We start from the raw sequence: 62,378 nt of genomic DNA, 5'->3' as shown, positions 1-62,378 counted from the left end.
GAGGGATATCTCTGCCTTATGTGACTGCATTGGCAACTCAAAACTCAGTGACAGGCAGGAGCTGGTACCCTGCAAAAGTGCAACATGATGTGATTTTTATATAAGATAGTGGCCTCTTTAACAGTACAGTGTGGAGTGCTTCCCTTTTCCAAGGACTGGTTATGCACCTCTGTATCCCTGTGAACTATGACCATCCTAATCCTTTTTTCCGTGCCTCCATCATTTCCCTTGTTCACAAACCACAGTGTATCATGTCCTTGGCAGGAGATTGCCTGGATGGTTAGGGAACCAGAATCTTCCCACAGGTGCCCTGTACTTTGCAGCAACAGGCTAAAAGAAAAGCTGATCAAGTCTTTAATAGAAGCTGCTCCACATGGAAGGAAAATACTTCCACGTAGAAAGAAGATACAGAGCGATATTCTGAATTAGTACTTTGGTATTCCCAGCTCCTGCTGAGTGAGAAGAGAAAGAAAGCTGAAATCACCAGTGACTCACACCTTCATGGGATATTCTCACCCCTGGTAGGTATAGCATACAGCAGTCAGTCAACCCTCCCGGTAGGGTTTACATAAGAGAATGGCTGACAACAAGGGAATGGGCTTCCAATTCTGCAAGGGTTTTTGCCTCAATGCTTGTTTCCATCAAACAATCACAAAAACAGCAATCAACAAGAAACCAATCACTAATTTCTAAGATTCTCAGCAGTAAAGAGAAAAAAAACAAAACAAAACAAAACAAAAAACACCAATGAAAACAAAACAAAACAAACAAACAAACAAAAAACCAAACAAAAACAAAACAAAAAAAACAAAAACAAAAACAAAAAAACACACCAAAAAAAAACCAAAAAAAAACCAACCATAAAATGATCTTTGAGGTCCTCTATAACCCATTTTATTTCCCAGGATATTCCTACCAGTTATGCAGTGAGATCTGTTAACCATCTGTAAGCTTTATTGTGACTTTCTAGTCTCACTTTGTGAGGGATGGCTATTTGAAACCAAGAAATCCCACAAGATGGGTTTGCAGCATGCTTCAGTTTCTAATATAATTGCTGTTGTTGAACAGATCATATACTTTTTTGCTCACCAATAGACATTTGTTATATTTATTTCATTTCATGGAGAAGCTAAAAAGGTTATCTGTACTAGTTCAAAGAAAATTACAAAGAAATCTTCTCACTGTGATAATATAATTTAATATACAAAGCACAACAAAACACTGAAAAATCAAATCTTCCTCATATTCCAGAAGGCACCCACCAATCCATTCTGGTCTTTAAGACATCTATCCAGTATTGACAGATGAAGGATGCAGAATCTATAATTCCAGTTTACCTAAAATATTGAGATACTATTGAGATAATTTTAAATGACATTTAAATATTTTTTTTTTTCCCCATTGGGTGTTAATCAGGATAGAGTTCATTTACAACGTCTTTCAAGTTCTTCTCTATAAGCTGAGAGGTTATAAATTTCCCTTGAAATAATAATACAAAAAATAATGCTGAGTGGTCCACAAGAAAACTTTTATCCTCAAGCCACGGAACTTCAGGAAGAAAATACCAAGTAGAACAAGATTTATTTTTTTTAATCATTTCCTATGATTTACGCATTAGAGGTATTGATGCACATGTTAAAACAGAAGATAGATATACCTATTTCTCCTCATTTTTTGATCCTTTCTGGGATGAACTGGTGCATAATAAATGCAAATAAAATAACAATCTTCAATTGAAATTCTTCACAGTTAATGGATTTCTCCACTCTGATTTTGGTAGGCTTTGAGTTGGACCTCAGAATACAACTGTAGTTTAACAAAGCACTACAAAGAACATGTATCAAAATATTAGCTCTTATTCTGGCCACAGAATTAAATTTGTGATCTAGTCTTTTTTTTTCCTCTTCTTTTTTTTTTTTGCAAAAGAATAAAGAACTTTTTGCAGGATTTCACCTTCTTTAGCATATCAGATTTGACATTTCCCATTAATATGTTTTGAATTTCCATGTTATGAAAATCAAACTAATTTTAAGTTTTAATAGCACTTTGTGTTCCAAAAATTTATATCAAAATCTTTTACTTAGGTGAACTGAATTATGTTATCAGTGCGTAAGGGTGCTATAATTCTACATTTAAAGGACTCCTTTGAAACTTCAGTTCCAATATTTTTATGGAGATTTGTGTAGTATAGCTGCCAAGTAAAGGATATACAGGTAATACAGAAGTGAAGTACAAACTCTTAACTGATTTGCCATATATTTTAGCAAGTCATAAAAAATTATGACAAATACATGAAGAGACAAAATGTATTATTCAACAACTGTTGTCATTTACACTTTTATCGACACTGAGGTTTAGAAAATAAGAGTTCTGTGTTTAAATCCTGTCCAGAAAAGGAGAGGATTTTGTATTTTTTTATTATTTTAAAAATAACTTGAATAATTAATAATTTATTCTCTGAAGCTAGTGAAAAGAGTAACTGAGATCTTTTGCAAGAATGACCATCCCTAGTTTCCTGAAATAAGTTTCAAAGGTAATGGATCAGTTTCCTACATTTTGAGAAGAGTTCCACTGAGAATATAAAACATTAAAATTCAAAGCCATCCAGCTCTCAGAGAAGCTAGATTTAAGGTACACTCCTATTCCTATTGTTTCCTTAGTAAGTAGCTGAAACAGCTTATGCTCGGCATTCATTATTGTGTTTTCCACTCTGATTCACAGCGCTTTCTCCATGTAGTGCCTAAAGAGTTTTAAAAAGACTTCAGGTCTGTAATTTAACTTATAAAATATTATTCTAGTTCTACATGAAAACATTTATGCAGCTTGAGTAGAAACACAAAACAGAACTTTTTGGTATTTTTTGGGCCATGAAAACTACATTCTTTTTTTTTCTTCCAGCAAGACCTCAGCCCCTTTCTTTGCCATGGTATTTCATGTTTTCTCTTTCCAAGGGTGATGAAATCCACAAGCAATAATTCATTAGAAGCACACATGTGAATCTAAGTATTTGAATTTACCAGCAGTATCAGAACTAAGGGTCCAATGGATCTTTATCACTTTCTAGTAATCTAACAAATCTCTCAACAATATGAATATGGAGCAGTTTTAGCATGAGAGTGCCAGATACCTGAACAACTGAAAATCTGTGTATGGAAATGAGTTGAAATATGGACATCATCTTAAAACAGGGAAAGTCTTCTTGTCTCAGCTCTTTGAGAATCTATTACAATAATTCCCACTGACTTCAGAGATGCCTACCTGATTAAAGAAGAGCTGATGAGTTGAAGGCTTCCCAGCTGCTAAGCTCAGCCACAAAGTCACTGACGACTTCAACAGATGGTCCTGCTTTTAGACCATTGAGAACTTTATGAGCCATTTATCCTCCTTCAGGCAACTCATCATATGAAATAAGGAACAGAATGATGTACTAATGTGTTTTGTAACAAAATGCTCTGGGACATGTCTTTCCTGAGTGGCATCCAAATACCCTCAACTTGAACACAATTGCTACTGACAAAAAAATAGCAGAGTTAAATTAAAAAAAAAAAAATCAGTGAAAGAGTTTGAACAGTATTACAGATACAGTGAGAGTAATTGTGTTGTCATCTGAAGTAAAACTAGGTTTGGCTAGGTTTTACGAAAGGGACTCTCTAGAGGTTGTGATGGAGCCAGCTCTCTTCTTCCACTCCCTTTTGGTTTAATTTCATAGCCACAATAAGACTATTCAATAAACACCATCTTACTTCAAAAGCAGTTCCTGGGTTTGAGCATAACTAAAGCTGTTCTTGCCTAGAGTCAAGAGATCAGACAGCATCTTGACAAAACCTTCCCATGCAGTTTTTCATAGCATGGGGTTTTTTGCTGACATAAGACAAAGTTAATGAGATAAAGAATAAACTCTTAAATAGTGTGTACAGCAATAAATGCCCTTTGTGAAGAATTTGCTTTCTTTCTCAAAGAAAGCAATTAAATTCACTGTATCTTTAGTCCAATAATATTTGAATATAAATTCATAGAAGTGTCATATGAGCATAGTATGTTTTCTAGAAAAATCTGTTGGATCACATCTAGTCTCAGTTCTACCATAGAGTTCAGTGGGGTTCCCCAGACAGGACATTTCAACCAATGACTTATTTTTTCCAAAATGTATCTTAGTGTTTATGAGTGATAACTCTCTTCAGTGCACAGAAAGGAGATCTCCAAGTGTTCTGGGACTATAATTATTAGGGAGGTGTGTCTAAATTAACACTTCTAAAGAGAACTGAAAGAAGGTGGGAAAAATCTTATTTTTAATTAATTGATTCATTATCTGCCACTGTGTTGTGCCCAATCACAGTATGAAATAGGAGTAAGGGATGTAATCAGTTTGTCCTTACATGAGCACTCTTGCCATGTTAGCTACTTGAGCAAATGGACAATAAAAGATATTTTACATTCCAAAAAAGGTACTAATTTCATTATCTCTTTTAGATCAGGTCTTAATCCTCCCTGGTTGTAAAAAAGTTACTCACCTAAGAAGACGTTGCAAGCTCAGAGAGTAGTACCACAGAATTTAACTTCTTTTTTTGTGCATTTTTTATTTTCCAGGCGTTTAAAATGCATTATTATGATTATTTTAGTTTAGGATGACTGTCCTGTAATCCTATTGCAAAAACATGTGTGGTAAATGTCCAGTTCTATATTGTCATTTATTTTGTTGTGCTTATTATTATGGCCTCCACTGAACCCGTCACAGTAGCTAAGGGTTGATATAGAGGCATCAACAACTCTCAGTAGCACAACTCTGTGACTTTCACTGAAACCGCAAAGAACTTGTTAGTTGTGGGTGGAAAAATTGCTGATTTTTAATGTTATATTGAAGTTGCAGGTCAGCATTTCAAGCCTGTATTTTCATAAATAATTCATTTCCTATTATTGAGCATTTATGAAAAAAAGAAAGAAAAATGAAATCAACAGGGATGGCAACGTGCTCTGGTCTTGGATGAAAAAAACCCAAATATTATTCTCTGTCTCTAGAGTATGTTTGTAATAGTGTAACCCTAATCAGACTTGCTATGGGGTTTCTGACAAGCTATTTATTGCTTAATTTTTTTTCTTTTCTGCACCAATAAAATTTTTATTCTAAATATTTATTATTGAATAATAGAAGCCTGCTGTGAGATCATTCCCACTGATTGAAGGCTGATTATTTTCATATAGCAGCTGTCACTAGATATTCCACATTCTTAAGCTCTATCATTAGAGAGGAATCACAGATCCATTTGTGACTGTAGATCATGGCAATCTGGTGACTGTGAGCCTGCTGATCTAATTTTCTACAGAAAGGAAGTGGGAGCTCAGCTTAACAAATAAAACTTGTTCAAGTTCTAACAGTATTTAAGTTAATAGATGAAGGTTATACTTCCAATCATTGTAGCCATGTTGCAATCCAGACATCTTTGTGGGATCAAACTCTTGGAAAGAGAGGGATAGAGCTATCAAGTCATGATTTCGATGAAATCCCAATGTCATTCTATTTAGTTCATTCTATTTAGTTCATTTTATATTTTATTCATTTATAAAAACTCATTTTATAAATTTAAACCAACATTTAGTAGGTCTTGCATTTTCTACTTACACTTTCTTGTCTTGGTATTAAAATTATCACTAATAATGACCTACTAATGAAATTTAAAAATTATTTCTAACCACTGTACATGAATATGTTAATATATATCTTAACAGGCTACAAGGTGTGTCAGCAAATTACAGGTTTTTATAACTCCTACAGTAAAGAATTTCTGGTTCAGTGTAAGTATACACCTTATAAATCCTCCTGTAGGTGGTAAAAAAAGGTTCTGTTAAATTATTCTGTTTCAGTTTTGTAGAAAACTGTCAATACGCCTCTTTGAAGTACTAATCGCTTCACACAGTGATTTAATGACGATAAATAAGTGTATACGCACTAGGGAAAAAAAATCTGAGTATAAACTTTAAAATTCATACTAGGTTGTTTCTAAGCAGAAAGTTTAACTGGCCATAGGTCTACATTAATTTAATCTTTTCAGTTGCAATTACATGTTTAAAACTTATGGTACTGAAATCCTTTCACAGAGAAAGTTACCTCTAATCCTTAAAGGAAGAAGCAAAGAAATACATACTTTATAAAAAGATTAGTTCAATTTATCTTGTTAAGGTCAGTGAAGTTTAGATAATACAGCTAGTGCCTCAGATTTTGCCCAGAAATTTTGACTCTGTGAGGCTGGTAACAACACAGACATAGTCACCCACAAGAAGCCTCCATGTATTCTGCTTTAATCAATACCCTCAACGCAATACCCTCTACATCCTCTTCTCCATCTTCTTTTCCACTTTCACCTCATCCCCGCAAAAACTGGATAAAAACCAGGAATCGAAATAGCACAAGGAGGTGTCCACCCTAGACAGCTCCTGATAGTACAGTGGACCCCCTGATCCCTGGTCATGGCAATCCCAGGCACAAATACAGGTTGGGCAGAGAACGGATTAAGAGCAGCCCTGAGGAGAAGGACTTGGGGGTGTTCGTGGACGACAAGCTCAACGTGACCCAGCAACTTGCACTGGCAGTCAAGAAAGACAACTGTGTCCTGGGGTGCATCTCCAGCAGTGTGGCTAGCAGGTTGAAGGAGGTGATTCTACTCCTCTATTCCATTCTCATGAGACCCCACCCGGGGTACTGCATCCAGCTCTGGAGTCTTCAGCACAGGAAGGACATGGACCTGTTGAAACAGGTCCAGAGGAGGACCACGAAGATGACCGGAAGGCTGGAGCACCTCTCCTATGAGAACAGGTTGAGAGAGCTGGGGTTGTTCAGCATGGAGAAGAAAAGGCTCCAGGGATACCTTAGACCAGCCTTCTAGTACCAAAAGGGGGCCTATGGGAAAGATGGGGAGGGACTCCTTATGAGGGAGTGTAGCAAAAGGACAACGGGGAACAGGTTTAAACTGAAAGAGGGGAGATTTAGATTAGATATTACGAAGAAATTCTTTACTGTGAGGGTGGTGAAACAGGTTGCCCAGAGAAATTATGGATGCCACATCCCTGGAGATGTTCAAGACCACTGTGGATGGGGCTTTGAGCAACCTGGTCTAGTGGGAGGTGTCCCTGCCCATGGCAGGGGTAATGGAACTCAATGATCTTTAAGGTCGCTTCCAACCCGAACCATTCTATGATTCTATGATTTGAATCTGTATTTTCAGATTCATAAACTCAGAGTTGGAAATGAAACATCAAGGGAGCTGCAATGGAAAAGTATTAGATGTTAGTGAGAAAATGTTCTAATCTTGGGGTAACCTTTGTCCCCAATTCCACTTTGACAAGTTCTGCAACTTGGTCCTGTGTATTGGTATTCCCATGTTGTGAACGATGGTATTAAAACACACAGGAGCACCAAGTTCTCCAAGAAAGGTATTAGATAAAAGAAATTATTTAATTCTGTTGGCAAAATCCACTGTTTGTAGAACAGAAGAATCCAACCCTATTGCATGCAGCTCTGGTCTGTAGTTATGTGGCTGTATCTGACATGTGATATGTATGTACAGGCACAACAATGGATACTTGTCATTGGAGGACAAGGTATGATGCAGATCCATTTTGTGATCCAATAACATAACTCTCCTTCTAGTGATGAATGTGTTCACAATTGCTGGGGCTCTGCTTAATGTCAAAATATTGAAAGAGGGAAAAGACTTTGTCTGCTATGTTTAGCTTCAAGAAAAAAACATCAGGGTCGTGCCAAGAGTATAAAATGGTAGCCTGAAGCCTTAAAGTTTCAGAAAGTTATGAACAACTGAGTAGACAAAGGTGTAATGGAAGTGTCTATAGACTATAAGTATAGCTCTTGCCAGGTCTCCACCTGCAATGCTTATGTGGAACAATGTGATTTGTATTTCTTCCTTTTCAAAAGTTATCGCAGATACTAAGAAGGCATAGAAAAGTAACAGATTTAAAAATCTACAGAGAAAACCAAAACAAGTTCAGAACCACAGCATGAAAATAAGAACAAACTTGAATGATAAATAGAGCTATGTAATCATCAATAGTATACTTGCAATTTATACTTCTATGTAATAACGTTAATAGGAAATTAATTTTATATCAGGTTACTATTGAATTACTGTTTATTCAGAAAAAGCTGGAAGGCTGGAAGGCCCCTACCCACCTCATCATAAATCCCATCCTGAAAATCTCTCTGGGAAACCAGGAGTAAAGTCATGGAGTTTAGTAAGATTCTCTTCCCACATTTCTATCTTTCTTTCTCTGAGAAAAAAAAAAAAAAAATGTTATGGTTGGCATTTATTTCACTTGGACCTCACTGATCAGTGTATGATAATGAGTTTTACTTTCTTTAGAGTCAAAAGCAAAGCAGACCTCAAAGGGGTCTTATGCTATCTTAAAGTACATTTCTAAGATAAACTTGCCACAATTTTCTATTGCTTAAGACGGAAGACTGGCTGACTAATTTCAACTAGACAGATGAGTCAAATCTTTCTAAGTGTTAGGTGTGTTGATGGATGAAACCATAGTAAGTGTAAAGATCAATACAATGGCATCAAGTAAACCCAAGGTAAACAAAATTGAGCAGTCGTGCTCATAAGAAATAACAATGTAATTTAACTAATCCAGAACCATCAGCTTGAGTCCTCCAGACCTATTTCAGCTCCTTGTGAAGTAACCACTACCTCCAAGAAGTCCTCCAGCTTCACAAACTTAACTAACCACTCTCGGTAGATTTCATGAGAGCTTAGTCCCTTGGAATGCATGAAGACGTCAAAATGGACTCTGAGGAGGATCCCTTACTCTGTATTGAAAATCAGAACTGGAATAATATATCACACTAGGCCTAAACAGCTTACAATTCTACTGAAAGAGCTTAAAATGAAAGACTACAATAAAAATATTTGCTGGTTTTTGAATTGCAAACTTCAAAACCTTTCCAGGGAAGGTGCAAATGCTTTATAGGAAATCTGACATTCTAGGAAACAGACTTGCCATATACCTGTCCTTCATGTTTAATATTGTCCTTTTTTCCCAAATACCTATAGGTTACATGTTGAAAACCACTGAACTGCTAAATTTGACACTGTTTTTTCCCCTGTTAAAGCTGATAGCCTGTGACCAGTGGCTTTCAGTCATTTCTTTGTGCCTTTTTTTCCTTTGAATTCTAAAAAATAAGCTTGTCAAGACAGGTTTTGCTTCTCCTAGTTTTTATACAGTCTAGACAATGGAATCCTTTGAGGCTATGACACTTTAATATTATTTCCTCACCACCACCAATGTCTCCTAATTGGAATCAAAACTAAAGAAAAAAACATAGGACAGATCTGGACTTGATATATTTAAATGTTTTGTCAACACAGCATATTCCAGAATGCACTGAAAAGCTGCACCAAATGAAACAATTAGGTTTGCAACACAATAACTCTTCTGTAGAGAATTTCTTAAATCAATCAGATGATTTCCAGACTATTAAAGACTTATTCATTTATAGCATATGTAACATTGCTTTGGCTCTGTCTAGGATGGTCTTCCTGAGCACTAAAAAAAAACTCCAAAAACCAAAAAAATCCACCATCAAACCATGCACACAAGAAAACAAAGGCCTAGAAAGTGAGAAAAGGTAAGTTTCTTGGCCATTCGGAAGAGACTTGAGTTTTGTGAACTGTGTATGTTAGCCAGATAGAGAATAACATGGAAAGCAAAAGAGTTTTAGAAAGTGAAGGGTGATACTTGGCCACGGGATGGAAAAGGAGATGTTTTCTCTATGTGAGTGCCTCTACTAGAGCCAATGTGAGACAAAGATAAAAATGTAGGACTATGACCTACTTCCTTGTACAGAAAATAGGAGAATTTCATAGCCACTTTTTGATCATCATTTTTTTTGTGGTATATAAAAATTATTATTGCAGTGAGGTAGGCAAGGATGCAGTGGGACTCCCCTTAAGAATGCTACATTGTGAATATTCAACCTTCTTTTACTGTCTCAAAATAAAAACCAGGGGAGAAAAAATCAGACTACTCTTGGAGGAGTGGTTAATTAAGGGAATAGAGGGCCACTGAGAAATAATCCAATGTATTTTCTTTCTAGTGAAAGGTTATTTGACTATGACTAAATAGAATGTATCTGGACCATTGATCATTTTTATAGGGAAGTCAAGCATTTGACTGGGAAACTTCTGGAAACTCTAATTCACTGTTTTCTCTGAAGATTTATTTATACTGTGCAATTCAACTCACAGTTAGACACAACATCAAACACTTCAATTAAGCTGCATTAAAGCAGGAAAATAATACTACTTTACTTAGCCAATGTCTAAGCCAGTGCACTGAGAACATTTGTATGACTTTCCTGAGGTCTTCGTTGAGTCTGCAAGAAGCCTAGCTGAGAAGAAGATCAAAGAAAGAACATCTCGGCCACAACACTGGGCTTGTGGCTGTTTATTTGTTCAGAAAATAACAGTGGAATTGTTGAGAGCTCATACAATATCAGCACAGTGTCTATCTTGATACAAGGGACACATTCGTTTACCCTTTATTCCAAACAGTTATGTAGCTTTCAGAGTTCTTTATTTACAAACATTAAAACCATTCAAAAACATCCTCTAGTGAAACTCTTTTTGTGTTTGTTCATCCATCCAAGTAGAGAGGATGGCATTAGGCCAAACACATTATCCATAATGTGTTAGTTTAATGCCAGGCACAATTTAAGCCATTTTACAGTTTGGTTCCATTTGAATTTAACACAAACACAGCTACTTTTTGCCATTCCAATGATTTGCTTGGCTGCTACGCAGAGGAACTTTATAGCTCCATGACTGTTAAAACCAAAAATGTTAATCTTAATATAGTTAATTAAGAAAGAAAATATATCTCTCTACGCCCTTTGCAACTTTGAGACTCACCTCAGCCCTTAAGAAGAAAAATTATGATGTTTGTTTCAAGTAGAAAGCCAGAATGAGCTTTTTGTTATTGGTGGGTCTTTTTAGCCTTGCAATATAAAATAGTGGGACACTATTAAAATCACTAAAAATTTAGGAATAATTTGTAATAATGTAATAATTATAATTTGTAATAATTAATAATTATTACTTAATTAATAATAATTATTAATTGTAATAATTAATTTGTAATAATATGTAAGTTAGAATGGGGTTTTGAACAATGCTGACTTTTCCTTTTCTGTATATTCCTTTTGTACACTGCTAGTTTTTATTTTTACAAATAATTCTTAGTATTGGCATGGATGAATAAATCAGATCATTGCATGAACACCTGCCTGAGCATATAAATAAGAGTCTCTGATCTTGCAGTAAAGTCTGACAATCAGATTATACAGCCTTCCAGAAATCCCTCTAAAGGTCACCCTAGTACCAATTTTGTTTCTCTCTAGAGAACACTGAACTGTTTTTTCAGATTGCTCTCACGTCTTTTGTTGCAGTGTAATAATTACAAGTAAAGGGATGATTTTTTTTTTGGAGGGGAGGTGATGGTAAGTTAGGCCCATAAGTAAAGTCGAGACATACAATCCAGATTTAGTTACAGAAATCCATCTTGGTTATCACCTTCTTTAATAAGTTTCTTGCATATCTAATTGCTGCTACAATAAAGCCATTATGAACCTACTGTTTTTAATGAACCTATATAAGCTCAGCAAATTCAAATTTCATTATTTTATTACTGACATCTTTTTTGTGCAAAAACAGTGGTAAAATTAACAGAAATTTCCAACACTAATAACTTTTCTGTGTCATTTTTGAGAATAATTTCTCCAGCCAAATTACAGTTTAATTACATCTCCTGTAATCTTCTCTGGAACTAGGGGGAGGAAGGTCCTTCTTGGGTCACTGAATGTCACTTCCCATCAAAGGCATCCCATACTGGATACGGCTTCTCCTGTTTCTTCAGCCTGTTGCCTTTTATTTTGTTTATCACAACTAAACATGTTGTTATGTCTATCCCACTGAAAGAAAAAGCCCAAGGAAATCAAAGTCTCTATTTCAGTCATTAGTGCAATCTCACTTCGCCTCTATAAGGAAGCTAGTTAAGCATAACCTTGTAAATCTACATGACTCTTCTATAGAAAGGGAATCTAGATAAAGAGGGTCCCTAAAGGGGATCCAGATCACACATTCATTAAAGGGAGTAGAAAAATCTTTAATAAGGTCCTTCACAGTCTTCTTCAACAACTTTGATCAAAATATATTTCAATCTGAATACATCCATTGCAATGAAATATTTAACACTTTTCACAGAATTTTCTTCTTGGTTGGAAGGGACCTTTGAGATCATCAAGTCCGACCACAAAAAAAACCCAAAAACAAACAAACAAGAACAATGAAACACCAACAACAAAACAAAAACAAAAACCATGCAAAACAAACAGCCATAACCACACACCATACCCACCCACAGACACAAACTAACTATGTTGGGCACTAGAGCATGCCCTGAAGTGCCATGTCTACACGTTCCTTAAATACCTCCAGGGATGGCGACTCCACCACCTCCCTGGGCAGGCTGTTCCAGTGCCTGACCACTCTCTCAGGAAAGTAATTCTTCCTAATATCTAATCTAAACCTCCTCTGCCGCAACTTCACACCATTTCCTCTGGTCCTGTCATTATTCACTTGGGAGAAATATTATTAATCTTGTATCTTCATCTTAAGATGCAAATTCTCACTCTATATTATTCTACAATCATTCTATAATATTCCTGTATTGTATTTATTATATCTTTTCTAAAAATAATTGCTATGATTCCTGTTTTTCTGCTGAATTAACAATTTTGTGGTTTGGTCATCTTTATGAAGGATTCATGTAGCCATGATGACATTCAAATGTCATTTTTATTTTTTCATCCATCTCTTCAGTCAGAATCCCTCTCTAAATGGAGCTACTTTCCTAGGTTATTAATTTGTGCGGTGAAAAAATTTGAATTGTTCTTAAAAACAATGATGGCTTGCAATATCATCCTTTTATTGTTTTTCTAAGAGTCTTTTTTAATGCTGTCCCTAATTACCTTTCAAATATATCATTCTGGAAAATAAATGTAGCATCTTTGTTGAATGTGATCAATAGGTATTTTGTAAGGTCAGGAAAATGTGGTTTTCTATTTGATTAAAATATCAAGTGCTATTTCTCATACTGAATGGCACCCAGCATGTCTGTTACCTGTCTAGCAAATGAGAAAGAAGATTCATTCAAGATGCAAAATCAAAAATATTTTGTCCGAGTTTTCTGATGCATTATGTAGACAACTACCCGAACTATTCTGTCAGGTGTTGATGACCAGGTTATAGATGAACTCCTTCTCTGAGCAGGGAGTAAAGAATGAATGGATTTATAAAAAGAACTTAATTTTGAAACTGGCATTGGCTTAGTATCCTGTGATTACTGGGAACACTTCAAATGTACAGAGACTCCTATAAATTCAGGCAGAAAGCCAGCAGAGGAAGTTGAGAAATTTGTAAGTTAATTTTAATATTGTGCTTGTGTTTAAGTGATAATGAGCTACAGAGAGTGAGTGTATTAGGATTATGGATACTTTCTCTTTTAAAGTTCATAAAAATAGGAGGTTTCCTACCTTTTTGTCTCTAACAACCAACAACTTTCAGGCTCACAGTTGCCTCATACACTATTCTTCCTAGGGATTCATCCTGATGATACTAAGGAATAGCAGTGTTCATAAATCTGTGGTAAACTTCAATGATGCTGACTTTTAATAAATGAGGGCTAATAAGATTTTGATTTTCCAGACAGAAAGACCAAGAAAAAACATTGTTTATGTTGCTTATTTTGATTTGCAATGCGCTTTCTTTATTCAGCTCATGTTATCAAATCTATAACTGTGTTAATCAAGAACATCTGCATTTTCCTCCTTGTACAAGCTTTTGTATATTGTAAAAAAATCAAAAAACATTGATGCAGCAATTTGAGAACCCAATGTTTTGTCAAAAGTAACAGTATAACCCCATGTAAATAATGTTTCTTTCTGCCAATGTCTGGATAGCATACACTATATTGCTAAAGTGCAACACCTGAGAAAAGAAACAGAGGTCCTTCATTTTGAACTCTAAAGTGTAGAACGCTCCTGACAATCCAAAAACACCTCCTGAGAAGTTTGCAGTTATGTTTTCATAAACCCATCTGGTATAGCTCTGCTGGCTTCTTTTCATCTGCTTCATGATACAGTGCTAGAAATGTACGTGTATCACTGCTCTGTTATATGGAGGAAAGTTGCGTAACAATTTCTTGTTGACTTCAATCTTGCATCCCCTGAGGCTCCAAGTCCTGTTTCATCTCTAAGTTGCAAGGCTGAACAGAGGGACACCGTAACATCTCTTGGTTAAGCCACAGGACTTCAAATAGTCAAGAGCCTATGTTCATGAATCCCTGAAAATTTTGCAGAATAATTTATGTCTCTTCTTTGCCCTTAAGGAGAAGATAAGAGAACAGTTAGGGTTCTTAACCACAACAGCAAAACAATCTTGAGTTCAAAGACATAAATAAATAGCACTGTTCCAGCCCTGAACTTTGGAAGAGATCTCTGTTACGCACAGGAAACATACTCATCAGAAGAGTGGTCTATAAAGGATAGGGTTGTAATCACTAAAAACTTGAGCTTGCCCAAAAATTCTCTACTCCTCTTTTTGCTACATACAGGACAACAGATACTTTAATTTGAATGCTTTTAATTTGAATGCTGTTGCCTTCCCTTCTAGATCATAGTGTACTAATATGGAAAAATGTTCTTGGAAAAGCCCTGAAAACCAAGTAGTTCCTTGAAACCTGTTCACATCTGTGGGCTGGGGTTAATCAATCTCACTTTAAGCATGTTAAAGTTGCAGAATCTATTTTTTAATTCTAGTGACAAAGACATTCAGAAAATATAACTTCTGCTTCACAAGAAAAGCAACATTTTAAAACAGTTGTCATTTGAAACATTCCAAACTTTCAAATCTTTGCAGATTGAATCATTAAGACAACTAAATAGAAAAGTAATTTTATTCAGAAGCATTGAAACAATTGTCAAAATGACAAAGTGTATTTCCTACTAACATTGCTACACAAATACAATATTGAAAATGTTGTGAAAGTGTTGTGAAAATGTTGTGGAAAATGTAAATTAATCAAAACAATGAGCTGGAGTTAAACACCAATAGTTCCTCAAACAGATGATTCTCATCTTGGCAAATAAAATAGTTTCAACATTATTTAAAAAAAAAAACCAAAACAAAAATCAGGTTTTTACTTCTGGAAATGTCAGTAGGATAGATTATGCTTCCCAAAAATGGTTTCTTTTTTTTTTCTTTTTTCCACCTGACAGAATTTTATCTCTATTTGTTTGGCCTAGCTCCATACACAGATTCTGTTGTAATTCAGCTTTCAAGAAAAACCCTTTTAGGGGGGTCCTGTCTCCCACTCTGTCACACAGGTAAGTGCTACGTAGAGATCTTTTCCCTTCTCTGGTCTTACTCAGAGCTGTTTAGCAAATCTCTGAATATAAACCACATCCAAAGCATTGCAGAAGATGTGGACCATGCATTACAGAACCTCCTCTGGCACATGTGCTGGACTTGTTCCCTGTCACTTGTATTACTGCATTGTCCCATGTATCAGAGAAGATACTTAATCTTCATCATCATAATGACACTCTAGTCTGTGACTTCTAGTTCTTACTGGTGAAGTCATGTAGTTGTGTGATACCTAGGTAAGCAAGAACCATGTTATAAATTTTCTTAAAGAAAATTTCCTGGTAGCAGAAAGTACATCCTCTTCATCTAGCACCTGCGTCTTTACATCACTGAAAGTGTTTGCTCGCAAAAGCTGTATATCTTTTTCCCCTAAACACCTACTTCCTTAGAATCATAGAATCATTTAGGTTGGAAAAGACCTCTAAGATTATTGAGTGCAACCATTAACCTAACACTGCCAAGTCCACCACCGAACCATCTCCCTCAGCACCTCGTCTACCCATCTTTTAAATACCTCCAGGGATGGTGATTCTATCACTTCCCTGTGCAGCTTGTTCCAATGCTTGATAACCCTTTCGGTGAAGAATTTTTTCCTAATATCTTTCCTAAATCTCCCCTGGTACAACATGAGGGTGTTTCCCCTTGTCTTATTGCCTGTTACCTGGGAGAAGAGACTGACCCCCCGCCTCACTCCACCCTCCTTCCAGGTAGTTGTAGAGAGCGATAAGGTCTCACCTCAGCCTCCTTTTCTCCTGGCTGAACAACCCCAGTTCACTCAACTGCTGCTCTAGATCCTTCACCTTCTGCCATTTATTAAACTAGCTGACTGCGTGGTCTGACTGAGCATGGCTTTTCCTATGTATGTTCAAGAAATGAACCCAGGTAGCAGCATACCTGCCCAGCCAGGCAAGATGCCAGATCAGATGCTGTAGTGGACTGGCTGCAACAGGCAGAAGTTAACTGCCCCATACACAGTCTGACATCTACATGGCTGCTTTAGAAGGAGCTACCTTCCACAAAGTTTCCTTGGGTTTAGAACAATTCCTGTATCCTGATGCAATCAGGAATTAGGACGTCAGGCTAATCCATGTGGTTCCAGAAAAGGCTGTGCAAGATACTGTTTTTAGATGCTTTTAATTGCAGGGGAGGAGAAAATAACAAGTATGAAGCACAATTAGGGTAATATAGCACAAAGATTATAGGAGAATATGTTAGTTTTCAGCTCAGACAGCAGATACCGATTGAGATAATGTATATTTATTTCATTTAAATTTATTGGGTAGAATAAAAGTGACATGAATGTGATATACTATATCATAATTCTCTCATTCATTCACTGTTATAGGCTAGTTTTAACATTTAACAAAAAAGTATAAAGAAAAAAAAAAAGAAAATTAGTATTATATAGGCCTAAATTACTTGCTGCAAGTTTCTTAATTGCATTGTCTTTGTTCCTGTTTTGTATCAATGTTATGGTTCATATTTCAGAGTAGATTCATATCAAGCATTGTCTGCTTTATATAGGTACCACATATTGCAGATTTAGGCAAAGGGCAAATTTAGTTAAGTGTGTGTGGATGAATGATATTTTGCAGTGCCATGTATATATAACGAAGATATCAGCAAGGGGGTTCTAGGACAGGCATTATTGTTGTATCAGGTTTTAATCACAATAATTGATGTTGGCTGACAGTATAATCTTTTTGCAGATATTTCTTATCTCAGGGTATCATAACTCTCTTGTATTTCTATGTTACAAATTACCATTGAGAGGGCAAAAAATGCCAAGCAAGCACAAGTTCCATCCTCATCACTTTCACAGCAATTCTTAGTGATACTCACCTACGTATGGCTTGCAAGTATCCTATCATCGAGCTTTACAATCACTCTGAGAAGTATATAGCATTGACACCTTCTTCCCACTGAGAGCAGATTGACCCACCATGCTTTATGAAAACAGTCAGTTATTGTCAGAATAAACAGATACATGCACACTGCTCATGTATGTACTTTGGGGTTAAGTTCTCACCATTTCTTTGTGCTCTTTGTTGTGAGGATTCTGCACACACCCAGATGTAACCAAGAATAAAATACTAGGATACTTGAGCTCAATACTGACTTGTCACTTGTTAATTGACACTAAGACAACTATAAAAACCCCTTCATGCTACCACTAACTGTAGAATATCAGGTATTATATTTTATAAGGTAGAAAGACCATATTGTTGCTTTTTTTTAATTCTGGTTTCTAAAGACAACAGTGACAAACTTCAATATAATCTGATTTTGCTCTCTGTTCTGAACAGAATACTCTAAGAAATGTCTGATTTTGGTGGGGTTTTTTTTGGGTTTTGGTTATTTTGTTGGGTTTTTTTTTTGGTTTGTTTGTTTGGGTTTTTTTTGTTTATTTGATTTTTAAATTTTTTTTATTTGTGTGAATTGAACTATTTTCTTAGCCCACAGCATCTTCAGATTGTATTACTTTTCTGCATGGAAACATTTATCTTCTTTTAATTGTTATCAATTATGATTAGTTTAAAAGAAGGGGGTAATAAAATCTTGTATCACATACTTAGGCGCTTTTCTGAGCTCTTGAAGAGCTAGCCATGTCCAAGAAAAGGTATCAGTAAAAGCATGTGAGGATGAGGTTACCTAGGTAACTTTATCAGAAATTCCAAATTTAGCTATGGATGTAGCAAAACTGGGACTACTGAAAATGGGCGTAGAGGGAGTAACAGAGGTAGATTGTCTATTTGGATGAAGACTTAGTCAAAGAAAAGGACATACCAGGACAGCAAAAATGAGGGTTGACAAACAGGAAAAAGAATAATAAATGTATGCAGGTATTTATTCACAAATCCTGGAGAACTGTAATAAACCAAATCTTTTGTTCTGACCATACCCCAGGTCAAAACTCCCCTCTTTGGTCCTCCTGACGATGAATTAAAGCAAAGTGCTTTCCCTGGATATTAGAGGAACACGCCTGAGACAAAAAGAGCTTGCTGGTATCATATCAGTCCAGAATTGACAACATCAGCCTTGCTCCAAGCACTTCCTAACAGCAAAGCCTTGGCAAACCTTCAGGCAATTTTTGTACATACAAAGAAATGCTATACTTATCCCTTGCAGCCCTTGTCCAAATTCAAGACCAATCACACAAATGCCCATTAACTGCTATGAATCAAAGCAAGCTAAAAATAAGGTTATATTGCTTTCATTGAGGGAATAAGGGGGAAAACAACCAACACAAAAGTGTATCAGAGGCCAGCTAAACCAGAGGCCTGGTTTTCTCTTGTTCTGAAGAAGTGTCAGACTTCTACCCCGTTGCCTCTGCCAACAACACTTTACTCATGCACTTTATTCACACTGATTTACTTATCTCTACCTTTTACTGCTGTTTAATATCACTTCTGATTTTAGCCTGGGATAATTTTCTATTGTTATATGCCTATTTGTGATTCACAGTTATTTTCTTCTCTGTATACATCCATTGCGGCATACAGCTCTGAGGGATTTATCTCAAGAAAATGCAGTCCCCAGAGTAGCATTACAGCCCTGGAGAACAGTGAAAATAATAATTCATAACAAAAGTTAGTAGCTTCTATTGATGTTGTTAAGCTTTATCCCATGATACTGAAAGGAAAATTGAGGCTAGAAAACTGTTTATTTACCCCACAAATCAATGTACACAGGCACCTAAGATGCAGCCATACAGAGGTTTCCCTGTCTATCTATTAGTGTCCAAGTAAAAACTTTCATTCACACAATCCTAAAGGCAATCTCATTTGGAGAGTATTACTGAAATGTAATCAATATTGCTAGTGATACTGTGAAATACTCCTTACTTGTTTCCATAAAGCCAGTTGTGTTCTCAGAGCCATGTAAAATATTTACAGCTTCTGTCAGAGAAAATTCATGGTTATCCCTGTGATTGTCTTCAAGACTAAATTAAATCTTGAAGTCACCATACAGAACACTTGACTGGTTAGAAAAAAGAACTGTACCAGCAGTGATATTGTTTTCAAATGATGTTTCTTCTCTAGTGATTTTAAAAGGAAATAATCTTAACATTCTTCTTCATGCATTTTGACCTTCTGCATCTTGAATTTTGTGGATTTTTCTGTGTTCTACTTTTTTACAACCAGAGCCTTTCATAACACTTTCAGTATTTCTTACATGGAGGAAAGACAGGGATCTTTTTGCAACATTAACTTATATTGCAAACACTTTATTCTAATTTATATTTGCCGATTAACTCATAATCCAGAACACTATAACTCAGAACTGCTACCCATGACTGCTACCTCAGCCCTATGTGCAACCACAGCCCTAGAGAAACTGCTTGCAATAACACGGCACTGACCTGTCATCCAGTGGGACCTTAAATTCTTTCAGGTTTCACTTAATCCCAAACTCAATGCCACATTGTCCACTTAGAAAAATACAAAATCATGTGCCTTTTTATAGCTCAGTAACCTAAAAAAAATCACTTGAAAGACTGCCCGAAGAGGAAGAATAATATTCAATAATGAATGAAACCTGCTTCATCAGGACAAGAGGAAGCTGAGCATTTTCCAGTCAGGCTCAACCTGTTCTTTAATGACTTAACAGCATTTTGCTGTCAGAAAGGTTCATAAAGAGACATCTCACTGGATCTGCAGGGTGAGTGACATCCTGCTCTCTAAAGAGAACCAGGTTAACGGTTCCATAAACTCTACAATACCTGGGAGTTCCATGGATGGGGCTGCTGCAACTTCATGCACAGTGAGGGCTGGCAGTGGTGCATGCTAGCACCTGGCCAGATTTACAGACTTCTGAGACAGGAGGCGGATAGGCCGCGGGGCCAGGAAGCCTCACCTCAGAGCAATGCCACTTCAGCGTGGCAGTGGAGGAACTCCCCTGCAGGGAGTCCTCAGGGCACCCTGTGGCCTGGTGACTGCGAACAGAGGTGCCGCCATCAGCGGCACAGTTCAAATAGGTGGGTGGCTGCCAACAGCTGGTGGTCTCTGATCATGCAGCAGTAGTTCTGGGCTCTGCTCCCAATACTATAAGTTGCCTTTGGGTTTGGTCTGGTGGGGAAGTTTGGTACCTTACAGAGGAGTGTCAAGCAGCAGAAGGGGACACGGGAGTCACAGCAGCAATTAGCATAGTACCATGTGTTGAGGCCCAGCCCTTCTCCGCAGAACTGGGTAGGGCTGCTGGGAGGTCATGCAGCAGTAGCAACAGTACACCAGAGAATCCTTTGCAACACCAAGTGGTGTTATGTAGCTTGGTCTAGATCTGCCCAGACAGAGCTGGAGAGGGGTCCAGCGCTTGTTATAGGGTGGTTGTTACAGTAGGGAAAACTGGAAATTTATGACTTCTGGCAACAGCCACAAGAGCAGGTGCAACTTCAGAACAAGTACCTTGCCCTGACCACTGATCACTGAGAAGAACAAACAGGGGTTTATCAGAATCAGCTGATCAAACCTTGTTCTTCACAAAGGTGAAAATGAGTGTAATAGGTCTGGTGCTTGCCATGAAGCCAGGATTGACCCAGAATGTTGCCAAGGCTTGTTCAGCCCTCAGACTATTACAGCTCTTCCATGTGGCCACCAACAGTATTGCTGGGTAAGGGGACAGCAAAGCTCTAGATAGGACTTTATGAATGAAGGTAATTGCTTAGGAGTCATCAGCAGAGCACAGCAAATAAGTACCAGTAACTGCCATGAGATACTTCATGAGGACCTCATGAAGCAGAGAGCACAGGTAGAAGGTAGTAACTTACACGGGACATATTTGAATGTTGTTTGAGGAAAAAGAAATATTGCTCACAATCATCTGTGGTTAGGTGTTATTACTGTGTGCACAGCATGTTGCTATTTGTGGTGTTGTATAAATACAAGGGACTTACAGAATAGCGTTACACCTCAGGAATCGCATCTCCTGCAAACAGGAGGACACCTGTAAAGGCTTCTGTGAGGTTCTCACAAGATCTGTCTTTTGCAACAATTTAAGATACAAATAGCAATCAGGGCAGTAGCCTTGAGGCTTTCCCTGAGGCTCAACTGCATTGTAGTTGGAAAACCTACAGACATTCTGGATCTTCGTCCTGAAGATGAAGGTCTGAAATGTAACATGTGTGAATCACCATTGTTTGAGGAGAACTGTACAATGTAGGGAAAAAAAAAGAAGTGACTGCACAGGATGGAAAAGAGCAGTCTTTCACACTTGGTATCAGTCTCAGGGACACATTTGCCAGGGAGAATATACCAATTTATAGCCATGGAAGAGGTTCTATGTCATGTATTTGTCTAGTTGATCCTGTCATAGTTTTTATACATTGATTTCTGTGACAAGGATCAGGGATCCCTTTCAGGTAATCAGTTGTTGGCTCACAATGGGAGTCATTAAATGGAAATGTGTATCTCAGCTGGAACTGCCTTCTTCCTTCCCTAGCTTTAGGTTCTCTGCTGCTAAGATACTCTAATAACCTCAGAAACCACATCAGCAAAGTTTGTGTATAACATTTGGAGGAATACTTTCTCTACCTTAACTGCCAGACTCACCTGACAAACTGGTGCCTGACATGACTTCCTTGCATCAAAGAAAGTAAGAGTGATACAGCGTGATTGTCCAAGGGAAAATTTTTGCTCTTCGAAAACAAATGGAATGTCACCAGGATTCCAATAGTAATGTGACTTGCGTATTACTTCTTCCCCCTAATATGCTAGAATACATTCTTGTTTACTTCTTTATATCAGTCCCTGTAGGGCATATGTAGGGATCAGATTTTCTGCCATGGACCATGTCTCAGTTCTAGCCTGAGCATACAGTACAATTCAAGACAAATATAAGTATGCAGCAAGAAGCTACAAATAAAGAACATGTAGTATGCCCAGGCAGTATTTGGCAGAAAAAGTGTAGTCCACCTCTGTAAGAAGAGGAAGACTATTCAAGGCAAAAGTTTTTTGATAAAATTATGAGAGAATATACCACAAATGCAAACAATAGCAGAAATCTCTGGAAAAGATACATTGGTGGGATAATTGTTTTGGGATGGGATGAACGAAAGCAGCAGTTTATTCTTGTCTTACACACATGGCACAACATACAGAACCAGCACAAATAACTTACAAAATCTCATACACCATGCTTCCTCTCAAATAACTTCTATTAAGTTACAACACCATAACGAATCAGGTATTTAGTTACGACAGATCTCCAGACGTGGATAGTCTCCCATTCAAGGAGTTACTATTTTTGTAAGCTACTTAGACAAACATATTTTACATGTTTAGTACAGTACAGTATCCTTAACAGAGTTCAAGATATTCACAATGAGAATTGAATACTTTATAAAACAGCAGAATTTCTCATCTTGGTACAGGTCTACATTCGCTTCTGCCTTGCCTGGTTTACAGATGTGTTATAAGTCGTCTTTACTCGACTTTCCAAGCTGAACATCGCTTTAAATGAAAAACAAAATTCTATCTACAGGGTGGTTTTAGATTTAATAAAAGTGCCTTTTCTTCTCTTTTCCATTCCTACCTCCTATCCCCAACAACAATAGCAATTTAGCTGGTAGAAATATTAACACTCAAGCTGTTATAGAAACTTGAAAAAAAAAAGTGATGACGACTTTTTAGATGCAAAATGAAAGATGGTCATAGCCCATCAGTAATTCAAAAAGGCAGATTCTCTTCTCCTAATGTCAGAATTTTTGTCCATTGGAGACAGATGACTCCTATCATCTCATTTATAAAGCTAATGTACTACTTACGGGCCAATACACAAAACCTCATTTTCTTTTAATTACAAACTGTCCCACTCTCTTTCATGCAATCACTTTCAGTGTAAAGTTCTTTCCTTACTAGAAATTGTAACAACTCTGGCTGTGTAGTAATGACTTTAACTCTCCTAGCTTCCACCAGATCAGACTGTGTCTCCCCTTATCCATGGTCCCATTGATACTGCTGGGTTGACTCACAAGAAGAGTTTTGCTCTGTGATTACACTTCAAACCCCACTGAAGTCTGTGGGCATCCTTCCTTCAATGTGGTGGCTTTGGATTAGCTTTGCTTGAGTGTGGCTGGCAATCTCTAGCCCTTAAGCAGTTAATCAGCTCTCTAAAGAAATAAGAAAAAAAAAATTCCTCTCCTTTATACATACAATACGCAGGTTTTTTACATTGAGCATTATCATAAAAAGCATGTTTATGTTATTTTGAAAATGTATTTATACAGAACTTTATAAACACTGTTATATCAAACACATTCTCAAAAACTGGAGAAAATACTGACACAAAACCTGGAAGAGTCTCAATAGAATACTTCCAGTACTATTTGTCTACTTGCATATTTCATATTTCAGTGTCCTTTACCGCAAACATAATTTAGCCTATGAGAACAGGTAAAGTCGACAACAAATCCCCAATAGTTTTGAATAAGACCTGGATCTGTTACTTAATGAAAGTAGTTTGACATCCAAATGAAAGTAATTTGACATCCAATGTATGGTGATTATTTTACCTGGCATGCCCATTCTGTTACCGTTATTCACATTGAGCAGTACCGTAATTCTGAAATAGTCTCATTCCCTTCAGTGGAATTACATATGACAAAACGATGTATGCAAAAATACTGAAAATAGTTTTCTACTTTTTAAATCCTTATGTCAACAACTAACATCATTATGTTATTCTTTATATGTATTGTAATTGAAAATGAAGTAAAACTAATATTTGCAAAAAATTCTGCATCAGAAATCAGTGTACAAACTTCAGGAAATACGCTGCTTATAGTTGTGCTATAGTTCTGACAGCCTAAAAATCTATCTGGTGTGACTAAATTTCACAGGTCTAAATGTTTTATTTATATATTTGTTTACGTTACACTTGATACTGCCCCAGCCTGGCACAGTTTAAACATACATATGTTACACTAACATGAAATCAAGATGTTATTTTCCCTTACCACCACCAATTTTTAGCACAATCAGTAATGGACATTAATGCATATAATCTAAGTGAAATGCACTTTTCAAGTAGTTTGCCTAACATAATATTGGACAAATTATAATATGACCTATCCTGCAAAAGTTTAAAATGCATTAAACTTTTTATGTTGGGAGTAGTCTTACTGGTTGTAATGGCACTACTCACAATTTAGGAAGTTAAACAACCGAATAAGGTCTTGTTCTCTATTTCATTATTTTATTTGTTCTTTAATGAAATAAAAGAAGAGACAACTATAATTGGTGAAAGGTCTTTGACTGTTATGTCACGTATGTTACTTCCATCTTGATAGAAATGCCTTCCCATGGCTTGAAATGCTTAAAGTGTAATCCTTGTTATAGGAATAACACACAAGCCATATCTAATCCCAAATTCTAGCTATACTGTAACATGTGCAGTAACCTGTAAAGGAGCCCTTTTAACAAAAGAATGTATGGTAACTTGCTCAACGATTTGTAGAATGTATCTATTTTGGTCACTGTAGTAAAACAATCCATATATACACATATTAAAAAATCCAAGTGTAAATAATTATACCGTATTTCCACACATAAAACAACTAGTTACACATGATGTGACATGTGAAGCAAATTGCTGAAAATCTCTTCAGTCTTTGGGATGATCAAAGTATAAGTAACCAAAACTTGAAATAATGATTGAATTTTCATAAAGAAGGTTTTTGATGGAGGGGCAGAAGGATTTCCCCTGCTACTCATCCTTCTTCCCTGTGGCTTTTACAGACTCAGTCCCTATCCCCAGTAAACCACAGGTGGTTTTTTTAGATCTAGTAATATATTCTAATGAGGTTATCTTCTTCTGTATAACAGTACTAATAAGGTTTCCACTGACTTTTTCATAAAACATAGTCTATTTTTATTGAAGTTTATACTCCTTCAGAAGTTTCAGGCTATTTAAACTCCAGAAGAATTTGAATCTCATCCAATTGTGTTAAAGTCTAATGAAATAGAAATTCCTTTATTTACTGTGAAAATTTAGTTACCTTCAGTACTGATAATTCAATCCAGTTTTTATTCACCACCACCCCCCCCCCCCAAAAAAAAAAAAAAAAAAAAGTCCTGTAGTTACAAGCCTGTAATTATACATAGCATAGAAAGAAAACTGCTCCTTGCCTATGGAAATACATATAGTTTTTCAAGTTCTGACCCCTCTCTAAGCTGCTAACCATCACACAACATATGCCATTTGGCAATTTGTCTCCTAGGATATTCACAAATTTCTTTCCAGTGCTCTCCACCTGTTCCTTCTGCTGAAGATCCCAAGGTTAACCGGCCAATGACCTCATTCCTTGACCCCCTATCTGAATCTAAAACCAAAAATTCAATGCTGATATCATCAAGGCCCTCACAAGGAATGTCAAAGACAAATAATTCATTGAACACTGCATTGGGGGTGCATTTCTTCACATGGGTTTTCTTTTTAGAAATTCTCTTCTTAGCATGGTACAGGTTCACTTTGACATAAGGGTCTGCAATGAAAAGAGAGAGCACAGATTATGTTTGAATAGCGTGATTTAGAATTTCCTTGATCTCTTTAATGGTAAATTTTATAACTTATCAACATAATTACATCACAATGCGGAGATGTTTCAAGTTATTAGAGATGATTCATCTCATCCAATGTTTAAATCTGAAGTAGTCCCTTTAAGCTCTGCTTATGATCATCAAAGATGTAATCAAGGTAGATGGTGAAGTTTAGGGCATGATTCATCTGACCAAATGCAGGTGTCTTCTTCATGAGATAAATCCTGCCTTATGGTCCATTAAGCTTAATATGATACAAAATTCTAATGGACTTTGACAAATATGTATCATTACATATTTATGTATAATGGAAATCTGCTTTTCACATGTTCTACCAGTAGGCGATAATCATTACTGGTAATAAGACTTGTGCAAAGAGAAGCCTCAGAAAGGAAAGAGTAAGCTCTTGCTGAGAAAATTGATGAATGGATATGATTCCTTTCTGTTGTGGTTTTACCAAAGTCAATTGGCTTCATTAAATCCTCCTACTAATAATTAATGATCAAATGTAATGTTAAACTTTAAATGTAAGGGTACGTGTGTTGTTAAGATATGTAGTTGACTTTATGTCTGTACTGTACTACTATTGAAGAAGGGAAGGGAAAATGTCCATATTTTTAGCTGTTAACCAACTTTGAGTGTTTGTGTTCCTCATAATCCTTTCTACTGAACTCAGTCAAACAAGATAGTCTATGTAAAAGTCAGCTAATAAACATCAGGAATAGTTAAATACTTTTTTAAAAAGTAAAATTAAAACAGAACCATATTTAGAAATGTTATGCCAAACATCAGACTGAAATGGTCAGATGTGACAAGGTTTTAATTTCCTTCAACTGACACTAGTTCAGGAGAACTAAGGTATGATAGAAAACATCTTCACCTCACATTTGAACACAATAATAAACATTTTTAAAATAAGGTTTAATGTTATTAAAATGTTGATTTGCTTTGGAATGACTGTATGTCACACAAGCATTAAAAATATCAGGATCAATATCCGTCAGTGGGTTCACACTCTTGCTCATTTCTGTTTAAAGGACATTTTCTCATTGGCTCCTGGTCATCTAGTAGATAAGGCTAGAATGTTCCTCTTGATTATATTAGGGCTATTAGGAGACCTCAACACCAATGATAAGGAAACTAAGGAGTTTGAGGGAATGGAACAGCTTCTGAATAATAAAGTTCCCATCTTCCTAAGGAGATTGAGTTATGCAATTGTTTAGTTGATCCCATAGAAACACCATTTCACCCTCCTTCTTGTCCAAGATTTATGCTGGGCTGAGGGGAAAGTCACAGAGGAAATAAGGAATGTCGTGAGTGCAGTATGTAACTGACACCCAAATTTCTATTGAACCTGGCCTTGCTGACAAACCACAAATAATGAAGAACTATCTAAATTAACTGGGTGTCCAGCATGGCTGCCGGTATCTCTTACATTCCTCTTATAGTTAGAAAGGTTGTACTGAGGGAATTGGAAAGAACAAACAATTTACATTTTTACTCATAAGAGAAACAGTAAATGAATGTGTGGTTTAGATGTGCTATAGGATCCAGGTGGCTGCTGAGACTAGGAAGGCTTTTGTCTTCAGGTTATTTTCCCACCTGGGTGAACCTCAGGCAGATTTAGTTTGTTGAGATCAGCTTACTGTCATGATGTCTTTATGAAACCTCTACTCTCTGCTCTGAATTTAGGGTTGTTTATTCAAAGTACCTATGCTGTCTTACAATGGAGTAAACTATTGGGCCCCATTTATATCCTCTCTCCTTATATGAGAATAAAATTGAGATCAGAAGAAGGATTTCAACAGAACTCCACCCTGTAAATGGGAGTTATCTACAGCTTTGTTGTGTTGGATCCTGGATGGGTTAACTTTCTGTGTGTTGCAGTATTTCTTGTATGAGAAGTAGAAAGACTGTATTATTGGCTGTCGTAATTATGATTCAATGGTTCCCAAAACTACTTCCTCTTCTGCTTCTTTTAAAAAATCCTGTGAAATGAAAGGATATCAGTTCTATAATCAACAGCAGATGTGCAACTGTTTGTATAGACCTTTGTTATGTACTGTTCTTTTTCTGTGGTTGTCTTATCCTTTGTACATTGTACTTTACATTTTATTCTGTTATGCTACCTAGCATTAATGTGCATCAAAGTGCACTTCTAATGTTGGTTTCAAAGGAGGTTCAAAGGAGGAATGCAAAATAGCACAGGAGAAAGGACTACAAAACCTGTACCTTCTTAGTGCACCCCAAGTATAGCTCATGACTAAGCACGAGTGTTATGTTGCAACCTGCTTCCAGCACTGGCATAGTTCACCTTTTCACCTTGCCAAATAGATACTAATGCTCAGTGGGCCAAATTCAGCACAGACGTAACTGGTTGCTTTTCTTGGTGCTCAGCTGAAATAAACTGTATAATGATCTCACTCAATACTGATCTTCTATAAATTAACTGATTTTTGTCATAAATAAAAGCTTTTATTATCTGCAAACAACATTCCATGCTTATGGCAGATGGGTTCTGTTCAAGACAATGACAGAAGTCATTGGTTTCCACTACTAACAGATGTCATTGTTTTTTAACATGTGATAGAAAAACAAATTTGTAAAATACATACCCTAGAAAATAAATCTATTGACCTAGATATGAATAAAATTAGTAGGATGAAAATAAGAGAGACACTATTTCTTCATTTATAGACTATTTTTAGTCTTTGAAATGCCACATTTCAGTTGTCTTCTTCTGTTTGTTTTATATTCTTAGGGTATACGCATTAGTAAAACCATTACCTGATAATCCTGACACATCAGATTTAGGTAGATGCCTGGCTTTTAAAACAACCACAGTGAGCGTGTTTGTTGTAGACTGATAACAGAGAGAGATCAGTAATTCTCCACGTCCAGACGATTTCTGAGAAAATGAAAGACAAAAGCAATAAGATTACTTAGAAGCAATTATATTGACCAAGCTCTAAACCAGAATCAAGAAGCTTTATAAAATGCCACATAACTATATGTTCTGATATTGCATAAAAGGACACAACTTATGGAGCTATACTGCTTTACATAGCAAATACAATTTCCCTTTACTCTAGTTATACATCTCTTCTTATGGTTGGTTATTAGACTGGACAAAAATAAATAATAAATAAGTGAAAATATATGTTGATATGACATCATTAGCTTCAGAGATTAGAAATTAAATCCTACATCCTAAAGAAAAAAAGTCTCAGTGAAAGAAGAATATCTCAAGAAAGACAAAAATTCTGTAAAGATATATTGAAAAAAAAAATTGACTAAAGGTAAATTTTAAAAAAATCTTCAGTAAAATGTTTTTAAACAGGAAGAATTCAGTTAGTGAAATCTCATCTCTGACACTTTCTAAAGTAGTATAATATACAGGAAAGAAAAATGAGATCAAAGATTTTCTCTACGATTATTAGATTTGAATCTGCAGGAGTAGTTTATTTCACAGAAAGGAGGAGGGCGAGGGAAACAAGCAAAAATAATACCTCATATACCAGAAAACCCAATAAGTTATCAACAGAATACCAGCGACATAGTTTAGTTGTTGTAATATAGCAATAGAATTGCAAAATAACAGTATTAGTTATAGGTATGTTGTCTGGTAGACATTTATTTGATTTGGCAGAATGCTTGCTCTTTGAAAACAATCAAATTGAAAGTCAATACACGTTCCACTTCCTTAGTAGAGATTAAGAGACGTTATGTGTGATGTATGTGCGTTTCTGTGTTTCAGCTGTGATGGTTGTAAATGATGTCTACTTTCTGAAATGAGACAAAATGGTATGAAATATTTTTAGCCCAGTGAAGTCAGTATGTTTTGCTATTGACTTCAGATATGCTTTGGTTTCTCCCTCATGTCATACTATCCTTGGTAGGGCTGCAGCCGAAGTCACAGTTCTTGAGAAAGAAGATAGTGGCAGCACTGAAGTGCGAGAACATACCACTACATCAACAATACTGTCTCTAACAGGTTCCAATTCCTTAACTAAAGACTACACTGCATGCTTTAAGAATCTGCTATAAAAACCATGTGGCTGAAGTAAAAGATTTACGTTGACTTTAATAAGCTTTAAGAAAGAATGATTTCAAACAGAAAAGGAGGGAGGGGAGATGGGAAATAATATATTAATATATTTCCTTTTAAAGCAAATTAATGTGGACTGAGGCCACCTGACCTAATGTAAATGGGTCCACTCAAACCTGCTGGACCAGCTGAGTAAGCAAATGGAGTTTGCCACATTAGAAATTTCTTGCAACACGCTCATTGTAATGTTCTTTTATTACATTTGTGTAATTGCATCCTCATGTTGCCATTATGAAAGCACCTCAATGACTTGCATGATGAACTTGTTCCCTTTTCTTTACAAGATGCTAGCAGCATTACACAAGAATCATAGCTAACACTAGCACTCCACTTTTAAATCTTAAATAAAAAATATGTTACCCTAACATTTCTTTTGATGATCTCTCTGTCCATTAGCAGTCTTCCTTCTGACAATTCAATTCCTGCGAGGGGAATGAGGACTTCTCCAATGACATCATCTCTGGAAAACCTGTCAAAGCTCAGGATCATAAAGTGCAGTGTTAAGTCTTGAATTTGGCTATAGGGGATTCCATAAAACGTGAAGGTCTCATCGAAAGCTGGATCTAAGGTTTTTCTCAGCACTCTGGTTTTCACCTTGTGCTTTTTCTCCGGCAGGATTGTCATTTTGATGTAGGGATCAGAAGTCATTGACTGTTCATCCATTGCTGGCAGCCCACGTGCTTCTTTGATGTTCACTACAAATGCCTTTTTCTCAAAGTTGTACTCTAAGGAGAAAAAGAGAGTTCCTAGCTTGTCTTGTTTATCTTCAGATGACAGGGAAGTGATGGATTTTAAACTATCAGGAGACACTGAGTCTTTCTTCCTTTCTGCAAAGTGCTTAGGAGACAAATTTTCAAGGTCTGGAGAGCTCTGGATTTTAGGGGCTGTTTTGGGAAAGTTGCCATTTAGATCTCTCTTCTCCAGGTCAAGATGGAGAGAATTCTTTGGCGTTGCTGATTTGTTCTTTGCTTCGTTTTTATCATCTGCTCCAAACTTCTTCTTACTGTTGAGATTCTCAGGGTAAATATCAACCCCCTTCAGAACATGGACAAACTTATATGGAGGGGTCTTATTCGATTTGGAAGATTTACGTTGACAGCAGATCCAAGCAAAAAGGGAGACAGAGAAGACAAGGCCAAATGCACTAAAGATCCCAACCACTGTAGGAATTTCATCTGCAAATCAAATAAATAGCAACAAGGACATAAGCAGCAATGCCTTGGTCTCTGTGTGACATTTAATAAAGTAATAATTTAGTGAAACAAACTGATACGAGATGGTAACAGCAGCAGAATCGACTGCTTTGCATTGTACATATTGCTCGCCACCTGCAGGCATGAGTGTGTAATCCCATACTAAGGTGTGCTTGTTATGTTAGTATTTTTCCGTACACTGAGTGTTTGGGAGGAAAACACTATTCCCATCCTAAGAGTAATAACAATTAGTAATTGTTTGGCTATCTCATCCCTCTGTGTGTAGTTTCTGAGTTTATATATCTGCCAGTAATACCAGCTCTCAGAAGGTTTCAGCTTTGAGTTTATGGAGCTTTGTTGGCTAGATAAAAGAAATTCTGAAATATGCGTTACTTATAGATATGTCGTCTGCTTTTCACACTGCTTCCTAGAATACTTTGTACACTCAATTAACTCATGTTTTATGGTCTGATCCCATAATTGCCTGGAGGTATCTCTTGAAAGAACTGAGTTTAATTGGAGGTTATAACACTCAAGAGTTTCAATGGGATTTTCAATACTTTGCAGGAGGAAGCCTATCAAGAAAATTTAGAATAATTATATACCAAGTGTCTTTTCCAGATGGATGTGACATTGGACAGTCACATACGAATACAAAGCTGAAAAATTATTAAGTGTATTATTGATAACCACTAAGCTTTGCATTTAAAACACTATGAATCAAAGCTACTGGGAGTTTACAGGAAAGGTCACTACTTTTGAGAAGTATATAAGAAAAAAACATTAAAATATAATTCTCTTCTACTTTAATATGAATCCTAGACTCAAACTGAATAAAGAGAAAACTGAGCAAGTGTTACAACCTGAATTGTCTTGTGGATACATTAGTTACCTATAGAGTATCATTAGCCCTTCAAAGCATGCATCGAAGGGGCAAATGAGCACAACTAATTGGAAATCCAATTTTGCCCATAAGTAACATTACTAAGTGAGTTTAAACCTCCCACAATGTAGCAATCAGAGCTTAATCTTTATTCCCTGCAACAGTGGAAACCAATAGAATATTAATGGAATGACATTGTTTATGCATAAAGGCAATTGTGTAACAGTTCTGGTTCTCTCTCAAATGATGAGCAGATCCTTCTGGACAAGAAAAGCAACACTATCCCCCTCTATGTATTACTAAATCAGTTTCATCCTGGTAAAAGGTGGACGGATAGCCCCTATACCTTTGCTTTTTAGTAAGGTGATTAAAAAAAATCTACAATACTATCAGAATAAAGTAGGACATAATGTTCCAGCCCAGAAAGGATTGGGCCTGCTATTAATTTCTTCTGATAATATTCATGTCACTTTTGCTTTGCCTACAAGCTGTATCCATCTCCATACTTAATTGTAAGAACTTAATGAAATGAAATGAAACAACTTAATGAAATGACTGAAAATTATATACATAACCAAAAAGTATTTTTTCAAAATTAAGCACGTGCTTCTAAGTTTCAAGAATTCTCTAGGCTGCAGAAATTTAAATATATGTAGTATAAAGGTACAAAGCAAGGAGTAATTGAAAACTAATCAGAATACTTTATTAGCTTTTGAGAATGATTTGCACATTTACAATAGTTTTTCATGAAATAACAGACTTTTATAATAATGGAAATTATGGTATATTTTAATTCTAGAGCTGCTGAGAGCAGTGGTAGAATCAATTTGGTGTTTAAAATATTAATTATCTTCCTTAAGTAATTAGATAAGCATGATGTCACAAGTGGGGTTAGAAACATCAAGTGGGTGGGGTAGGAAAGAAGATAAAATGGTAACAAAAATGTTTTTTTTATTTACAACTTATTATGTTTCAACCTGAATTTCTTGCTGTCGTCATAATGTAAATCAATTGGTTAACATTCAATGCAGTGCATTAATAGGAGAAACATTACCTATTGATTCTGGGTGAAGCTATTATTTCAGTTATGTGATATAAATCTGGAGTCACTTCACTTAAGTAGTGGAATGATCCTTGAATTAAACCACTGCTAAAGCAAATATAATCTAGGCTAGAGTCAATATTTGTAAAGCAGAGTTCAGAAATATTTCTACTTACTGCTTTTCTAAGTAAAGCTATTTATGTACCTATTTTATAAGTGCACACATATGACTGTTTCTGAAACTTCTGGTATCACAGTTATTCACTCTATATCCAGTGCATAGAAATGACACAAATGAGAAGTTCATTGTTATCATTGTTATTCTCAATAAACCCAGATTGATCAAGACGCAGCTGTTTAGCTACAAGCACTGGGATCCTGTATTTTCATCTTCCTAGTAATGTCCTTTACAAGACCACCTTTCACTTTAACTAATGGTTGACAAGTCTTGTTCTACAACAAGAAAAAAAGAATTAGAATTTTTCTAACAATGACTTCAACAAAGATTTTCTGTGTGGCATAGGATGCATTTACATCATTTAACTCTGAAGCTACGCTACTTTAACCAAGACAGAGAGAACGACCCCAAACCCTATCTCGTCTGAAAATGCACCTACACAAGCCTCTTCATCTCTCCTGGTGCTTTACTGAGGGGGAGCGGGTAGGGAGGAAGGACGAAAGAGACAGAGAGGGGAAAGAAAGCAAATTCACAGAACTTCTAAGATCGAAGAGAACTGGGGGGAAATCAGGTTCCTCCCAACAAGCTGCGTGCTGGGAGGCGCAGGGTGGCTCAGCAGAGGCTGCCTGCGTGCAGTTCGCTAGGGGAGGGGATCAGCCCCCCAGCCACGCGGGCGGGGAGTTGGGGCCGGGACGCGCTTACCGAACTGCTGCCGGCTGACCGCGATCGGAGCCATGTTGGCGCTGTCCGCTGTCGCGGTGCTGGAGCCGCTGTCCGCGGTCCTGGAGCCGCTGTCCGCTGTGCTAGAGTCGGCGTCCGGGAAGCAGGAGCCGCCTCTCCCGGGTACCGAGAGACCTGACTGGGGCCCCGAACGCTCTGCGCTTCTCTTCCCTCCGGCTCTCCGCTCTCACAGCGCCCGGGCACTTGTCTGTTCGAGCGTGGTTTTTAAAAAAAAAACCTAACCAAAAACCGACCCGGAGACCCGAGCAGTGGGGAAGGTGGAAGAGGAGGCTGTGAGGGGGCTGGAGGAGAGGGGGGAGGGGAAGCTTCGGTCCTCCCCTTTGCACACTGATTTGCAACCCCCTTCCTGTTTTGGCTCTTCTGAGTAGCTCCGCTCTGAGACTGAAGACGTGGTTGAAACCCAAATTGACGCAATCCTGACGCTACAGGGCTGAAATCAGCACCTTTCCCACCTCCCATCCCCCTTCCCCAATCACCACACCCTCCCTCTCTCTCTCTCTCTTCCTCTTCTCCCCCCTCCCAACTCCCCAGTTCCTCCCCCCCCCCCCCCCCCCCGGCCCCCCTCCAATCCTCTTTCTGGGGAGTGAACACGCACTCATTGATTATTTTAACTGCCCTGCTGCAGGAATATGAACTCCCACCCTCCATCGGACACAGACAGTGAAATGCTAATGTCTATGATTCAGTGCACCTTGTGTAATACATGGGTGTGTCTGTTTGGCTAGGGTAAGGTTTACTTATGTGCTTATTTATCTGTCAGCTGGACAGGCTACAACAACATGAAGAAGATGCCAACTCAGATGATCCAGACACCTTGGCTCCAACTGCAAGGCACTCATTTCTCCTATGACTAATGTGATACACTTACTGGATTTGAATCATGAAAACTCCTGATGTACCTTCTCCCTGTCCCTCCTCCCTGCTTCTTCCCACCATCCACCCCCACAGAAACACTCAGCCCCCACTCTGGAAATCCTCTTGACCTTCCTGTAGGACTAGGAAAGATCTGGATCTACCTAGATACTTCTGGATTTTACCAGGTTCAGATGTCTGTTTCCCAGTCTGGACTGAGAACACGAGGGGAGGCAGGGGGAGGCTGTCACGCAGAAGGAATGGGGGGAAACAGAACAAGAAAGGAAGGCTGCCTGTAACTAGAACTGATACAGCATATAATAACCTGAGATAAATCCCACGCAACAGAGCTGCAAAAGCCAGCACCTGGCATCTGACTCCTACTGGATTCAGAAAGAATCAGAAGCCAAGTTTGGAGCCCAACTACTAATTCTGCTGCATACATGGGAAACAGGTGTTGTTGCTCTTCTATATAACAAAATGCAGATGCAGGCATAGTCTGGCATGCCCCTTCTCCATGATGGGCCACTTGGAAGCTAGTATGTCTTGGCCCATTTTAAACCATCTTCTTGCTTCACAGTGAAGCCATTGAAGATCCTTGGATTTTAGAAAAATTAAAATAGGATGGCCAAGGAATCATGGCAAGCAAGTGTCAAAACACATCTCAATTAAATGCCTTTCTTATCCTGAAAGTTGAAAAGCTATTGGCTAATATTGGTTTTGCTTATCTGCTTCTGTTACACCTTCAGCAACTTAGCCTTGGTATGCACCTGCACAACTCTTCAGGAACAGCCATATCCACTACCCCAATCTTCATTACATCCCATCCCATTTAATAAAACACAGAAAATAACTTGCCACCACTGTTCCTTTTACAAACACCTGGACGACAATGATCTCAATTATTAGAAGACTGCAGAAACTTTTGTTTAGCTCTTGTTTGTGTTTTGGCAGCACAGTTTGATTTGGGATATTTGGGTTCACATGTTGGCACCAATCCAAGCCAACCTGGCTCAACTTCTCTCTTCTTTCTGGCAGCCCTCCTTGCCCCCAGCCCTGGTGTCCACTTCCCTTTCTCTGTCCAAAAGTCAACCTTGCTCAAAATGTGCGTCCATTGAAAGTAATTACATTTGATCTTAGACCACATTTCAGGTATGTAAGCCTCCAGACATGACTGAATTAAGAAAGATCCTTAAACAGACTCAGAGTTAACATGTTTAACTGGGATGTTAAACTATTGTAAGCTGTTACTGTGACTGAACTTCAAAAACAATGGACCAAGAATCAATATATGGTATGTCTTGGTGGTGTGTTTATACTATTTCAGTTGGGATATGCTGAGTATACATATTATATTGACACTTGAATTATTTTCAATAATTTTTGAAGCTTTTTATTTTTATTTTTGAATTAAATCCAAGATATCCTTTGTTGATATATTAAAAATTTATGGAGAACATGGAAATATAACAATGATTGATTCAGGTTTTTTTCCCTTTAGTTTTTCAAATGTCCCAAGGTTATATAAAAATCTTTTAAACAATTTATATGTCTTCACACAGTGCACAGGAATCATTTCTTTTAGCATTCAGGGTTTGGTTTTTTTTTTCTTTTAATTTTCTTTGACAATACTGATGAAATGGGGAAGATCCATGTCCTTCTTTTTTTCTTTTTTTTTTTTTTTCTTTTTTTTTTCTTCTTTCTCTTCCTCATCTTTTCCAAAATTCTTGGTAGTTCATGCTAGATTTCAGACACTAGTTAAGGCTTGTATGGTGCTGAACACTGTATAAACATATACTAAAGAGCCTTTCCTTTCATCTCAGTTCTGTGCATGTCTAGGTCTTTAAAGCAGTATAAAAAAGGTTTCATGATACCAGCTCTCTGTCTTTAGAAACTTGGAGCTGCCAAGACTGTGTATATACATAAGCATGTGTGAACATGTAAACAGATATGCAAATTAATGCTTTTATCAATTCATTACATTGGTCAGTGAAATAGAAAATAATTATTTTTTTACATCACTCATGAACCTTTTATATTTAATTACATGACTCCACTTAATGGAACAGAGCGTGCATCACAAAATACTCGGGGAGGAGGTAGAGCATTGAGATGCTGACACATCTTGAGACAGACGCACTTTTTGCTCCTTGTGTTGTGCAAGCACCATCTAGTGTACGTCTCAGAACCTTCAGCACCAGATGACTAGCGTACACCCATGTAGGTAGTACAAACACAAATATACTTAACCAACTCACTGCTGCTTCATTACACTTCTGACTAGCAGCCAGAGGGAAAAAGTCATCATGTGAACTTGTGTGTGTTTCTTAACCAGTAAGTGGCTATCTTTCAGTTCAGTCTCATGCACCAGTAATGACTCTCTGTTTTTGTAGCTATATGTTCTTCACATTTCCCTCTGCTGTCAGAAAACATCCTGGATACTTTAGCAAGACTTCACACAGTTTGCAACTGACTTCAGTAAAAACCTGGACTAGGAACTCACTGCCCAGGTAATATTCCCTTAGATTTTCCAGCAAAAAAAAAAAAAACGATACAATGATCTCAAATATTTCCAGCTCAGAAACTGAATATTAAGAGGAGCTGGTTCAGATTTTGCCTATGCTGAGTTGAAATGAACTGATTGTCTGCAAAATATCTCTGTGTGTGATCTGGCTGACTACCACAACAAGGCCTTCTGTGGTCTGAAAACCAGATTACTGGTGCACATGCATGCGCAGAGCGTCTTCCTGATACTCTAAGAGGGAGGGTGGTTGCTAAGCGACAGAGTCCATACACTTCCCAAAGCAGATAGTCTTCAAATCAGCCTATGGGGCTGGAAAAGGTGGTATCCCACCTGCAAATGAACTGTCACTGTTCTGCAGATCCCAAAGCTTGTGTACGAATAAAAGCTAATCCTCTCCCTTTAAAAAAGAAAAAAAACAAAGTTATTCCAAACAAGCTCCTGCCCCCCACCCAGCCCCAAAAGTCAACCAACACTTAAAAATAAAACTCAGTGATTTATATGTGTGAGGTGAAGCTGGTGAACCAGCCCCTTTCCATGTCTGTGAAATGTTTCCCTGGAGCTTAAAGACAAAGAGTTTCACATTTTCAAAAATAGCATCTAATTTTGAGTTCTGCACTTGCCAGGTGCCAAACTACAAGCATTAATTAATACTACTCAACACCTATGAAAATCAAGCCCCCCAGCCATGCTTACAAAATAGAACCTCAACGAGAGAGAATACGGGTGTAAGTCCCTGATTTTGGGAAGCATAGAATATTCAACACTTCTGAACATCAAACAACTTCAAAGGGATCTACAAAAGGATTTAGGTAGTTACATTCTGCTTAATTTCCACTTCAGTTAGCTCTGCAATTAGCCAGTGGACAGGGGCTAGCATCTGACCCTCTCTTATCTTCGGCCTTTGACACTCCTTAAATGCCTAAAAGCATGTTTTTGGATGACACACACACACACAAGCCTGGACTGAAGACTCAGTTTGCTGCCTATTTGGCCTTACAGACTTACTGTTCCTCCCTAGGTTGTGACTGAATTCAGCTTCACATGTTTTAATGTCCAGTGCCACATGAAATACTTCAGCATGGCCTCCAGTTTCTGCTACAGAATGGTGTACATTTTCTGGACTGTATTTACCAGTCCCATGCGGATACATCAGATACCACAGAGTTCCTGACAAGGCACAAGATATACAGATTTAGGTAAATTAATCATCCTCTAGCTCATACACCACATCTCAGCATCTAATTTCAGGCCTACAAGTCTAGAGGATAATTCCTCTCTCTCTGGGGCTTGTTTGAATTGCCTCTGAACATGTGTCTAGAGTCACTGAAAAGCCCTAAGCATCCATACAGAACTAGTGGATACAAGACAGGATGAACAGAAGACCTGGAGCTGCAACTGAAGGTGAGATAGAGGTGCCTGCTAGAATGTTTGGGCTAGGTAAACTGCCTCAAATGTCATTATACAAATTCATTCGTGCAACGGAATAAACTCCCTAGCTCGCCTACAGATGTGTAGAAATCTAAATTAATGTTTCAAACATGAATTTGAGTGATGGCCCAGGGATCAGCTATAGGCTGAGCAGAACCTTTGTCTTGACTCCACTGGGTTTATTAACCAGACGCTCGTTTTCTATAGTGGGAATTTAGAACACCTGTTGCACATATTGACACGAAGTGTGGTATGCTAGTTTAAAGGGTTGACCTCCATTCGTAGGGTTAGGTGAAGTGTCTAAAGTTACTGTTGCATTTACTCATTAAAAAAAATATATATAAAAATTAAAAGCAATGATTTTTTTTCTTCTCTATAGTGTCACTGTGTAGAACAGTGTCTTGAAGATACTGTAAGATTGGGTGAAGGATACAATTTCAGTAGCTTAGTGGTGATGTTTATATTAAGGAAGCACCACTGCTTGCTTGACTGATGACAAAGTTCTTCTAAGAATGAGAAATATCACTGTCCCTTCAGAACTTTGGGCAGCTTGCACAATGTTTTGCTAAGTACACAATGACAGGTATTTTGTTTTCCTTTTTTTCATTGTATGATCTCTCTGCAATTTCACATGGTGAATGAAGAGAGGGAAAAAGAAAAACCCTCATTGTTGCAATTAAATTTTTGCAACAAGGTCTCCAGAGTGATTTCAGTCCACGTGTACTAGCATGCACGGTCTTTCCAAAGTGTTTGTAGATCAGCTCTCTGGGGGCTACAGGCACATTTATGAAATAAGGTATCAAAACCCAGACTTTGATTTTAGAGGCAGCAGTTACTAATAATTCCTATTACATCTCTTACCTTTTTCTATTTATTTTTTAGATAATTTTTTCAGGCAATATATTGTTTCAGGAGACAGTTTAATTTCAATAACAGCTAGATTCTACTGTTTTTAATGTGCTAAAGTTCACACATGGTAAAGTGTGATCTGGTAAAATTACTGTGTCTGTATATGTTTTACAGGCTTTGCAATCCAGGTGAGTCAGAACAACTCATACTTTCAGCAAAGGCTATAGATACCTTAGGAGATGGAATACTCTTTCATCTTGGTAGCCTCTGCCTGTTGAAGAAAAGATAATTTTATTTCCTCTTCAAGTATAGGTTTTGATAGCAACCATGCTGAAAATAGGAAAAAGAATCAGAATCTTATTTATGTCAGGAATCTTTTTTGCCTTTTACTTAGCATTAGCAGTTGAAGTATAACTCAAATAAAGAAAAAAGGTACCATTAGGGAATTAGTCTAAGATTTTTGAGCAGTATTATGGTATTAGAAGGCTCCAATTAATTTGAATTTCTTACTTAATTCATTCAGACTTCTCTAGAAATCTCAGCTTTAATTAACAGACAGGGCTTTTACTGTTTTTATTTAATTAATAAATACCAGGACTGAGGACTATGACAAACCAGGGATTTAGGTGCTTAAGCCACACCTAACTCCAGTTTTATGAGCTTTAATCTAAAATTCAAACCCTGAAATCCTTGTTGAACTTATATTTAAGACTGGAAACATATTAAGAAACCTTAGAGCAATAAGAAGATTTTCAAGACCCGCCTTGATGCAGTCCTGAGTAATGTGCTCTAGGCAATCCTGCTTCAGCAGGGGAGTTGGACTAGATGATCTCTAGAGGTCCCTTCCAACTCTGACAATTCTGTGATTCCGTGAAGAACCACTTCCTGTAAAATGTTTTCTTTTCTGGCCATACTCACAAAAACTTGCCTGATATGTGAAGAAGTCAAAGACCTAGTTCATTTCTTCACCTTGCTCGCCCGCTTTGTATCCATTCTCCAGACATGCCTGATGAAGCAGACACCAGACAGAAGTGTCTAGAAAGTCTTCTTTCTTTCTAGGACACCAGAGATTAGGGCATTCCATCAGAAAGTTCACAACTAGGTTCAAGTCTTCCCTGTGCTCTTATTTCTTGAAAGAATATCCTAAGAATTATTCTTCAAGGGAAGAAATGAACCTATTGACATTTTTGCAACCTAATTATGTACTGAGTCAGAAAATAAATATGCAACCTGAGTGCAGCACTTAGAGTAATCCACTAAGAATGGAGGCGTCCTTTTTCATATTCCTTCCAAGCAGTGTTTTAGTATAGGATCTTTGGCAGCTGAAAACTACATGTACAAGGACTTCATTCCAGTGGGAAGTTCAATATTTTGAGGCTCAAACAGTGGAGAAATTCTCTAAAGCTCAGACTAAAGACTGCACTATAAAGGGACTTACCAAGGGCAACTCATGTGTTACATACCACATTCTTTCTTAAGGCTGCTTTTTGGACTTTAAAGATTGCATGATAAATTAAGCAAAGGCATTACTGTTAACATTTGTATAGTTGTAGAAATGATGCAACATTCACTGTTATGCAAGCAAACACTGGGACACACATAAGACTTATGAAATTGGAGTCACAGTAAATAAGAGAGGAAGGGAAGGAGAGAGATTCTGAAGAGGATTTATGTTAAGGAAAAAGAAACCAAAACCTGTAAATATCCAGATCTAGAGATTTCCACTTGATCTCAAGTATTTTGCAATTAAAGATTGTCTTCATCACATGTGAAAGCTCTGACTGAAGTTCTTAAGGCTAACATGCCTCAATTTAAGCCTGAAAGTTAGTATTACAATGTGTGGAGCTTAGTTTTTAAAGATCAAGTACTCCCAAAACTCATTGAAAATCTGATATTGTACTGTTACATATTGTGCTCTATTCTGAGTGATATTTCCCCAACACAGCAAGTGCTCTTTGTGGAAGAGAAATACACCGAGTAAGAAATTGAAATACAGAGTCAGTAAAATCTAAATTTTTTAAGGTAGGGTGGAGCTTCTGGAGCCACCAGAGAAGTAAATGGAAACTATAGATGAGAAACAAACACTTCATCCAGATAAAAGCATTTATGAGAAGTGCTCTCATTTAACTAAATATAGCATTAGGAATTCTGAGCCAAATTATTTCTACATCAGTGCTACGAGGAGTAAAGTAGACGCCTTTAAGAGAGCAGTCTGAAGTCCTTTTTTTTTTTTTTAATTCCGTATGAATCTGCCAAATGGTGAAGACTTCTATTCTTCAGTCCTGTCATAATCTGGGTAGTTCCCCCCCTTATTTCTATGCCTATTTCTTCCCACTATAATGAACTTCCTGTACATTGATGCATCCAAATGATTCACTTATTAACCAGCAATAGGTGGAAATGAAGATTTACTCCTCATTACATCTGTAAAATTTTCTGAGACGTGGTTTGGATAAAATCTGAAGCCTGAATTTGGACAAATTTTATTGCAACGTAATTCCAAAGCAGAACATAAGGAGGGAGAATGAAAGAAGGGAGGAAAAGAGATTTCTCTGCTCTATAGGACAGCAAGGATGAAAAAATTAATAATGTAGTGATGCAAACAGTGTATGACATGCCAAAAAGGGAAACTGTGACTACAATTCTGCTCCACTGAATTTCTGCTTAGTATGGTATGCATCACTTCTCAGAAGCTGGTTTTGTTAGAGATTCTTAGCATATGAAGAATACTTGCTACAGCTTTTGCTTCGTGCAGATAAGTTTAAAGCAGCCAACTGCTGTAATATTTAGGAAAAAAAAAAAAAAAAAGAAAAAAGAAAGTACAGACATGGTGTAGTCAAGTATTTGAGTTGCTGAAAAGGATAAACATAGTCTTTCTGTGTTCTCTCACAAGATTTTTAAGGAAGAAGGTAATAATCTCAGATGCAGAGACATATTGTTAGAAAAGAGGAAAAATAAATTTTATTTAATTCAATAAGAAATAGCAGAAAATATTTTTTTTCTGTTTTCCATTTTCAGACACACTATATTTTCCACTCCATTATCAAACGATGCCCAACACCTGAGTTTGTCATCTACATTACATCTCTGACACTTACTAACCTCCTGTATAGGGAGACTTGAGTTTACAGTCTTAAAGATATCAGTCCAAATAATATTTTTGAATTGTGTCATTAGATTGTAAGAATTGGAAATATTCATTAGTTTACCCAGGTTCCCCACGTAATTTCCAACCAGATTCTTAGAATAAGATTCTATGCTTATTGAATCTTATTGTGGTTTGAGGAACTCACAACAATTTATTGTCATTTAGACAATTATTCTGTCAGCTGATTTCCCTTCACTACCTGGGAAGGAGAACAGGGAACAAAACAAGGAAACCCAAGGGTTGAAATAGGAACAGATTTGATAGAATAAGAGTAAATAATTAATAGCAGTAATACTAAAGAACCAACTAATATAATATAATATACTCAGCTAATTATATCAGTAGGAAGCTGTGCACGCCCAGCAATGGACAGCAAATGTTGGACATTGCAAGCTCTATGACTTTGGGAGGAAGGGAAGGCCTCAGGGCTCCAGCACCTGAGAAGTTCTCAGGATTGCAGCCATCACCGAAAACTGTTCAGAATCAGAGAAAAACTCTTCAGCAGATTTTCTTATTTATATAGAATGTGATGTTCATGGATGAAATAATCCTATTGGCCAGCCTGGGTCAAGTGCCCAGGTCTTGCTCCTCCTCATCCCTGCACCTGGCAAGGCTCAAAAATACTGAGACCTTGAAACCTGCATATCACACCTGGCTATAAAGTAAATATTTTCACAAATTCAGACAACAGAGTCTTCTAAAGTACAGTTTTCCCAAGCATTAGAAGAGACCTTACTGAAAAATAAAATTCTGAAAGAGAAATTAATCCTGTGTTGCTCAAACCAGGACAAAGCTAATGAGAAAGGCTCTTATTCCCATTCTGGAATTTAAACAACAACTAGACAAAAGACTCCTAGCAAATCTTGCACACTCAGCACTCAGTGTTCAGACATACTAGAGCTTAGGTTATCTGTGTATCTGAATTTACTTGTCTTATGAATCTTTATACACCTTACATCACTATATAAAATTTCATCAAACCACAGGACCTTTGGCTCACTTAGAATGGGAACTTCTCATTTAATGAGCAGTAGTTCTTGGTTAATGCTCATTGGTCCATGTTTAGCCCCAGGTCTGCCTTACTGGATGCTAATCAAACCTTATTCTGGAAACAAAATTATTAATGTTCTTGGAAATTTTTCTCAGGTGCTTATTGTTACAGTACCCTGTTACTTCTTTGACGTTAATTATTTTCTCAATACTCTTGTGTGATAGATTGCTTTGGCTTTTCAGGTGCCAAGGAGAGGCATAGAGGGACTTAGAAAAAGGACTTATATGTGAAGATGCTCTGTGCTATGATACTCAAGATTTCATTTGGTTCATCACAGATGCAATGATGAACCAAAATCAGTCAATACCAAAAAGGGCCAAGATTTCAGAATATCACATACTTAGGTGCTAATCATACCTTTCTGAAAACAGAATCCAGATCTGATTTTAAACATCTGAATCATTAGTTTTTAATCTGATGGCATGACTGAGTCAAGACCTTCTGGTCAAACTAAAGGGCAAGAAGGAAATGCACAGGCAGTGGAGGGAGGGTCAGGTGTCCTGGGAATAATATAGGAATGTTGCCTGGCTGTGTATGGATGGGGTTAGGAAGGCCAAGGTGCCGCTGGAGCTGAACTCGGCAAGGGACACAAAGAATGAGTATAAGGGCTTTTGCAGGTACGTCAGCCAGAAATGGAAGGTCAAAGACAGTGTTACACCCCACCCCCCCACGCCCCCCGATGAACATAACTGGAAAAGAGACAAGGAGGAGGCTGAGGTACTCCACAATGATCTGGACAGGCTGGATGGATGGGCCGAGGCCAATGGGATGAGGTTCAACAAGGCCAAATGCCGGGTCCTGCACTTGGGTCACAACAACCCCACGCAGCGCTACAGGCTTGGGGCAGAGTGGCTGAAGAGCTGCCTGGCAGAAAAGGACCTGGGGGTGTTGGTCAACTGTTGGCTGAACATGAGCCAGCAGCGTGCCCAGGTGGCCAAGAAGGTCAACAGCATCTTGGCCTGTATCAGGAACAAGATGGTGAATAGGACTCAGGAGGTGATCATCCCCCTGTACTCGGCACTTGTGAGGCCCCACCTTGAGTATTGTGTCCAGTTGTGGGCTTTTTACCACAAAAAAAAGACATTGAGGTGCTGCAGCAGGTCCAGAGAAGGGCAATGAAGCTGGTGAGGGGTCTGGAGAGTAAGCCTTATGAGGAAAGACTGAGGGAGCTGGGATTGTTTAGCCTAGAGAAAACGAGGCTGAGGGGAGACCTTATCGCTCTCTACAACTACCTGAAAGGAGGTTGCAGAGAAGTGGGGATTGGTCTCTTCTCCCAAGTCACTGGCAATAGGACAAGAGGAAACGGCCCCAAGTTGCGCCAGGGGAGGTTCAGATTAGATATTAGGAAAAATTTTTACACTGAAAGGGTTATTAAGCACTAGAATGGGCTTCCCAGGGAAGTGGTTGAGGCACCATTCTTGGAGATTTTCAAAAGATGGGTTGACATAGTGCTTAGAGACATAGTTTAGTAATGTGGGGTGGGTTTTTTTGTATGGTTTTCTTTGGTTATTTTATCAGAGTTAGGTTGATGGTTGGATGAGATGATCTTGAAGGTCCCTTCCAACCTAGATGACTTTATGATTCTAACTTTTCTGCCTCAGTCTTCACTGACAGCCTCTATTCCCACACCTCTTGAATGGATGGCCTGCAAGGCAGGGACTGGAGGAGGAAAGACCCTCCCACTGTAACAGAAGATCAGGTTCAAGACCACCTGAGGAACCTGAATATATATAAGTCTCTGGGACCTGACAAGGTGCATCCCAGAGTCCTGAGGGAATTGGCTGACATAGTTGCCACTACATGTAGTTGCCTCTCTCCATGATATTTGAAAAGTCACAGCAGCCAGGTGCAGTCCCTAGTGACTGGAAAAAAGGAAACATTGCACCCATTTTTGAAAAGGGTAGAAAGGACGACCCTGGGAACTACCAACCTGTCAGCCTCGCCTCTGTGCCTGGGAAGATCATGGAACAAGTCCTCCTCGAATTTATGCTAAGGCACATGGAGGAAAGAGAACGATTTGAGATAGCCGGCATGGCTTCACAAGCACAAGTCTTGTCTGACGAACCTAGTAGCCCTCTATGTTGCAGTGACCACATCAGTGGACAAAGGAAGAGCTACAGATGTCATCTGTCTGGACTTCTGTAAGGCCTTTGACACAGTTCCCCTCAATATCCTTCTAACTAAATCGGAGAGATAGAGATTTGATGGGCAGACTGTTTGGTGGATGAGGAATTGGTCAAACGATCAGGTCCAGAGAGCAGTGGTCAGAGGCTCAACGTCCAGATGGAGTACAGTGACATGTCCCTCAGGGATCTGTATTGGGAACAATACTGTTTAATATCTTCGTCAGTGACAGAGACAGTGGATCAAGTGCACCCTCAGCAAGTTTGACAATGACACTAAGCTGAGCAGTGCAGTTGACAGCTGAGGGATGGGATGCCATTCAGAAGGATCTGGACAGGCTTGAGAAGTGGGTCTGTGTGAACCTCATGAGGCTCAACAAGCCAAATGCAAAGTCCTGCACATGGATCAGGGCAACCCCAATGTCAATACAGGTTGGGGGATGAAGGGATTGAGAGTAGCTCTGCAGAGAAGGACTTGGGAGTACTGGTGGATGAAAAGCTAGACATGACCTGGTTATGTTATACACTTGCAGCCCAGAAAGTGAACTGTATCCTGGGCTGCATCAAAAGAAGCGTGGCCAGCAGGTCAAGGGATGTGACTCTGCCCCTCTACTCCACTCTTGCGAGACCCCACCTGTAATGCCGCATCCAGCTCTGGGGCCCTCAGCACAGGAAAGACATGGACCTGTTGGAGCAGGTCCAGAGAAGGGCCACAAAAATTTTAAGAGGAATGTAACACTTCTCCTGTGAGGACAGGCTGAGAGACTTGAGGTTGTTCAGCCTGGAGAAGAAGAAGGGTCTGAGGAGACCTTATTGTGGCCTTTCAGTACTTAAATGGGGCATATGGGGACAAACATGGAAAGATGGAGACAAACTTCAGCAAGGCCTTTTGCAGTGGGACAAGGGGTAATGGTTTTAAACTGATAGTGGGTAGATTTAAATTAAATATTGTGAAGAAATTGTTTACGATGAGGGTGGTGAGACACTGGCACAGGTTGCTCAGAGTGGTGGTAGATGCCCCATCCCTGGAAAAATTTAAGGTCAGGTTGGATGGGTCTCCGAGAAACCTGATCTAGCTGAAGATGTCCCTGCTCATTTCAGGGGAAGTTGTACTAGATGACCTTTAAAGGTCCCTTCCACCCCAAATTATTCTCTAATTCTATGATTCTGTGTTTCAATGCTCTAAAAAGGTAAGCCTGTTTTGCTTAACAACAATTTCCAGCATTATCTGATGGATATTGCAGTGTCCTACAAACCTACTCTTAAAGAGTAGTACCACAGTAGAATGACTTATTTGAGTAAGCAGAACAGAAATTTTTATTACAGGCATGAAATATAATGATAAATACCACAGTCATCAAAAGCTGTAGTAAGCATGTTACACATGTATTGATGATTATGCATCAGTACAGATCTGCCTTGGCCTTCCATTTACATGCCTGTTTCATGGAAGGTTTCATTCTCAAATTAAAGTAATGTAAGTATGGTGTCTGCCTAATTGACCATATTTACATATGGCATGTTTTTCTTAAGGAAATCCAATAAAAACTGTATCAACTCTATATTTCTGGAAAACAAGGTGGCCCAAAACATGTATTTTTTTGCTGATAATAATGTATGTCTTTCCCTCAGCCATCTCCTCTTCTCTTTCCAATGGCAATCAAGAAAAGTTAAATGAAAAAACACAGCATGAATATAGTAAGACTCTCAGTACATATGATTGTCTAATGTACATTTTGCTTTAGAAGAGGGATAAGACAACAGCATGTACTATGCGGGCATATAAAGGAAACTTGTAAAAAGAAGTATTCTTAGAATAATTTCAGTGAAATCATGTGCCCAGGGATTATTACCCCTAGTTAGCTGATCAGTAGTAATAGCACAGAATGAACTCCATGTAGCTCATGGGAATGAAAAGTATGACAGGAGCATGTAGAGGACAGAGGACTGGGACTGTGATTCTAATTTGATCAGCTATAGGCTGTGGCAAGAACTGGGAAGATATAATAATGAGTTTTTAGACCAGCAGATAGCAACAGCCTCGTGCTGCTGCTGTTGTGGCTGACCTTGACACTAATGCCACCAGTTCCAGTCCCACCATCAAACTATGCTGGAGGGCCCTTGGTCAAGGGAATGATTTCATTCAAGGACTGATTGTGTATTTTGCCTTGAGAAATCACTGGAAATTGAAAAGAAAAAAAAAAATATGGTTATCTTATTCTTAATATCAAACTCTTAATATCTTAATAAAGACTCCAGTTTCACTCAGGTACCAAGCAGTAAAACATAAGTTTTTCAGAACTGTTTTCCTAAACTTCAGCTTCTAAATTTCACCCAAATGGCACTTCAGGAACCCAAACGTTTTCTTAAATGCCTGCCAGAAAAATTCAGGCCATGCGTCTGCCCTAATTCAGTCTCCCACACCAGTCCCACAGGACCTGTGTTTTCAGAGTTCTTAGCATTATATAGTAGTTTATGGGTTTTTTTAAAGCACAACCCCTAGTTACTGCAGCTCTAGTTGCTGTAGATCAGCTCCACTGCATTTCATATTTGAAGTCATACTTAGATGATTGAAGTGATGTGCCCACCATCATGTACAAAAGCTGTGGCAGATTCAGTGAGGAAATTCTCCAGGGCAGTGATCAAATTTCTTAATACTGAAAGCGTCCCACATATTAGTGTGATTTCCTAAGGGGACAAACCTGATGTGGTGGCATCACTTTTATATCTATGACTGAGTTTTTCTGTCAGCCCTCTTTCTCACAATAACTTTTAATCCCTTTGGCTAATATCAGCCAAACTGGACAGGGAAATAGAAGTCTTAAAGATATTAAATTACTCACAACTGAGCTGTACAAAAATGCAGCCTAAGGGTTACATGTGGCTGCTAAAAAGTAACATGTTCTGCCTGGCCAATTCAGCTGTTGAGAGGCAGATGACCAGTCACCACATTCACAGCACTACCTGTGGTACCTCTAGCCTAACAGGCAAGCCAAAAAGAAATGAGAATATGGAAAATTGTAGGGAAGGTTGTGGGGAGGAAGTAGATGATCTTTGGCAGTTAGGAAACATGGGACAGAAAGGAGGAAGGTCTTGTGGGGATGGTGCTGAGGTGAAAGTGTGGCCTTGCCTTGATAAGGAGAATTTTTTAGCAGCTGGTCGTACTTTTTACCTCCTAAGAACGTAATTCTAGAATGAGTAGCCAGACAGAGATAATATGGTGGATGGAAGATCTCAGTGAGGAAACAAGCTGGATGGTAAACTTGTCTCCTTTCAGACATTACAAAATTTATCTGCCTGCTACCACTATGGATGTCCTAAATACAGGAGGAAGAAGGGGACAGATTTTGTGCTCCATTACACATCAAGGAATTTATACCTCAAACAGGATTTGTCTCCAAGATCTTTTTGTTTACCACATCCAATATGCTTGAAATCTGTTGATTGAAGCCTTCATGGTATCTCTTCCTTCTGTGATTTTTTTGGAGGTCTACAAAAGTGTGAGCTCACTTTCCAACCTTCAGTTAATTCTGTTTACAAATTCATTAGTCATCAATCCACTGAAAACCGGACTTCATTATGTTCTCAGATTATATTTTTCCTCTTTCCTGTCTCCACCTTTGTTTACTATTCACCTTTCAACTTTTAAGATGGACACCTACAAACTGCAGTCTGCATTATTCCATGAGCCTGATACCTGGGATGCATCAGTATTCTGAAACAGATAGGGAACCAATGATAAATAATCCTGTCATTAAGTAATTCCCAGGGAGGGACTGAATCCAGGTGACTCAGGCAGTTTGGTAAGGCCAGATCCTTGTCAAATGCATAGTCTGTATTAGAAAACACAGCTGTGAAAAGAAAATGCTTGCATTTTTATGGTTTAATTATAAGGTTTCTGCAAATAAAACAGAATATCTGTTTCTCTAGCTTGCTTACTATAGGGGGTATTTGAGCTGTTTTGGCCAGGATGCTTCAACAATATTTTAGTATGGTCTGGTTATGTTGTATAGTCCATGCACAATGCACTACATGTACACAACATTTTTCAGTCCACAGAGTTATGGGCTTGTAAAGTTGTGAGCAGCTGTAAACAAAGTCTTAAAATGAGTAATGTCAGTTGAAGTTTATAGCAGGTAACTAAGCCGTTCTGACCAATAATACCAGCTTGACAGAAAATCTGGGAATTTAGCCGGAGGGGGCGGGGAGCTGTTTGGTTTTTGTTTTAGTTTTTCTTTTTTTTTTTTTTTGTATTGCAGAGCTGCTGCAATGTAATAGAGTGCAACACTGGGTTTGTCATTAGGAAACATTGCAGCACTTAATATATCTTAGACTAAAGACAATATACAGTGCTTTAATTTTGTAACTTTAAAGCCATTCTGAGAGCTCCTTTTGACTGTGTCAGGATTTTAGCCATATTTAAGCATATTTTCCTTGTTCCTCCTCTGAAAGGGCCTAACAAAAGTGTTTAACTACAATACAAAAAGGCATAACAGCTAATTGAAGATTTCTAGTTTTATTAACTATGTCTTGACACATGCTACACTTTGGGCACATTATTATTCCAAATATTTCATGAACATTAATGCTTATGGGACTCTACAAGCAACAGATAAAATAGAAGTGACATGTGCCAATGAGTCAGCTTGTTTAAACGTAAATGTCATTTGCAACACTCTAGAAAGTATGAGACATTCAGTTGGGCTTGTCATTATGACACTGGACCTTGTAGAGACCTATACCCTTTAGGAGTGAAGTTGGAGGCAGGTACATAAAACCTTAGTGCATCTGAAATGACAAATGACATTAGACAATAATGTTTAAGTACCCATATCATGTTAAGCCATAAAGTTAAATTATCTCATATCCTCAGCAGCAACAGCTCCTTTCAGAAGGTAGTTAACTGTAGAAACAACTGCTCATTTGCATTGGTCGTCTTACGTTCTGAGCTCAACTTTCAGAGGATGGGATTTTCTCTTCTGATAACAAAACCTTTGGAAGACAGCCAAATGACTGGGAGTGTAAGTTAGGGAAGAGAACTTTAGACTATATAATTTTTATAAAGATTTTTTGCCAATGTCTTGGAATGAAAGTCACCTACTGATTTCCACCCCACAGTGTACAATGGTGAAGCCTCTATAAAATCAGGAACTGTTTTGCAAAAAGGATGAATCCTTTCAAAGTCTGACTGAAATCATTGTCTTTTGGTAACCTTTGACATAGAATCATAGAATCTATGGCATAGAATTGTTCGAGTTGGAAGGGACCAGAAAGATCATCTAGTTCCAACACCCCTGCCATGGGCAGCGACACCTCCCAATAGACCAGGTTGCTCAAAGCCCCAACCAGCCTCGCCTTTAACACTTCCAGGGATGGGGCATCCACAACTTCTCTGGGCAGCCTGTTTGTGTGCCTCACCACCCTCACAGTAAAGAATTTCATCCTGATATCTAATCTAATTTGTCAGGTATGACTTGCCCTTTGTGAAGCCATGTTGGCTGTCACAAATCACCTCCTTATTTTCCATGAGCCTTAGCAGTGATTCCAGGAGGATCTGACAGACTCTCTAATCACCTTACTTTTACATTCTCAGAATTGTTCAGTGGCAGTTTCTCAAAGGAAACAAAGGGATTTAATACACTTTGAATAGGACTCACTTTTAGCTGCAGATTGCAAAAAAGAATTTGTCTTGGATAGTAATTTGTACCTCCATTCCACCATAGCCAAGGGGGATGTGAGTGGTTAGAATCTTTCTCATATTGAGCAGAAGTCACAGAAAGCAACTCATGGGATTCTGGAAACAGAGGACAACAATCCCAACGGTCTGGGACAAACAAATTAAGAATGTCCAAATAACGTCCTCAGAATTCAGATAATCTGTACTTTGCAAACCTGGTAATAGGGATCACGTTGCACTGACCTCTCTGGCTGTAGAGGAAAGAGTGAATCAGCAGAGATGGCTCATCATCGTACCTCTGTTTGAAAGTCTGCCAAACTTTTGTGCAGGACAGTAGTATGACTAATAGCAATCATCATAAGAAAAGTATGTCATCAAATTGTACAGCCTGCCAAAGGGTAAACACAGGCAGTTTCAAAGAGTGTAAATTTTTTTCTCCAGACATACTGCAGACTGTATTCTATTAAAGAGAGTGAGAATCACCTTGGGGAAATAGTTTTGGAAAAGATCATGCCTGTCACAGACTGATTAACAAGTGCAAACTTCACTTGTATTCAAACTTGACTTTTCAAGTGAATGTCACACAAACTTGGGTATATCACATTGTCAGTATTTGTTGTTTTCCAAATGGATGGAAATCATTTTGTGTTTTCTTCAAGTCAACTGGGAAATGCCATCTCTTTGCACAGTGTGCAACATAATGTAACATATATAAATAAATATAAGCTGCTTCCTGATAGTCATCTGAAATTAAAATGTTCCTTCTATTTACCAGGAATCTTCTTATTTGTTCTGGGTATCCGTTGATATTTATGGAATCAATATGTAATTTAGTATCAGTATATTTAATCATAATCAGCCTGAGTGCAGTGTTTAGCTGAACATATAAAATGTACTATAATGACTTTAAAATGTTTAATTTAAGAATCTCTGCCTCTGTGCATATGAATCAGAGACCTGTGTTTAATTATTGATAGCAATTAGAGCACAGAAGCAGACAAACAGCATCTGGTGGCAGGAATAATTTCGTAGCCTAGCCCTTATTCAGAGTCTCCTTTGGAACCAAAGCAATGTTTCACTGATTGATTCCTTGCAATGTATGAATTTAGATTTTGGTTTCTAAACAACCCTTTGTAAGCTGTCTGTCATTTTATAAGTCCTGCTAGGTTTATACATCTGTGTGTGGAACAGATGCTGCACAGGAGTATGGCTGGTCAGCTGTTTTCTTAATGTAATCAGAACGAGAAAATTATTCCTAAGTATTTCTCTGTTTCCATGTATACTCTGTCTTGTGAATGCTAAAATTTGAATTATATATTGGTATTCAAGTCTTGAAGTCAGGGAATTAAAGCAGAAAGTTGTCTGGTAAATGCCAAATATGAACTTTTAAGTGAAACTTGCCAAATACTACAAAATAAGGCTTACAAATATTTTTGAGACAAGGGTTTGAATCTGTATTTTCTGAAACTGAAAAGAACCTCTCAAATGAAGCACTTGCATCATAGTTAAATTTCCTATGATTCACAAGGTTACATTGCTTCTTACTAGTGAATAACCTGAAAAAAAAGCCTCTTTCTTTTTAAAATGTCATGAAACCAGAAAGTTTCAAATCACTAAATACAAATACAATTCATCTATATTGGCTAGAAATGAATACATTAAAGAAATGGCTATCAACTTTTTGTGAGGGTTTGTTGATCCTCAAAATATTCTTAGGGAAGCACAGACAACTTAGCAGTGAATAACTTCTCGACAAGAAGTTGACCGTTCTTGCTATACTTTGAGCAGCTCTTAGAAGTAGAAATCAGCGGTTTGTGGACCACAGGTCAAAAAAACACATTAGAACCAAGATAATAAATGATACATTTTTCTACAAATGTTAAGAAGTACTTTATAAAAATCTGCTATGTCTTTCAAGGGCAGTCTAGCTTCCAACCATAATGACTCTGCATTATAGAAAAATACACAACATACAAGAATTTTCATCACAAAAGAATTATCCTGAGAGTCTAGACAAGGGTTGGAAGTGGGTGTTAAAACTAGACAAAACCCAGGGACAAGGCTTAGACATTGGCATTTCTTCTTTCTCATACACACTGAGACATACTGCCACCTATGCTGGTTTTGCTAACTGTCCTTATTCTCCCTTAACACTGGTCAGAGATTGGTCTTTGAGAAACTTCTATTATATATTACTTTGCTTTGTAGGCAAGCGGGTAGGAAGGAAAAGCAAAGACTGAGCAGAAACTTATTATTACTTTGGGTAGGAGTGCAGAGAAAGCAAGGAGCAGCATACGATTATTTCCACCAGTAAACAAGATGGAAACAGGTAAAGAATCGTGACTCTCAGACTGGCACTGACTTGCAGTCAGAGCTAAAAAAAAATATTAGTCTGACTCGAAATGTGTACTGCTCCTGCTGGAACCAAAGTTCTTGGGTTTTATTGTTGTTCTGCTTTTCCAAGAGAAATATAAATGAAAGAACTATTCTTAGTCTGAGCATGCTGTTTTCCACTCCCATGGGGTAATGAAGAGAGAAGATGAACTGACATTGCTCAGATGGGGTATCACACACTCTAAAGGGCTCATCTATGTGATGGCATCCTCATCAGCAGTGGGGTTCTTCTCCCTGTTGGAGGGAGACAATTCTCAACATCATTGTGCACTGAGTGGCCACTACAAAACTGAGGTCTCCTGAGCCTCTGTATAGGTTATAAACCAGAACAAGATTTCTCTCATATTTTAATGACAGGAAAATGAGAGAAAGGAAAAGACCACACTTTAGTCAAGATAGAGAGATGTGGCTCTGTTGATTTTGGTGGTAAAACAGTGCTGTGACAGATGCAGATGTTGTCCAGGAAAATTGGTGAGTGTCTAAAGGACTTTAAAGATTCATAGACTTTGGAAAGAGTTAAAGAAATTATGGCAGACAGATGTATGTCTGAGAAAACATACTGTTCTTCAGTATTTAGTAACAAAAAAATGCATACCCTAAACTCTTAACACACACCAAACAATACTACTTCTCTTAAGACAGCCTTCTAACTGAGCAATCCTGTGCTTCACACTGCTCTCTGTTGTATAAATGTGTGAGGGCTTGAGGGAGCAAAGAAGGGTTATTTCATACAAATTGCTAACAGATGGATGTATGGACAAAAGAGCTGATATTTCTGGGTTGAGAGGAGAGAAAGAAAAAAGTTAGGCCTGACCACACATGAAAGATGGAGAAATGCACACTGGGAAATGTGGTTTGTGTGACTTTTCTTTTGTATTAAAGGTGTTGGACAACTGAGTTTCCCATATTCTGTACATTTTATGGCTTATGCCATTTTAAAAGAAATGTCTCAAACAATATCTACCACATTAAAAAAAAAAACAAAAACAAACAAACAAACAAAAAAAACCCAAAACCCCAACAACCCTATTAGTCAACAAGTTAATAGAACTTTAGATTCTCTCCTGCAAGAAAACATTAGTGAGTGTTCTCATATTATGCTATTTCCTGCAGTGATGAGGACAAGCTATAGGATTCCCTATGCAACATTCTCTGAATAAAATTGACTTATTTGTTAAGCAAACTAAAATTTGATTCTGTACTCATGCTGCTTCCGTATATGAAGGTTTTGATTAAATAATTTTTTCTAGAGTAGACAGGTTATTTTCTGAATGCTGCTAAATGCCTTGATTTGGAAAATACACTTTCCAGAAGTAGCCCATGATAAAATGATATATATAATTATTACAATACACTTTATTGGAAACATTGTTTTATTTAATAATCCTTCTGGGTCAGATAATAATTTTCACTGTGGACAGCCTACACTGCTCTAAATAATGAAAACCACCTCCTTCTGGTATTAGGATATAAGCAAGTAGTGTATCTCATGTAAAAAAATTTCCCAGCCAACCAGCATCCATGTCTCCAGGGCTGGCTTTTTACCTTGAACTGTAACACAGCAGATATAAATTAGACATACTTAGGTTTTGTTTCTCTGCTTTTGATTTTTCTTATATAAGGTCAACTTGTTCACCAGAAAATACTCCCATTGCTTTTTGAGTTCATGAAGATGATACTTTCTGTACCGGCATGTTCATCAGTTGTATTTCTTGGGACATTCACCCCAATTTGAAGTTCAGCCTCGGCTCAAGATCTTGCTCTCCATTGCTGGGAGAGTGTAAAGACCTGGAATGTACCTTTGGAGTTCCAGAACTGCCTTCTGAAGTTCTAGATACTTCCCTCAACTAGCTGTACTTCATTCTTACATTCCTGAAGATCCCAAAAAGTGTAAGGGAAGTAGTGATGGGAAGCTTCCTTGACCTTCTATGACCCGTGACATGCAATCTATTTTCTCTCTTCCATAACTAACTGGTCTTACCCATTCCAGTTCCTCCATTTGACACCTTTACATGCTTCTCTCCCTTCGCAGTTATTTCTACTTAGTGTCATTCCTGTAAACAACCAATACATTAATGTAGCCTTAATTACCTCACTTCCACCTTGCCAAATCTATCTTTTGTACACATTTTTTTTGTTTTCTTTCCTTCATTCTACATTTCTCTCCAGTTGTATTCTCCAGAAATAAAAAGCAGAACTGATTTTAGCAAGACACCAACAACTTCTTGAACAACTTTCCCTTTTTCCCCAAAGACGTGCAATATGTAGAGTTGGACCATATGCTGCCCACATGCAGTAAAGCCCAGGTTCCGTGTCCTATTGAACTACATGGAACACAACAGAACTGATTGATTTGACTTTCTCCTTCCTCCCACCCAAAGTAATGATAAGTCATTAGCCAAAACAGTTTTTAAAACATGTTTCCAAACTGTCTTTCTGAAAGACTGTATGAACTGGTATACATTGGGAAGGAGGCAGACAGAGCCTCTGAGCTGTTAAAAAGAGTAAAAACATCAAAATTTATTAACCATTTTGTATAAGCACAGACATACCTATTAAAATCCTATATCATGTATATTCATGTACATGCACATATTCATATGTATAAAAATATAGAAAATAAATATGTTTATACTATACAGTATATATCTTTCACTTTTGGAGGACTTTGCTTCAGGAACCCTTCTTCTAAACTCTTAATTCTGCTTGCATTTCTATCAAGTTTTAAGACAATCCCATCAGTCATCCAGACTGAAAAATACCTCCAAAGGTTCCCAGAAGACAGAAATTCTTCTTCAGCCTAGCTATAGGAAGTCTAGTTCTCCACTGTACTGTACTGTTATACAGAATTAATCACAAAATACTGTTTTTGCCATAGTGACATTGCCAGCTTTTCAATGTGTGAACTGCTTCAGTCACCTGAACTGGTTCTATTATTGCTGCCTCAGAAGCATCAATGCTTCTGTTCATATGGTATGCACCTTGCACATGCCCTCTTCACCCTGCTCCTGTCTGAATGTGGGATCCTTGATGGACGAAGTTTCAGTCCAGAGAAGTGGGTTTTGTCTTCTACCTGGGATACAGTGTATGGAGAAACTAGGAGCGCTCAGATCCCTTTCAGAGGCGAAAGATGCCCTGAAGCCAGCTGGAATTCAGTACTGTGGTGGAATAGGGAAACCAAGGAAATTAGTTATCTTCAGAGAAGGAGGAATTCACAAACTCATGGTCCATGAAGGAGTTGAAACCAACAAGGATCATGCATACAGTGACAGATTCATATTAATTTCCCTAAAATGCTTAGTTTAAAGCTCACTATCACACTTCCCCTCTTTTTCTTTTTCCTGTCCCTGTTCCTTCCCCCAACCTGAGACTGAAAATCCATTTTTTTCATCCCCGATCATTCCTTCTTTTCTGCTCCTGATCACATGGCACATTTCCATAGCAATGTGATAAGTATCTGCAATACTCCTAATATATTCTCACTACAGATACACATGCTACCCAGAAACAGTCACTCAAGTAAGTCATTCTTGTAGCATTTATGTTAGAAATAGACATTAAAATTATCATCCATGAGCATACAGTAATGATAAATGACCAAACCAAGTCCTCTTAAGCCAGAAACATCAAACTGAAACTGAGTGACTCTTAGTCAGAAATTCTACTTTTGTGAACCTTACTCTGTTCAGTATATTGAATATCTGAGACAAACACATCAAAAACAATCTATTCTTCTAAACAACATTTCCAAGATTCTCTCCAGTGTCACAGAATCACAGAATTGTAGGGGTTGGAAGGGACCTTCAGAGATCATCTAGTCCAAACCCCTGCCAAAACAGGGTCACCGAGAGCAGGTTGGACAGGAACACATTCAGGTGGGTTTTAAATATCTCCAGAGAAGGAAACTCCACACCCTCTCTGGACAGCCTGTCCAGGGCTCTTGCACCCTCAAAGTAAAGAAGTTTTTCCTTATCACAGAATCACAGCATCTACTTGGTTGGAAGGGACCTTTGAGATCATCGAGTCCAACCAACATTTGTTTGGTTGACATCGAGTCCAAACCAAAACAAACACCCACAACCACACACCACACCCACCCACAAACAGACACAAACCAACAATCTCGGGCACTACAGCATGCCCTGAAGTGCCACGTCTACACGTTCCTTAAATGCCTCCGGGGATGGTGACTCCACTACCTCCCTGGGCAGGCTGTTCCAGTGCCTGACCACTCTCTCAGGAAAGTAATTCTTCCTAACATCTAATCTAAACCTCCCCTGCCGCAACTTCAGACCATTTCCTCTGGTCCTGTCATTATTCACTTGGGAGAAGAGGCCAACACTCACCTCTCTATAACCTCCTTTCAGGTAGCTGTAGAGGGCAACGAGGTCCCCCCTCAGCCTCCTCCAAACTAAACATGCCCAGTTCCCTCAGCCTCTCCTCATATGACTTGTTCTCTAGACCCCTCACCAGCTTGGTGGCTCTCCTCTGGACACGCTCCAGCAGCTCAATGTCCTTCCTGTAGTGAGGGGCCCAGAACTGAACACAGTATTCGAGATGAGGCCTCACCAGTGCCGAATACAGAGGCATGATGACTTCCCTACTCCTGCTGGCCACGTTGAGATGGAATTTCCTGTGTGCCAGCTTGTGCCCATTGCCCCTTGTCCTGTTGCCAGGACCACTGAAAAGAGTCTGGCCCCATCAATTGAATGCTTGTTTCTACACTCTGGCTTGGTTAAAAGTTGAGTATGCAAAACAATCGGAGCATTATTTTAAGCTCCAAGATAATTAGAATAGATCTTACAATTTGCTAAAATAAGAAGTGCTCTATTCAGAGAGGGGAGAGCTATCTTAGGAACTTCTTGCTCAAACAACTGCAGAACTGAACCACAAGTCTTCCTTTCCCACTATAAAGGAACACAAAATTTCAATGGTGTATAAGCAGTCTTTTCTATTATAAAGGTCAGAGAATAGACAACCTTTAAAAACAGCTTTTCAGCTTCAGTCCCAGCAGGGTTAATTTACCTCAATAATATCTCTTGTTTGGAGATACCCAAGACTGGGAACAAAGGCAGGGAAGTTAAGAAGGGAGGGCAAACACATCCACTTTGGGACATTGAATTTGAAAAGAAATGTTGAACAGCTGAAGAGACCCAAGAAACCAATCACAATTTCAGAAAACCTTTGCTAGGAGGAAAGAGTGAGCAGTTTGCAGTTGGTTTGCTGGAAGAGTAACAGGAGAAAGGGCTGACGGCAGCCTTCAACTACTTAGAGTGTTGCAAAAGTGAAAGAAATTATTTATTCATGGTGTCAGAGATCATAATAAGGTGATAATTTTGAAATCTTGACAAAGATTACCTAGGAGTCAGTGACACCTTCCTCACTGGAGACCTCTGAAAATAGATTACACAAAAAGAAACAACATGTATACTGATAATCTTGCTTGTGTAGAAAAATAAGATGTAGATGATAAATTAAGATCTGTTCCTTCTTTCTTGTAAGTGCCTAAGGCAAAGATGGAAAAGCAAACATCACAGTCAAGTGAAAGACTGCATAAAAGCAGAAAGAAAAAGGATACTCAAAACAGGTGCAGTTCATCTGTTTCCAAATATAGTCACAAAGAAGGCATAGGAATAGAGTCATGACTCTGAAATGTGGTGAGAGATGAAATTTTGGGAACTTCTGTTACATGCACTGCTCTCTGTGCCCTGAAAAAGTGAAATGCAAAAGCTTCCAGGGAAGGAAGAACAGTTGCAGCACAATCTTGGTAGATCCAGAGATTCCTCTCATGCACCTCCTGCAAAAGAAAGCTGCCAGTCACACAGGAATTTTTATGTGCTCATGGGGCCAACATCCCTTTCTACTCCAGCTGAATTGTGTTGCCAGCCACCATACAGTACCAGCAGCACTGTTAAGTAGCAATATTAGAATGGCAAAATGACAAAAAAAAAAATTGTGCTGCTCCTGAGATCCTGTTTTTTCATCTTGTTCTTTGGATGTTATCACTGTATATCAGTGCAAGATCTACTACTGCTGAGTTTTTTGTTTGACGCTGACAGTCAGTACCTGAATATCCTCAACATGAGAGAGCTGTCAGTGTGGACTCTTCAGCATTCAAAGAGAATATGAGAACATACTTCATGAAGATTAACCTCTAGAGAGAAAGCTGAATGTAGGAGTAGACTTAACTTGAAAACAGAGTTAATAGGGAACAGGTACTATATAACAGCTACTATAGACAAAACACTGTAGAGGTACTGGTCACTTGTGATTAGATGGGGGATTCAGTGACCTTGTCTGTACTTGGGCCAGCCATAATTTTAATATTGTCTTTGAAATACAGAGATAAGTAGTGCCACGGTATTCACTGAAGGAGAACTTACTGAAAGTAAGGGGAAGAAGGGCAACCGCAATCACCAAAGCAAGCTCATTGGTAAGGTCAAGCGACTAAAGCAGTAACTAAACTGTGAATCAGCATTAACGCAAAATGGAACTTTGAGAATGGAAATATCTTGTAACCAAAATCAAAAACCATTCTGGGATAGATGGATCTGTCTCTCCATACACTAGAGGTTTTATCCTGGATTTGAGAACCTTTCTTCTCAAAACCATAGCATACTTTCCTGTGAAAAATTTACACCTCCTGTGAAAAGGTTTTTCATTTTAAAACATCTGATTGGGAGTTCTGGCTGCAAGCTCCAGGTCATACCTCATATCTACAGAGGCCAGGCTCAAAACTTTATTAAATGAACCTCGAGCCACCTGTTTGACTAATGTCGTAGTGTGGGAAGAACTCTTAGCAACAGTAAAAGGCCACAGGACAAAATAAGGATGGAATAAAAGGGAAACAAATTTCTGTTGAAGAAGTTGAGACAGCTGGTTTGAAAAGTATGTTTGGTAGTCGTGGGTGTGTTCAGACATGGGTGTTAGTACCTTTTGGCCCAGAAAGGTACTAGAGTCAAAAAAAAGGCACTGAAGTCAAGGGATCATTGCATGTAACTCTGGCATCTAAAGTTAGGTGCTTAGTCTAAGACATCTACAGAAATACTTCTAGAACGTACATCATGCTGTTGGTTGGAGAGCCTTCGAAGGAATACTTTGCCCTCTGTAGGAGAATCCCTTTCTCTGTCTACTGTGATAAGAGCTTCAATATTAACTAATTTACACTAAATATCCTCCTTTCAGACAGCTAAAATGAAAGAACAGGAATCACACATAAGCAACTTGATCATTACCAGAAAACCATAACCAGGTCTCTCCATTTAAATCATGAAAGTCCCTAGTTTAAGTCAAGTCCTCATTGACTCCTGTGGAAAGCTAGATGGTCACCTTTTTTTAATCCCAGAAACTTTAAAAAAAAAAAAAAAGTCCTTTACTTAGCTGCTTGAATAACTAGCGAACTTGAAAAGACTAATAGAGATAACAAAGAGATAGCAGAAGACGTGACTGAAAGGTTTAATACGGAGACCCTGGTGACAAAGTCTCTCCTCTGTCACAAAAGGGGAAAGACTGAACAGTTTTCATTGGAGGAGAATTCTCCAAGGAGCTGTGTTAGTAGTTAGTACATAGTTTCACAATACTCTGTTTAAGTGACAATCACTGTTTAAAAAGAATTATTTCATATCTCAAAATCCTACAAAAAGAGATGTTTTTTCTCCCTGATAATTTCAGAGCTCTGGTTAATATAAACTACCCAACAAACATTGCAGCTGGTACATCTGTGCCCAACAGTGAATACCTAAGGGACCAATGGCTCAGAGGCCTTGGGAAAGTGATTGCCAAATGAGTATCCATTGAGTTATACCCTTGGCTACTCTGGGATTTCAACCGAACATGAGTTTAATAAGGTCATTTTTATATTTAGACACCTAAAATGTAGGTTTACATTTTCTTGTATTTCTAAGTTTTCCTAAATCATTTGTGTTCTTCTGAAACTTGTATATTTTCAAGCTAATAATGTATTCTCATTTTATTATGTACACAAGGTAAGATTTCTCTTGTACTATTAACTTCTTACTCCCAGGGATTATGTGGTATATAAGAGTTTGCACTGGCTTTCCCTAGGTTTCAGTAAAAGAAAAAACGCCACTTGCCAAATTATATGCAATGTGATTACTAGAAGCCAGAGGGCAAGTTGTTCACAGTGGAACAATCCAGGGAA

At 38.1% G+C, this 62,378-nt stretch overlaps 1 protein-coding gene across 1 annotated transcript; it reads right to left on the bottom strand.

Annotated features, from left to right (window-relative positions):
* Positions 1-25,663: 25,663 nt before the first annotated feature.
* Positions 25,664-34,166, bottom strand: SYT4 (synaptotagmin 4). Its single transcript, XM_074166653.1, has 4 exons — positions 34,133-34,166; positions 30,495-31,309; positions 28,814-28,934; positions 25,664-25,971 (listed from the first exon to the last, which is right to left on the bottom strand). Exons 1-4 carry the CDS (start codon positions 34,164-34,166, stop codon positions 25,664-25,666), a joined length of 1,278 nt encoding a protein of 425 aa, XP_074022754.1.
* Positions 34,167-62,378: the final 28,212 nt, after the last annotated feature.

This window comes from Numenius arquata, chromosome Z, assembly GCF_964106895.1.
Source record: "Numenius arquata chromosome Z, bNumArq3.hap1.1, whole genome shotgun sequence".
NCBI classification, from domain to species: Eukaryota; Metazoa; Chordata; class Aves; order Charadriiformes; family Scolopacidae; genus Numenius; species Numenius arquata.
Note: the sequence above shows the minus strand (reverse complement) of the source record. Positions and strands in the feature narration are given on the sequence as shown.

Excerpts from the sequence above, each read along its gene's own strand:
- SYT4 (XM_074166653.1), bottom strand. The coding sequence starts at position 34,166 with ATGGCTCCGATCGCGGTCAGCCGGCAGCAGTTCG. Across the intron at positions 31,310-34,132 it reads GGTCAGCCGGCAGCAGTTCG|ATGAAATTCCTACAGTGGTT; the intron begins GTAAGCGCGTCC and ends TTTGATTTGCAG. Across the intron at positions 28,935-30,494 it reads TCATCAAAAGAAATGTTAGG|AAATCGTCTGGACGTGGAGA; the intron begins GTAACATATTTT and ends TCATTTTCTCAG.